The sequence below is a fragment of the Sarcophilus harrisii genome, chromosome 5, assembly GCF_902635505.1.
Source record: "Sarcophilus harrisii chromosome 5, mSarHar1.11, whole genome shotgun sequence".
Classification (NCBI taxonomy): Eukaryota; Metazoa; Chordata; class Mammalia; order Dasyuromorphia; family Dasyuridae; genus Sarcophilus; species Sarcophilus harrisii.
This window is the reverse complement of record NC_045430.1, coordinates 171359909-171431997: the sequence shown is the minus strand read 5'-3', so window position 1 is coordinate 171431997 and position 72089 is coordinate 171359909. Positions and strand designations below refer to the sequence as shown.

Here is a 72089-nt window from a genome sequence, read left to right as displayed (position 1 = left end):
ACTTGTTGTGGGAATGAAATGAGTTAACATTTGTCAAAGTTCTTTTGCAAACTTTAAATCAATTATATACATGCTAGCTACTATTATGATTATTATAATTCTCATAGTATCAAAAGAACTCATTAGTCATCAGCTATCTGGGTAGATCCCTTACAGATTTATCAGAGGTCATGCCTCCAGACAGTGATGTAATCTTCATTGAGGGAATAAATACCCAAATCATAGAGATCATGGATCCATCAGAGTTGGTAGTTAAAAAACAAATAAGCAAGTTTCTATGAAGCATATCAAATGAAATACTTCATTTAACTTTTCTATTGAAAGAAAAATGAGCACTTCATATCAATATGATTGCCCTTTCAATGCTACAAGAATGAATAGAATTGAAATTACTTGTATTTTTTTTTTTGTCTTTGTACCTTAGGTGCCTGGAACATAGTAAGAGCGTTAAAAATTGAATTGCATAGACTCACACAAAATAATTATTGCACAATAAGAATGAGACTAAGGTAAAAAAGAAGGTGACATCTATAATGTTATCTATATTACATTAGCCATCTTAAATTGAAGAAAATATTATGTTAGCATTGAAAATATTGTGAAATATTTCTGAAATATTCTGAAAATATAATGCTATTATAATTATAAACATAAAGAAATCTACATGTATTATAGCTAAGCTTTACATAAATATATAGATGATATAGATGTAAATATATAGATATATATAAAATGCATCACTTTTTCCAGTGTGAAGAATTCTCAGTGAAAAGGAAATTCACCAATCAAAACACATCCATGAATTAGTTAGTATGTCATAGGGGAGCTCTTTGAGGTATATAGAGATTAAGTCACTTGAATGAAGCTCATAAACTTAGTAAATGTGAGAGGCAGGATCTGAATCTGTCTTTCTGATATTGAGCCTAATAATTCTAGTCATTATGAGATACTGACTCAATAAACTACTGAAATTTACCTTTGAAGTTGATGGAATAGTAGCAGAAATAAAAAGCATCATCAAATATAAAATTGAAGCATGCTAGACTGCAATTCTTTGTGTGCTTCATATTGGTTCACATAATTACACTTAATTAATATTTTTTAAATCTTTCTAGGGTCTGGAATCTGACCCTAGAAGGTCAACTATTGGCACTGGTGCCACTGAGATATAGCATCAAATAAGAAGGTTAAGGCTAAGATCACTTTCTTAATTCCCCATAGTTTTGGTCAACCCCAAACAGTTGAGGATTATTAGAGAACCCTCAATTTCCCATGAAAAAACCTAGATTCAAATCCTGACTGTGGCACTTATTAGTTGTATGACTCTGTGCCTGTTTCCCTTTTTGTCACATGAATATAATATGTGAATTTTATGTGTGTATGTGAATATGCATATTTTCTTCACAAGAATCAAATCTAGATGTGTAACATTACATCTATATGTATATGCATATATGTTTGTGTACATACATAGATACATGCTCTTTGAGAGACATAAAGTTGTTTGGGAATATAAATATCACCTACTATAACTATTTCCCAGCAGATTCTCAGCTTTATAATTAATTTCAGTTAAATGTTAAATGTTGGCTCACCAAAACCCAAATACACTAAATTTCATTTTTTTCCTCTTTTCTAAATTTTTGGCAATAATCTTTTAATTTATTATCCCTTCCACTAGCTGCCATTAAGCATTTTTAAATCTCTCAATACACTTCCACAAATATGGCAAAACAAATACTCTTATCAGTCAAAAATGTATGTATTTTTAAGTTTTAAGTTTATTATATTTCTGTCAAGAAATGAGTGGTGAACTCAAATTATTCTTGTGTTGATCTGAAATCTAATCTTTCAAATTAGTTTTTCTCTACAATGTTGGTTTCATTACATAAATTGTTCGTTTTTTTTGTTTTCTTTGTTCTTCATCATTTCACAAAGGTATTCTCAGTTTCCTCTGAAATTGTCCGTTTCTTATGGCACAATCATATTTCATTACATTCACATACTATAATTTGGTTATGCACTCCCTAATAAAAGGATAGCACTTTAATTTCCAGTTTTTGACTACCATGAAAAGAAGTTTTGTAAATATTTTTGTGCATGTGATTCTTTTCCTTTTTATTTTGTTTCTTTGGAGCATAGACATACTAGTGATAGATCTATCAAAATAAATTTTGGTTTCCCACTAGGCATGTTAATAAATTGCCTTCCAAAATGTCCAGGCTGATTCACAGTTCTAGTTTATCTGCTTTCCCACTTCCCCTATAACATTTGTCATATCCCTCTATTATCATATTTGCCAATCTGATTTGTGTAGGGTAGAACTTCAGACTGACTTTAATATGTATCTCTCTACATATTAGTGATTTGGAGCTTTTTTCATATGCATTTTGATAGCTTGGATTCCTTCCTTTGAAAATCACCTATCAATATTCTTTGACCATTTATCAACTAAGAAATGGTTTTTACTTTTTCAAAACTGAATTCATTCTTTTTATATACATATACATATATATATATATATACACACACACATATATAAATTTAATGAAATACTTAAGCAGTTTGATAAAAGAAAACTCTTTATTTGTGGCTCATTTTCAAGTCAGCCTCAGAAAAAAAATAGCAAAAATAGTTTATTATTACAAGGCATACATATTGCATGGGCCTACACCTGAACTTGGGCTATACCTAAAGTTTTAAAGACAAACTTTTATAACAAGAGAAGTCAATTTTTGATAACTTAAAAATAAAAAAGGAAATAGATTAATATTATGTTGATATCATTTATAAATCAGATAGGTTAGTGATTTCTGTTCTCCCTTCTATGAGTCTGCCCTTTGCCTTTCTCCTTTCCTCTCCTATTTCCTTATAGGGTGAGACAAATTTTTCTTTGAAGCTAATTATGTCTTATATTCTCCCTTTGAGCCAAATCCAATAAGACTAAAGTTCACCTAATGCTCATCCACCTTTATTCTTTCCCTCAATAGTACTTTTTTGTCTCTCCATGATATGTAATTTACTCCATTTTACATCTCCTTTCCTCTTTTTCAAGTATAATCATCTTTCCACCTCTAGTTTCTTTTTTACATCATCACAATTAAATCAAATCATACCTATAATACTCTTTAAGTATACCCATAACAGAGATATAGTTCTCAAGAGTTAGACATATCATCTTCCCATATAAGGATGGAAACTTTTTTTAAAAGTTATTTTCTTTCCTTTTTTTACATTTTTACATTTCTCTTGAGTTCTGTATTTGAAGGTCAAATTTTCTGATCAGCTCTGGTCTTTTCATCAGAAATAAATGACATTCATCTGTATCACTGAATGTCTATCTTTTTCCCTGAAAGATAGTACTTAATTTTGCTAGATAGTTGATTCTTGACTGCAATCTAAGTTCCTTTGCCTTTTGGAATATTATATTCCAGGCCCTCTGATCCTTTAAAGTGGAAATTGCTAGGTCCTAAGTAATCCTAATTGTGGCTCCTCAATATTTGAATTATTTCTTCTGGCTGCCTACAATACTTTTTCCTTGATCCAATAATTCCGAAATTTATTTACGACATTTCTTGCCGTTTTCATTTTAGGGTCTCTTTCAGGAGATGATCAGTGAATCCTTTCAATGGTTATTTTACCCTCTGATTCTAGGGCATCAGGACAGTTCTCCTTGATGATTTCCTGAAAGATGTTGTCCATGTTATTTTTTTTCATGACTTTCAGGAAGTCCAGTAATCCTTAAATTGTCTCTTCTGGATCTATTTTTCAGATCAATTTTTTTCCCATGAGGTGTTTTACATTTTTTTCAGTTTCATTTGACTGATTCTTAATGTCTCATTGAGTCATTCTCTTCAATTTGTTCAATTCTAATTTTTAGTGAATCATTTTCTTTAGTCAGCTTTTTTATCTCCTTTTTGCATTTGCTCAATTTATTTTTTTTCCATTTCACAAATTCTGTTTTTTGACAAGTTGGTTTCTTTTCCCATTTCATCAAATCTATTTTATAAGGAGTTATATGCTTTTTCTGTTTCACTAAATCTATTTTAAGGAGTTTTCCTCAGATAGTTTCTGTTTCCTTTTCCAAGCTCTCCTGCAAAGTTTTCATTTCCTTTTTTCCATTTTTCTTCTAATTCTCTTTTAAAATCCTTTTTGAATTCTTCCAAGAGAACTTTGTGAGATGGAGACCAACTCCCATTACCATTTGGGGCTTCCTCTGGAGACATTTTGTCTTTAGTTTCCTCAAGGTTTGAGGTCTATTCTCTATTTCCATAAAAGCTATCTATGGTCAGAGATCTTTTTTTTTCTCATTTTTAAAAGTTGAGGTCTGCTGTTAGGGTAAAGGGGAGATTGTCCCAAGCTTCCTCTATAGGCAACAGCAGCTTCACACTGCCCTGGGGCAGCTGCTGCTGGCTTCCTTTCCATGCTAGGTAGACATCCAAGTCCAGATTTATGCTGGGACTCAGGAGCTCACTATTTGTTTTTTTTAATAGTACTGTTGCCTGTCTCACAGCTAGTCTGCTGATTCACTGGCTTTAAACCAGGACAGAATAGCCAATGCTGCTGTATTTCGTCTAAGAGCCTTCCTGTAGATTCCCCTGGTGCCCCACCAACTTGTGTCCCTATGCTGTGCTTATGCTTGACTGCCTCCCACCTCTCCACCTGCTGGATTAAAATAGACCTTTTCTGAAGTTCTTCTAAAATATGTTCCTCTGGAAATTTGTTACACTCCAAATATGTGTGGTTTCTGTAATTCCAAAACTAGTTCAGAGTCTTGATCTCCTATTGGTCTGAGGGAAGCCCAGAAGAGTTCAAAGACCTAGCTACTCTCCACCATCTTGGCTCTACCCCCTAGGTTAATGATTTCTAAAGGGGATCAAGGTTTATATGTCAAATAGAGCAAATTTCCTATAAGAAAGCTATAATGTGTATATGTGTATATATATATATGCATATATGTGTGTGTGTGCAGTCCCCTTCTGTCATATATATATATATATATATATATATATATATATATGGAATGGAAATCATGGGTACCCTCAAGATTATGCAAGGGTAGTAGATATATACTAGATAAAGGGCAGATAGGTAAACAGAGCACTAGACTCAAAATTAAGAAGGCTCATCTTCATGAGTTCAAATCTGGTCTCAGACACTTACTAGTTGTGTGACTCTGGACAAATCACTTAACTGTTTGCCTCAGTTAATTCATCTGTAAAAAGAGCTGAAGGAAATGGCAAATCATTCTTATCCTCATGCCTAGAAAACCCAAAAAGGAGTCAAAACAAGTTGGACACAATTGAAAGGAATCCAATACAAGAAACTTATTACAAAGATTTTCCCCAAAAATATATATTTCTCTCCAAATTTTATGCATATTTGTTGTCCAAAACATTTTTAATTTTATCTAATCAAGACTATCCATTTTATTCTGTGTGATCTCTCTAACATTTCTTTAGTAAATAGACTCTTCCTCCATATATAGAGTTGAAAGGTCACTTCTTTCTAGTTCCTGAAATTTGTTTATGGTGTGAATTTTTATATCTGAAGTCATCAATTCATTTGGAATATATCTTGGTATGTTGTGTGAGGTGGGACACTTTAGGGTTTCTACATTGCTGAAAGTGTTGCCGTCTGCAGAAAGATACACCATAAGTCTCCAAAATACAAAGCAGAGCAGGAGAGGAAGGATGCTGGTGATGATGCTCTCTTATAACACATATGCCACTAAGTAACTTAGGCCACTAGTGGCTGTCCCTAATACTAGACATGAATTGGACAAAGAAATATTTCCAGGAAGCAGCATTCATATTTTAGAACCCTGGGTCAAAGTCAAAGAAATTCCATCCTTGCAACAGTTCTGATAAATGTTTACAATGTAGCCACATAGACAAAATGCACAAACTTGAAATTCCAGAATTAATTCAGGATATAAGGGTCTTACAATCTTAAAATATAGACAAAATATACTTTTCTCCAAGCCTATTATAGCAGCACAGTAGGAAGCTTGGTGATACAGTAGGTAGAGTACCAGACCTGGGGTCAGGAAAACTCATTTTTCTAAGTTCAAATCTGACCTCAAATACTTATTAGCCATGTGACCCAGAACAAGTTCCTTAACCCTATTTGCCTCAGTTTCCTCACTTGAAAAATGATTTGGATAAGGCAAACCACGCCAGTATCTTTGCCAAGAAAATCTCAAATGGGGACATGAAGAGTCAGACACAACTGAATAGCAACAATAGTTCTTTCAGTTTTCAGTGTCTCCCTGCCCAATGATTACACAGCAATATATGCATGCAAAATGACCTTGTACAAAGTGATATAAAGTATGAATTCTGAGGCTGGAGATATGAAACAAGGGAATAAACAAGTGGGGTAGATAAGATAAGGTTCTTACAAGAGGTGAGTTTTGAGTTCAGCCTCTAATTAATATTGTTCCCCCCTCAAATTAGTGTTTTTCCTACCATCTAAAGGACAACAAACTGACAAAAACATCTAACTGAACAATTGATTTCTGATTCTCATAGTTTAGTGCTGGTAGTGCTAAGATTTGTAATGCAGGCTTATTTGATTTAGCTTCTCTGATTTTTCTTTTGTATTACTACATATAGATCAAATTTATAAGTAATATACAGACAGCTTTAATTTTCAAATCATCTTTGAAAAGGAGTTTTCTATGTCATATTTTAGAAAAACAAATTATTTATTATTCTGGGAAAATGCACAAGGAACTCCCTGTGCCAGGAAAATTCCATAAACACTTTAATCTATTAAGTATGAGTAGGGAGTCAGGGAAGGAGGGAGAAAGAAGTGCTCCTGGTCCCATATTCCAATACCATCCCAAAAGCAATTTATGGCCCTTGCAACAACAAATTCTAACTTAAACCCTTCTTTACAAGTAAGCAAAACAAATGCAGAATAAATATCCTAATACATAGCATTTCTAAAGCAATCACACCAAGGCTATTTATATATGTATTTTTCTCTCCAATTGTAATTCCAGATATTTAGAATTTTTTTAATCTGTAAAATAAGCCATCTAATTTTCTTGTGATGACATAATGGACTGGCATGTGACTCGTTATCACTTCTCTTTCCAAAACACAGTCATCAGGGGAAAAGAAGCTGCATTGTTAAGGCATTCACTAACTAGAAGTTAGTGTGGAGTACACTGGTTAGGATGGTATTATCCCACTGCCCCCTGCTGGACAGAAAGTTTAATAATTTTCTTATTCATAAAGTGTGGTGAACTTTAAAATGTTATCACCCTCAAATAGCCTACCCAAGCTTCTCCAAGGGCCTTTCCCTATCCCCCACTTTATCATTTTATTCTTAAGAAAATAATATACATACCACTTAGCTTGGATTTCCCTCAGGGCTACATAACAAATCTCATCTATTGCCAACTTTCTTCAATGATCTCACATACTACCTCAGAACTCGTGTCATTCTATTGGAAATCATCTACAGATGATTCCCAAATATATATCCCAAAATCCAGCCTAATATTCCCCTAACACTGGTCCTACATAAGCACCTGACTCCAAAACCCTACTACAGGAACATCAAAATCAACATATCCACCTCATAATTGATTTTCTTGTCTCCTAAATTCCCCTGCCCTTCAAAATTCCTTGTTTCTGTTAAGATCACCACTGTCCTCCAAGTTCATAGTCTTGGAGTCATCTTCTTTCCTCTCCCTCACCTCACCATATTCTATTGGTTGCCACTTGTCAATGCATCTGTCCTCTTTTTTCATTCACTCTATTTCAGATCCTCAATACCTCTCTCCTAACTTATTTTAATGGTCTCTTAACTGTTCTCTATGCTTCTAGTCTCATCAATTCAACCTTCAAATATTTGCCAAAATAATTTCCGTAAGACACGAGTCTAACCTTATCTTTCCCTTGACCAAAAAATTTCAATGACTTGATCTAAATTGAAATATAAATTTCTCTGCCTATCATTTCAGCCCCTCCTCAATTGATCCCCATTACTTTTAAGCCTTATTTTAAATTATTCCCTTTCACAAGTTGTACACTATAGTAAAACTGGACCAATACTTGTTGCCCCATTCCACAAACAATATCTTGCCCTTGTGTAGGATAGCCTTCATACATAGAATGTACTACCTACTTATCTCTATCTTTCAAAATTCTTTTCTTTTTTCCAAAGCTTAGTTAAGAAGGCTTATTCCCTACCCCTTCCCTCACTGGAAATAAAGCTGGTCCAGATGGCATGCCAGGGCTTTAGGCAGAGGGGATCATTAGGAAAGTATATGTACAGTGCCCTATCTTACCATTCCAAAAAGAACACATTTTGATTTTTCAGTTCTAATTGAACACCTGACAAGAAAGAATTTCTAGAAGAACTCAAAAAAGGCTTTCAAAACTAAATGAAATTGAAAAAAAAACTAAAAAAAAATCCAAGAAAAACAAAAAAATTATGAAAAGAAATTCAGCAAACTAGAAAAGGAGATCCAGAGTCTTTTAAAGAAGAAAATAACTCTGAAAATTAGAATTGGACAAGAGGAAACCCGTGAAGATATCAGACCAACAAATAATAAATAAAAATATAAAGAATAGAAAAAATACAAAAGAATGTGAAACATCTGATAAGAAAAACAACAGATCTAGAGAAAAGATCAAGAAGAGAAAACATAGAAATAATTGGACTACCTAAAAGCTATGACCAAGAAAAGAACCTTGACACACTAATACAAGAAATAATCAAGGAAAATTGTCCTAAAGTGATAGAACAAGAAGGGTAAATAGAAATTTTTTTTAAAATCCCCTGACCATGACTTCATAGAAATCCTACAAGGAAAACACATTAGAACCTTCTTGATAAATTTCAAAAATCTCAGATCAAAGAGAAAATTTAACAAGAACCAAACAAACAATTCAAATATGCTGGAGCTACAATTAGAATTATACAGTATCTATCAGCAGCTACAATAAAAGACTGCAGAACCTGGAATATTACATATTGACAATTTAAAAAAAAATCAAGGCCTCTGGCCAAAAATATTATATACAACAAAACTAAGCATAATATTGAATGAAAATAATGGACTTTAAATGAACTCACAGATTTTTAAGGATTTTTTCTCAAACAAACCTGAACTCTATAGATAATTTAACATGCAAGAGACAACCTCAAAGACTAATTTCAGGGGACTCAAAAACAACAAACTGTTTGTATTTTATACGTGGAAATGTAAGCCATATGTCTAAGATTGGCATTAGTAATTGTGTAGTCAACAAAAATTCTAATTGAAATGTATTCTACTCTAGAGTAGGAGATCATTAAGGAAATTCTTTTCTCCCTTTTAATCCCCATGCACACACATATATATTACAAATATTAACTCTAGAATTCTTTTGCCTCTAAAGCTTTGTCCGTGACCAGAGAGAAAAGTTCCTTAGTATAAATTTTTATTTCAGAATAATTAAATTATTAGGGAGTTATCTATTGTAAAACTAAAATCACTTTACCCCTTGCCATAAACAAAATGGTACAATGGGAAAACCAGCATTACACATTTGTATATAGGAATGTGTTTTGTTTGACTATACATATTTGTTACAAGTATTTTCTTTTTATTTTTTTTAATTAAGAGGTAGGTAAAAGGGAAAGAAAAGAAATTCTTATTAATTGAAAAAAATTAAACTGAAAGAGCATTGAATTTGAAATGAGAAGACCTAGGTTAAAACACAAGCTCTGGTAAGATGTATGGTTAGTTGTTTAGTAGTTGTCCTTTATGCTGAGAGAGACTTGTGTCTAACTGTGACTGATCAGACCAATAGGAGGCTCTATCACAGGTAAATCATAAATAATGCATAGGAATATTTGGAGTAAAGATGTCTCTAAATTTGTACATCTCACATGTCTTTTGAGCTACTACAATTCTCCTTTTTCATAGAACACAAAACTTTCTTTGATGTGGGCATGCTGGTAATGTCTCCCATGTCTCAAAGTTGATTCCATAGTTTTCAAGAGAAACTTTGAGAGTATGTTCATATCACCTCTTCTGATCTCCATGAGAATGTTTGCCTTATGTGAGCTATTTGTAAATAGTGTTTTAGGAAAATATGTATTTGGCATTCAAACACACTGCCATAGCCAGCCTGTTGGAATTGTACTCTCTTCAGTAGCCTTTGAATGCTTAGCCATTCAACTCAAGAAAAAAAAAAAAAACTCAGTGCCTTTTTCTGCCAAGTGATCTTCAGAATCTTCCTAAGATAATTCAGAATTTCAGTTTCCTGTCATGGTGCTGGTAGACTTTCCAGGTTTCACAGGTATACAACCATGAGATTAACACAAGGGCTCTGTAGACCTTCAGTTTGTCAGGCTGCCTAATACCTCTTCTTGGGATAGGAGAATGGCAATTTCTGATAAGTCATCTCCCCTGAAGGTTTATGCTTCTCCTGTTTCATTCATCTGTGTCTCTCAGATAACGGACACCACAATTATCTATGGTTTTGGGTTTCTCCTATCCAACTATGAGGCAAGTCTCTATCTCTGGAGCAGAGGATGGGTATTGTTGTTCAGAACCTTGTCAAAAACTCTCTATAAGTAAGCTCCCTGGCTTCTAGCTTATATGTAGTCCTTCACTCATGATGTATACAAGTCCTGGCATCCACCACTTCATACAAACCACAACCCAACATGATCTCAGGAATAGCACGTAGTTTTGAACTTAACAAGTTTTGAATGGTCTGAGACACAAATTTATTTCAGTTTGCTTTTTTGGAAGGAAACTTCAAATGACAGTCTCTCCATTTTGTCTAAAAATGAGCAATTGTTCTTTAACTAATCCATGTTTTCATACCATAATTCTCACATGTGGTTTTCTCTGCAGAGAGCCAGGTTGTTGAACATGATTTATTTTCTGCAATGTGATTGAGGTCTTTGTGGTCTGTATGAACTGGTGGAAGCCATGCTAATGCAGGATAATCAGGGATATTGACATTCACTCTAGGTAAAGTCAAGAGTAAAAGCAAAGGTTGATATAGGGAAGTGGGGGGAAGAATTGATGATATTAAAACAAAAAGTACCAAGAATCTTTACAAATAAAATATATGGATAGGTTTTATTATATAGCTAAGCCTTTTATTCCATTTAGAGAAACCCAAGCTCCAGATGGAAGCCCTACCCCAACTTAACCCCATTTAGTAATTTTGCATTTGTATCAAACTCTTCCTGACCCCATTTGGAATTTTCTTGGCAAAGATACTGGAGTGATTTGCCATTTCATTCTCTGACTCATTTTACAGATGAGGAACTGAGACAAAAAGGGTTAAGTGACTTGCTTAGAGTCACAGAGTTAGTGTCTGAGGCTAGGTTTGAACTCACAAAGATGAGTCATCCTGACTTCAGATCCAGAACTCCATCCACTGCAGCATCTAGCTACCATTTCATCCCTTAGTTCAGAATTATTAATTTTAGTTTTAGTTCTAATTTCTTGTGAGTTTCCAGGTAGAAATTAGATGGGGAAAAAATACATCTTTAATTAATTCCTAACTAAAATTTACCATTTCCTTCGATTAGGAAGGTATGCAACTAACTATAGTAATATTATTAGCAGTAACTGTGACTTTTTTCACAAATAGAAATCAAGCATTTTTCCATCATGCTTTAGCTATTACAGATAATGGTTTATACTCAGTGCTACTTCAAAATTCCTGTGATTGGTAAAGTAGTTGCTAATTCACATGTGTTTGAAGTCTTCTGGCTTAGAGCTCAATACAGTGCCTGATACCTAGTAAGTGCTTAATAAATATCTGTCTAAGGAAGTATTTTGATATAAATGGTTTCCTTTGTAATCTATCTTTTTTTTGCATTTAAAAACATCTTGAGGAATCTATAAACTTTACCAGACTACCCAATTATTCCATTATTTTTTTTTAAAAAATGGTTGAAGGAAACTGATAAGTGAAGTGATTCACTTCACTAATCAGTTTCCTTCAACCACTGTACACAGTAACAAAAAGATTATATGATGATGACCTGTGATGGACATAACTCTTTTCCACAATGAGGTGATTCAGGCCAATTCTACAGACTTGTGATAGAGAGAACCATTTGAATCTAGAAAGAGGACTATGGGGACTGAATGTGAATCACAACATAGTATTTTCATTCTTTTTGTTGTTGTTTGCTTGCTTTTTGTTATCTTTCTCATTCATTTTTTCCTTTTTGATCTGATTTTTCTTGTGCAGCATGATAAATGTGAAAATATGGATAGAAAAATTGTACATGTTTAACATATATTGAATTACTTGCTACCTGGGAAGGTGGAGAGAAGGGAAGGAGAAAATTTGAAATATAGGGTTTTACAAGGATGAGTGTTGAAAACTATCTTTGCATATGTTTTGAAAATAAAAAGCTATTATTTAAAAAATAACATTAAAAATTAAAAGAGTTAAGAATCTCTGTTACTTACTTTTTTGTGTTCCCAAATTCCTGTCATAACTATATCTTGTCCTTCTGAGCACAGATAAAATTCTAGGTTTCATTCATGAAATGTATAACTCCTAATTGTGATTCATAACATACTCTGACAAGGAGGTAACAGTAGATAAAGTGCTGAATTTATGGAGTTAAATATGATTTATTTTCTGCAATGTGATTGAGATCTTTGTGGTCTACATGAACTTGTGGATGCCAAAATAGGAAAACATATGTTCAGTCCTTCCTCAAATAGTAGCTGTGTGATTCTGGACAAGTTCTTTTTCTGTATTTCAATTCCCTTATCTTTAAGAAAGAAGAGATTGGGCTTGATGTTCTGCAATATCTTGATAGTACAATGATAAATCTATAATCATGTAGAAAAATACAATTGTGGGATAAATAATATAACATTAACATGGTATATAATGCTAGAACTTGTTAATTTTCAAGGATTTTTTTCTGAGCCAAATTAGAAGCAACTCTCTCCTTTCAAGTAAAGAACTATGAACAATTACACCTATTATCTCAATTCTACAAAAAAAGTTTAATTTCAAAGCTAGATATATTTAATTTTAAAGCTGCAAATTGTCTTGTCCTAAAGAAAAAAGTCACGAGCAAATGAATAAAAACAAAGTTTAAGTAGAGAATTCTTTCATCAGAAATTTGAATGGATAATACTTCTTTACAAAAGCTTTACTTAAAAAAAAAAAATTCCAAGTCTTTAGGCTGTACAATAGAAGACTTAGTGAATAATGGAACAAGTAGCTCCATGTGACTAAAACATCTTTTTAAAAAAAAAAATAAAGTGATAATAGAAGTTGAATGTGTCACATATGCTAAAGAAAGATTTTAATTTTTCTTGAGAGCTAGTCTCAGATTTGGTGGTTTTCATCTGCTGTACATTGTGCCTTAAATAGGCCTATCTAACTCTTCTCCTGATGAGATTTGGAGGAATTTGAACTTTCCCTTTTCAAATCTTGGTCCTAGCCAAAGTGTAAAATTACAATTTGAACATTTTCTAAATGTTCTTGTAGCTCCATCTCTGAAACTCAATCCAGATGTGAATCAGATACAAAAGAAAATGGACTCAAACCTGTATCTTTAGACAAATGATTCCTTTTCCAGCAAGAAAAAAAAAAATATAGTCCTTCCCACTTATTGTCTCTTTTGTGGTGACCATAGTCATAATGATGCAGGATTTGAAGATGTATACTTTGCATACAAAGTTAGAACAATAACATCATCATCACTTTTTGGAGTAAGTGTTGGTTTAATAGTTCTAGAGTGCAGTTAGAGATGCAAAGAAAGAGAATAGAGAATAAGGCAATTTAATATATGGGCCAGAGCATGCAGTTGTCTAATTGGGAATTTGAACGACTATAACAAGGGAGTGGATGCCAAGAGCATCCTCATCAAAGAGCTCTTCCAGTCATTCAAGTAAGAGGCAGTGGTGGAAATAGTAGGGAAAATAAAGAGCCTCTTGTTCTTTATATCTGTTCCCTTTTTAAAATTGTAGACAGTAAAGAGATAGACATGAATGTATAAAAATTTGAAAACACATTAATGGAATCAGTTTCAAATTCTTATACATTCAGAAACAAATTTGAGTTTTAATGCAATGGCACTGTCACTGAGATTACAGCATACTTCTAAAAGTCATGATAAAAAACATGGAATTTTTAGTAGTAAAACTGAAATTATGAACCTTGACATACAAATGCCCCTTCCCTTAAGTTAACAAATCCTGATAAGAAATCTACTGAGGTTTAAAATATGGTGTCATGCTAAAAACCATTACATTGAATTCCCAATCCCTATATTTATGCACACCTGCATTTTTTGATTTCCTTCACAAGCTAATTGTACAATAATTCAGAGTCTGATTCTTTTTGTACAGCAAAATAATGTTTTGGTCATGTATACTTATTATGTATCTAAGTTATATTTTAATATATTTAACATCTACTGGTCATCCTGCCATTTAGGGGAGGGGGTGGGGGGGTGGTAAGAGGTGAAAAATTGGAACAAGAGGTTTGGCAATTGTTAATGCTGTAAAGTTACCCATGTATATATCCTGTAAATAAAAGGCTATTAAAAAAAAAGAGAGAGAAAATATGGTGTCATGTTTTCAGTGTTAAGGTTAAGAAAATAAGATTGGGAATCATTATTCAAAGTCAAAAAAGGCTATCATATTTGGGCTCGTTGATTCATAAAGGTTGTGATAAAAATGACCAGTTCTCCATTGATGAATGTTTCTTTGAGAGATCCAATGAACCTTGAAGGTTATGGTTAAAAATGGAAATATTATTCATTTTAGCTATGGACATACTATGGGGTTACAAATCATTTATATGGAAAGTCACGATAAGGAGCTACTAGCAAAAATAAAAATATGAGAAGAGTAGCTCATCTCTGCTTCTCCATCATTACAGAAACGATACCTACCTTGTTCCCACATAACCAAAGAAAAAAAGGACAAACAAAAATTTGAAAAATCTTCATTAAGAAATAAAGTTGTCTATTTAACATGTATAGGACTGCTTGCCATCTGGGGTAGGGGGTGGAAGGAGGGAAGGGAAAAATCGGAACAAAAGTGAGTGCAAGGGATAATGTTGTAAAAAAAAAAAAATTTACCCTGGCATGGGTTCTGTCAATAAAAAGTTATTAAAAAATAAAATTTTTTTAAAAAATAAAAAATAAAGTTGTGGGGGGGAGGGAGAAGAGAGGAATCACTTTGAAGGCAAAGAGAAAAAAATCCATTCCTCACTGTCAGTTGAGTTGGAAATTAGCAGAGATCTTTCTAATATGAATTTTTTGAAACAACCTTTATTATGTTCAGTCATTTCAGTCATGTCAGTCTATTTGTGAACCCATTTGAGGTTTTCTTGGCAGAGATACTGAAATAGTTTGCTGTTCCTTCCTCCAACTCTTATTATACATGAGAAAACTGAAGCAAACAGAGTTAAGTAATTTGGCTAGGGGTTACACAGTTAGGGTCTGAGGCCAGATTTAAACTCATGAAGATGAGTTTTTCTGACTACAGGCTCAACACTCTATTTGTTGCACCACCTCCCTGAAATAACAAGAGACTTTAAATATTTGGTCCAATTTTTATTATGTATATAAAATACATGCATATGTATGTATGTATGTGCACACAATATTGGTATGTATACATACATGTATCGCTACATGTGTACATATGTATACATATATGTGTGTACATGTATATCTTCTTTCTCCTTCAATGGGGAATTGTTTTCTACTGGAATGACAAATAGCAAGCACAAATTCTATTTTTAATCCCTTTGTATATTTTCTAAGCTATAGCCTATATTTCCTTTTTCAATTCCATCCCAAGATTCTCTTACCCAATTGAGGCAGTTAGGTAATGCAGAGGATAGATCTTAGGTTTAGTCAGGAAGATCTGAGTTCAAATTTTTCCTCAAACACTAGCTGTTTGACCTTGAATAAGTCAATGTGCCTCAGTTTCCTTATCTCTACCTCATCTCTTCACTAGAAGTAAAAATAACACCTACCTCAGAGGGTTATTGGGAGGACAAAGTGTGTGTATGTGTTTACACACACACACACACACACACACACACACATATATAGATATTTTGCTAGCTATAAAATATAAATTCCTTTTGCTCCTGAGATTCTACTAACATGCATATAATTCAAGGAATCAGGATATGACTATATTTTTAAGAAATGATGAATATGAAAAATAAACATTGGAAGACATGTGAATTGATATAAAGTGAAGGAAGCAGATCTAGGAAAGCAATATAAATAATAATTATAACAATGTGAATGGAAAAAACAATAAAACAATAGGAACTAAATGCTATAAAATTATGATGACCAAGACTGGCCCCAAAGAAGAGATAAGAGAAGGCACTTTCCTCTCTCATTTGTAGATGGAAGATTTTGAGTGTGAAACATTGCATATAATGTTAGAATAGATACGGTGATTAAGAAATTTTCCCCATTTTTATTTTTTATTATGAGACAATCTTCAGGAAGAGATAGGAGGAGGAATACTGTAGGAAATGCAAATTATTTATAAACAAAAGGTAGTGTAAGTGAGAGGCTCTAGGAATATGGCAGCTCCTGTCATGTTGAGACATGAACTGAGTCAAGAAATGTTGATGTAGGTACAGAAGACTGAATAGGAAAATAAAGGGGCGGGGGAGAAAAAAAAATGAAACAAAAAGAGAAAGGCTATCTTTATAAATATCAAAGCTATATACATACTTCAAATTCCTGGATTAATTGTAAAAGACAATCTTAACAGATTATCTTCACTCAGAAAGACTTGGATGAAAAATATAAATATATATGGAGAGGAAATAAGGATAGGTATAGAGGAACTCTGGGGTAGGAAAAAAAATACTCAGAAATTCTCTGCTTAGTAAACACATTTGAGCAAATAATATCCATGAGAGACAATATTTTTCCTTTAAAAAAATTTTATTACAAATTATAATTTTGTTAAAAGACAACAATGGGAAGTAACTTAGTTTTATTCACATATTCATTTTCACACAGAAAAAAAAAAAATGAAGATACCAAAAGCTATTGGCACTTACTCGGCACTCATGACTTACCAACTTCTTGCTCTATCTGAATTAGGAACAAGATTCTTCTCATTTCTGGGTCACATTTTGCAGGAGTGGAACCCCTATAGACTTATATTCTAAAAGTCCTTATTGGAGCATAGCAATAATATTTTTTAAATTAGCTCTCTTTACAAGATTGGCAATATAAACCTGTATTAGAAAAAAAATCAACTTTGAAATTCAAGAATATTTTCTCTGTAAAAAAAATTTAATTTACTATAATTGGACCAAATATTCAGATAAAATATAATATTTTAGGTCCTAATTTGTTGATAGATAAGACTTCTGCCTCAGTCATAATTAAGTCTACAAAAAAGCATTCATTTTTAAATCACTTTCTATTATTTAAAAATATATATGATTTTGGTTGTGATAATGCTATTACAAAGATTGATTCACATTTCAAGAAAACTGTTGGCATGCATTACATGCCTGTAAAAAGAAAAATTGACAAAACAATTCCACAGGTAGGAAAATAAAAAAGCACATAAGTGCAAAAGTTCATGAACACTGAATTAGACTTCGAATAAATCACTGTATCTATCAAATTGTTTTCAGGTTTTAGTTTATATAAATCGGGTATCTGTCGATATGAAGCATCAGACATACCATTTTCAGTGTCTTCATGGGTGCCTTTAAGTGAACAGTTCACTCTAAAAGAATATGTGTTAATAGTAGTCTCTGTATTACTATTGTCATTGTATGAACTATCACCATTGCTTGAGCCATAACTAGCTGGGGTAGAAATCTGCTGATCTTCTATTTCAAGACAGTTCAGGGGAAGAAAGTTCTGAAAGGTAAGATTAGCTTTTTGTCTCCAGATTGGGGACCTGAATTTATTATCAATCAGGTTTGACTCTAAATAGGCTTCAATACAAATATCTTCTGCAATGCACACCTTGATATCTTGAACATTTTCTACAGTTTTTTCTGTTTTACATTTGGAGCCTGCATAGCAGTTGCATTGAAATTTCTCTGAAAATTCTTGTAGATCCTGAAGTTTGGGCTTTCCATAAATGATATATTTTTTGTCTTTCCGATATTGAATGCTGAATCGCTTTGGGTTCAGATGAAGATAATCATTAGAATTCCAGTTTTTTCTAATGCAAACTCCTTTCTCTTGGCAAAGGACTTGGCTACACATTTTGGCTGCAAGAGTGACATTGATAATGTAAGGGTTCAGTGTAGTCCTTATGTAATCGTCTAAGACAGTGCATGTTTTCTGTGGACAAAAAAATAGGATAAAAAAAAAGTCAAAATATGATAGAACAATTAATTTCAGGAATACTTTGGTTAGAGATCAAAAAATAAACTTTTAAAGCAATATCAAAAAACTGTAATTTCCTTGCTTTATAAGAAAGGAAGAATAGATATAGAAGAGAATAGAAAATGTTTGAAATAATTTTACCCCATTTCTCCTCAACTATACTTGAACTTCTCAGTCATGTCTTCTTACCTCCAAGGGCCATATCAATGGGAAATCTCATTATGCTGCAATATTAAATCAGCCTTGGTACTCATGTATCCTCTCTGATTAAACTCTCTGATTTGAAGAGCAGAGCCAGAGCCATGTACTCTAAAACTTCCATTTCAGGAGATGGCTCAGAACAATCTTCTCCCCATTTTTTCTGCAGCAGTGCTTTTAGATTCCTTTGGACTTTTCCATTATGCTCTAACTCTGGGTATTTTCTTTTCCCACTCCTTCATACCACTACCTACTTCTTTTTGTGACTGAAAACTCCGAGAGTAGACACTGTTTTTTATTTATAATTGTATCCCTACTGCTTAGCACAATGCCTGGCACATAGTAGGAGCTTAATAAGTATTTATTGGCTGACTGATTCTTAAAAGCAAGATTAATGAATTATTATCAATACAGTCAAATGGGCATTCTTTGTCCAGTTTTTTAAATCTCGGATATTAGCCAAGTTGAAGCCTAAACCAAAACTTTGCAAATATCTCAGTGAAATGTTATAAGTAGAGAAATTCCATGAAATTTGTGAAACAACTTTAAATAGCTTTGAAAGGACAAGAAAATTCTCTACAGGGTAAATGAAACGGGTCAGGGATCACAGTTTACACAACAGAGGTACATAGTTTTAGATGATAGAACATGAATGACAATCCAATGACATCTCAAAATTGGATGTTCCTCAAGCTTATTGATATGGAATCTGTAACAGAAGCCTTTTCTTCTCATGATTAATAGCTCCTGGTGAATCCCAGATCATCTTATTCTACTAACAGACATGTAGGAAAGCACAGTGATTGAGTCTGTGAGTGAGTCTGACTCTCATTTCTGACACTAATTACCTGTGTGACCTCAAGCAAGTGTCTGAATCTCTCTGGGACTCAGTTCCTCAATTATTCCTCAACTAAAATGAAAGGATTAAAGTGACATCTCCTAAAATCTTCACTTTCAATTTAGTCTTCAACTTCTTTTCTTCTCAAATTTCTCTATCAATGGAAAAACTCTCTCTGTATTTTGATTTCCATTGAAGGAATTAGAATGGAGATGCTTACAAAAGCAGTGAGAGCAAGACTTTGGCAAATCAACAATCTTCTCTACAACAATAGAACAATTTTCCTCGCCAATCTCTTACTTCAGGGTGGCCTAAAAAGAGAGTATAGAGACTTCTGCCATACCAGTAGTTAAGTCCCAAGAGTATCTTGCCTATTACAAAGATGTTAGTTAGGCAATCACCTCATTCCCTTCCTAAAGTCCCAGGTTAAAAATCTCTGACATACAAAGGATATGAACAGACAATTCTCAGATGAAGAAATTGAAACTATTTCTAGTCATATGAAAAGATGCTCCAAGTCATTATTAATCAGAGAAATGCAAATTAAGACAACTCTAAGATACCACTACACACCTGTCAGATTGGCTAAGATGACAGGAAAAAATAATGATGATTGTTGGAGGGGATGCGGGAAAACTGGGACATTGATGCATTGTTGGTGGAGTTGTGAACGAATCCAACCATTTTGGAGAGTAGTTTGGAACTATGCTCAAAAAGTTATCAAACTGTGCATACCCTTTGATCCAGCAGTGTTACTACTGGGATTATATCCCAAAGAGATTATAAAGAAGGGAAAGGGACCTGTATGTGCATGAATGTTTGTGGCAGCCCTTTTTGTAGTGGCTAAAAACTGGAAACTGAATGGATGTCCATCAGTTGGAGAATGGTTGAATAAATTGGTATATGAAAATTATGGAATATTACTGTTCTGTAAGAAATGACCAACAGGATGATTTCAGAAAGGCCTGGAGAGACTTACACGAACTGATGCTGAGTGAAATGAGCAGGACCAGGAGATCATTATATACTTCAACAACAATACTAGATGATGACCAGTTCTGATGGATCAGGCCATCCTCAGCAACGAGATCAACCAAATCATTTCTAATGGAGCAGTAATGAACTGAACTAGCTATGCCCAGAAAAAGAACTCTGGGAGATGACTAAAAACCATTACATTGAATTCCCAATCCCTATATTTATGCACACGTGCATTTTTGATTTCCTTCACAAGCTAATTGTACAATATTTCAGAGTCTGATTCTTTTTGTACAGCAAAATAACGTTTTGGTCAGGTATACTTATTGTGTATCTAATTTATATTTTAATATATTTAACATCTACTGGTCATCCTGCCATCTAGGGGAGGGGGTGGGGGGGTAAGAGGTGAAAAATTGGAACAAGAGGTTTGGCAATTGTTAATGCTGTAAAGTTACCCATGTATATATCCTGTAAATAAAAGGCTATTAAATAAAAAATAAAATAAAATAAAAATAAAAAAATAAAAATCTCTGACATAAAAGAAAAGAATTTAACATGTATTTAAAGAATTTACTATAATGATTAACAATTCTTGAGAATATTTCTCACCAATTCAACTTACTATGCTTTGTGTAAAATTGAGGCTCCCCCACATTACTATTCCAGAGACACCCAGGGCAACAGATTCTCCAATGGTATTTACAAGATCAGCCTAAAAACATTTATATAGAGAGAATTTGAGTAAAGGCAAAGCAAAACATTTTACAAAGAACAACAAGAAGACCTAAATAGATTTATATCATAATTATAGTTAATACTCTTGTATTATCTGTTGAATCCAACAATAGAATATAAGTTTCTTGAGGACAGTAATTGTTTTTCATTAGACCATAGGATCCTAGATTTAGATCTGAATATGACTTTTCTGACCTTTTAATCCAACATCTTAATTTTACAAATTAAGAAATATGACTCAGAATGATTTGTGACTTAGCCCTGATCATGTATGTAGTAAAAGAGAAAAGTCAGGATTTAAAATCAGGTTCTGTCATCATTCTTTCTCTTAATCAACAGCACCTTGAAGCATGCTTTGCCCTTAGTAGATAATTAATAAAATGCTTGTTAAATAAATGCAGTATTTTCTACCACCTCCATCAAAAGATCACAGGATTGTCATGAGCAACTGTGATTTTGCTATAAACACTATTGATGACTATTCCCATAAATAATTTATCATTTATTTGTTTTTGCAAAAAAAAAAAGTGAGCTTTTACAAATTCAAATTTCATATATTTTACTGTACAATTACTTCTATTCATTGGAGGGCTGATTTGTATATTCATACATACATATATGTTGGTATATTTTTCCATAATTATTTATTTAACAAAGTTACAAAGATCTCTAATGATAGAAACAAAAAATAAACAAAACTTTTAAAACATGTAATTTTCCCTCCTCACCAAAAAATGTCACCAAAAAACCTATACATTTCCTCAAAGTCCAAAAACTCCAAAACTCTTTTTCTAAGTATCATTTAAAATGTCAAGTTTAATTGTCTTCTAAAATAGGATTTTAAACACCCACCATCACCATTCTGGCAGATCTTACTATGGCTTACTCACCTCAGAAACATATTGAGATGGGGCATCGGTAAAAACTGGACGTAAATATACAAAAATTGGAAGAGGTTTCTTGAAACTAATTACTTCAGAAACTCGAATGGCTTCCTTAATACGACTGCGTACAAATAAATGAGTCTTCTGAGTATACTTTAGCTTCGTGGATAAATAGATAGATGGAAAAAGTGCAGTGCTCTCTTTCCACAACCAATTGAGCTCATTGTTTCTTTTTATTTCAATATCATAGCAACTTCCATTGTATTTGGGGTTTTTGTAATTATAATTATGACAATCAGGAAAAAGGTAATAGCCCCATAAGTGATTTGGCCGCAGGGATTTCCCCAATTTTAAAGTTTCTTCCATAAAAGTCTTTGCTGCCCTTTCAAAATCTTTTTTGGCAACTTTCCAGGTCTCAGTGCGACTTAATTTGCTATTTTGTTGATAAGCCAGCTCAATAGACTGTTCCTGGTAAATATTTTTGGGTTTCCAGTTTCTTACCCAATTAGGCCTCCACTCTTCCCAGTCAATAACCGCCAAACCAAATTTATCTTCTGGAATATAGTAGGAAATGTCTTGCTTTGCTTTGACTAAATGCTTTTCTAAAGAAACTAATTGAGGGATCCCCCCATTATAAATTTTACCTGTTTTTTCATTTATATAAGGATAGTAACCTAGCCTGTCCGTGTAAAACATAGAAATATTCTGATTTGTAGCTTTCTTTAGAGTGCTTCCAACAAAGGAAAAGAGGCTCAGATCTAGTGGCAACTTAAATTTCTCAGTACAGATTTCAGTGGGAGCATTCCAACCCATAATAAAGGGAAGATTTGGGATGACAGCAGGTGCTTGGAAAGTCAATACCGGATAGTAAGGAAGCAAAAGGATGGTAATCACTAAGTAGTATGTTCTGCTGCAGATCACATAACTCCCAATAAAAATCTGGATGATATTTTGTATTCCCATTGCAGAATCACCACCAAATTCCCTTTGGGTTATCTGATATCTTGGACAAAACCTAAAAGGCAAAAGAACAAAAAAGTAAATGCCAACTACTAGAAATGGTGAGTTGGTATGATGTTAATACTATGCTGTGATATTCAGCTCCTTAATTAAGAAATATTTTTTGCAAGTTGTTTCACATAATATCAAAAAAAAATCATAGAAAAAATTGTACGTTTAACCTATATTGAATTGCTTGTTGTCTTGAGGAGGGGAAGAGAGAGGGTGAAAAATCTGGAACATAAGATTTTGCAAAGGTGAATGTTGAAGACTATCTTTGCATATATTTGGAAAAATAAAATACTATTAAATTGTAAAAAGAAAAAAAGAAAACACTATTAACTATATTTTAGTATCAATAAATAAATGCTTTTCTAGTCAGCCCCTCAAACTTAAGAACAGGATCTCTCTTAGATACTAAAAGATGGAAGAAACAAATCCTTACCCAGTAAAGGATTGATTTTTATTTTCAGCTATATATGGGGACTTTGTCCTATGTTTTAAACTACAATGTAAAATCCTTTATTCCACAAGTTGCCTGACAAATTGCTGGACACTAAATGAGCCCTTAAGAAAAGGGACTAACAATGCAGCTGAAATTAGAAGGGCACCAGAAAGCTGGAGGGAAATGTTTTTACAATCCATGTTTCTGATAAAGATCCATTTCTAAAATATATAGAGAACTGAGTCATTTATAAGAATACATGCCATTTCCCAGCTGATAAATAATTAAAGGATATGAACAGCCAATTTTCAAAGAAATTACCATTTCTAGTTATGTGAAAAAATGCTCCAAACTGTTATTGATTAGAGAAATGCAAATTAATACAACTTTGAGGTATCACTTCACACTTTTTACATTGTCTAAGGTGACAAGAAATTGAGTGGATGCCCATAATTGGGGAATGACTGAAGAAGTTATGGTATATGAATGTGATGTGAGAAATGATGAGCAGGTTGATTTTAGAAAAGTCTACAAAGATTTACATGAACAAATGCTAAGTAAAATAAGCAGAACCAAGAAAATATTTTACACAATAACAACAAGCTTATGTGATGATCAATGGTGATGGACTTGACTCTTCTGAATAATGTGGTGATTCAAAACAATTCCAATAAACTTCTGATGGAAAGAGCCATCCATCTCCAAAGAATCAGGAAGACTGAATATGGATTAAAACATAGTATGTTCACATTTTTTGTCATGATTTTTTGCTTGGTTTTTTTTTCTTTCTTATAGTTTTTTCCCTTTTGATTTGATTTTTATTGCACAGCATGATGCATTTGGAAATATGTTTAAAAGAATTATACATGCTCGACCTATATTGGATTGCTTGCTATCTTAGGGGGCATGGTGAAGGAGGGAGAAAAATTTGGAATACAAGGTTTTGCTAAGACGAATGCAGGTAACTATCTTTGCATGTATTTAGAAAAATAAAATACTATTGAAAAAGAAAAGAAAAGGGATTTATTAGGAGAACTCTTTAAACAACTAGACAGGTTTACAAGACCTATTCATTGGCTGAAGTAAGAAAAGTACTTCTCCAGTAAACAGTGTGCAAATGCTCATTGGCACCTAGTTAAGACAATAGAAATTGCTTTTTAATGGGTAGGGCAGCCCATCAGTATTCAAGTGCTTGTTTCCATTGGAAAAATGAACTCAAAAGGATAATTTGAAAACTACCATGATCATATTCCTTATACTCTCCGTTTCAACCTCTTTTATAATTAATCTCCCCCAAAATTAAAAGGCAGAGAAGAGTGAGTGTGTTTCAGCATTTGGTCTATTTCCCAGCTTCTACATATGGCCCTGAAAACATGTGAAAGCTCTAATAATTGGTTATTTCTTTAATTGTCTCTTGCAGTGCCTCAGGTTTCTAAGCATGAAGTCTTCAAAGTTTCCTTTTGAGTAGCTCTCTAAATATATATATATATATATATATATATATATATATATATATATATATATATATTTCTATCCCTTCCACAAAAAAAAGTTTAACAAAGGTTAGTTTAAATAAACAAAAGTCTATCTAGGTTTGTGGGCTGTTTCTGGCCTACCTTAACACTTGCAGATTTCACACTCAACTACAAAACACAAAAGAAAAGAAAAAATAATAATAATAGCCATTTAAAGATAAATGGGGAAAAGAAGGAAAAATATAATGTATTCCTGACAAGTCACTAAGATGCAATCTGTGGCCCAAGGCTTTCTGCTCATGTGGATCATCAAAATAATTAGCATTTATAGAGTGTTTTAAGATTTGCAAAGAATTTTATTTATATTATCTCACTTTATCTTCCCAACAACAACTGAAGTACATGTTATTCTTATCCACATTTTATAAATGAAAAAATTAAGACTTTGAAGAACCCATAGGTCTTACCCAGAATCACACAACTAGCCAAATGTGTAATGTAGTATTGGAATTTGGATCTTCTTGCTTTAAAGTCCAGGACACTGTTCACTTTATCACCTAAGTATTTTATTCCCTTTGGTTAATTGTTCCCATCCAGAATTGAGTCTAAGAAATCTCGAAATATAGCTTTTATATATAGCTCTCATAAAAGTAGATAACAGGGTTTCTATTTTCCATAAAAGCACTTACATGTACATATACAAATACATATCAGGTAGAAAACAGCCTTTATTTCATAAGATGATAAATTTAGTTTGGAAGGGAATTTAGAGATCATTCAAATCTCACTTAAAGAGTCAGACTAAGTGGCCTTCAAGCTCTAAATCTACAATACTTTATTTTTTTTTAATTTTCAGATAAGGAAATTGAGAACTTAAATACTTAGCCTCATAAGAGGAAGTAAATGACAAAAGTGAAATCTGAATCCAGCTCTTCCTATTCCCAGTTCTCTTTACTTTGAACTATTTTACAGAAGGCAAAGAAGATGTTCAGGGAGCATATACATAATATAAATAAAGCCTTCATAGTAGCCCAAGAATTAACCTTTGAAAAATGGACCAAATTAATACAAATCACAGAGTGGTTCCCTTATGTCTCTGAAAGTATATGTAGTCTGGCTCCTTTACCTTTAATCTCTCCTTGCTGCAATATTTCTATAGTTCCAGGGAACAAGAATACCTTTAATGCTCAGTGCTTCACCCATCCCATCAGAACCATTATGCATATTCCCTCTTCACTACACCTACTACTTCCCAGAGCAAAATTGTTAGCACAGTGCTTAACAGTTTCTCTGTGATACCATTTTGGGATTTTCTTGGCAAAGATACCAAAATGATTTGTCGTGGATAAGGAAACTGAGACGAACAGGCTAAAGGGATTTATCCGGGTCACACAGTTATAGTAAGTATCTAAGGCTGGATTCAAACTCATGAAGAGAGGGCTAGCTGATTCCAAGCTTAGTGTCCTATCCACTGCACCACTCAGCTGCCTCCCTGGTCTTTAGTAAGATTTTAATAAATCTTTCCTAAAATGAAAATCAGAATTTAACTGTCTTTGTCTCTCTTAATTCACCTCCGTCTCTTGGTCTCTTGTAATCCCTAGTTTCCTTAAAAAATTCAGCCCAGTGCTATTTTATGCATTCTTTGTAATTTTATCAGTGAGGGTAGTAAAAGTACTTAATTCCTAAGAAAGTTTGAAAACTTTCTACCAAAAAATTTTATTACCCCCTAGAGCCAGCAGAGGCATTAAATTCTCCCAATTTACTGAGTCCAAGTCCTTAGAGAATTGACATTTTTGGTTGTCCCTAGAGAAACAGGAAGCAAACCAAAAATAATCTTTTCTAAAATTCTCTCACCTTCGCTAAGAGGTGAAATAAGTTACAAGACATTGAAATCCTCTTACAATAGCCAAATATTCTACTGAAAGAGATTTAATGACTTTGGGAAACTTTATTCCCTTAAATCTTATAGCAATGTACTCTCTTGTGCTAAACATTAAAAAATAATTTTACAGCTTCAAGTTTCTTGTTAAAGGGATTGTCTCTGGCCTAGTTTAACAATGTAGGGTATAATACATGCTTCTCTTTTGTCTATTGGTTCATAAATTTAAATAAAGTTACTCTTCTGCTGGTCAAAAAGTCAATAACTTTAAATTATAGTAATATTGCTTAGTCTGAATTATTATGATAAATTGAAATGCCTTGAGTCCAGGAAAAAAGAATTAGATCTCTGTCTTCCAGTAGTTAATGTTTGTAAAGGTTTCTTAAAAGAAGACTATTGAAATGGTGTTAGTTTCCAATGGAAAAATGAAATTTTTAGATAAGATTAGGTTGCTAATATATAGGTCCATGGTTTTGTAATTCCTATCAGAAGGATTTTCTCCTCTCAAGATAGTGTAATTTTTACCAAATGAAGAGGTTTTAAAAATTTATTCAGTAATCATTCTGAATGTTCTTTTTGTCAAGTTAGGTCAGTAAGCATTTATTAAGTTCTTACATTGTGCCAGACCCTGTGCTGTTTCCTCTCAATATACCAAAGGGGAACAGAGGCTGGAGCTCAGAATTGATAGGATGGTGACTTCTTTACTCCCCTCTAATTCCCCAGGCTCTCTACCAGCAACCTTGCACTAGAGTTCTGGGGTCTGGCTCTTGCCATAGGATATTGTCCTGCCATGCCTCAACTGAAAGTACGCTTTCTACTGCTTTCCCCAGAAGCAAAAATTTCTAAATTTTGCCCTTGTCTGCTTCAACGAAATTCAGTCCTCAATTGTCTTGCTATGATAGAATCAGACCCACACTATCCCCATCATTTTCCCACAGTAAAGATCAATTTTCCCTAAAAAGCAATAAAAGTACACCCAAAATTCAGTTGATCTCCCTGCCTTTTCCTGATTCCCCTTAATTCCAATGCCTCTATTGATTATCTTTCATTTATTAGATAGATAGCTGATAGATAGATGAATAGATGGATGTATAGATATGTTGTTTCTACATGGTTGTTTGTAAGTTCTTTCCCCCATTAGTGTGAGCTTCTTAAGCATTGTCTTCTATCTTTCTTTGTGTTCCAGCATTTTAGTACTGAATAAACATTTTTAAAATGCTTGTTTTATGACTAGCTAATTCTATATGGGGAGACCTCTCTATGAGGCAGGGAGTAAAATCCCAAACATACAAAACAATTAGTTCAGTAGGTTCAAGAGAAAACTTCCCAGGAAGATTTTTAAAAAGTTAACAAATTCAGCATCCCTGGTTCTTGATGACTGCCCTGGAGAAGATGGATGGACAGCATAATAAAGCTGAAGTGAACTGGTTTATTACATTCAGCCATAGCTCTCAGCTTTTTAATGCCATGCAAATAGAGGCACCTAATGGAGCTGGAAGCTACATGAGTGGTGAGATCTTTCCTGATGGAGTAAAGAGTGACAGATCACAGCCAGAAACACACCTAATGATTTCCACTCCAGAGACTGGATATGATTCCTGCTGAACCATATCCATAAGACAGGAGAATGAGAATAGAAGGAATGGAGAGACTTGGAAACACCCACCAGGGATTATAAAAATAAAGATAATAATTATCCCATTATTGTTCTCAGGAGAAATGTAATTCCTTGCCCTGACAGAAGAGGGGGTGAACAGGCCTTCTTCACCTAGGAGATGGGGTATTTCCATGAAAAATTCAAACAGAAGTCTAATGAGTCACTGTAAAAATAGCTCCAGAGGACATAATCAAATTGAGCCTATGGTTAGAAGTCTGCAGTTGATTTCTACAGTTTATAGTCAACTGCCTTTATTAACACCCTTTATTAACACCTCCAGACAGGTACGACCTTCCAAAGATTTGTGTCTTCTGATGGAGGGAAAAAGTAAAAACTTTAAAACATAAAATAATTTGGAAGCAACTTTTAATCATTTAAGGTATTTCAATTCAATAAATATGTATTGTCTAAGAATCCCAGAGTCTCAGAATAAAACACTTGATACTAATATAAGAGGTAGAAGATTCTATCCTATGCATTTTAAATGATTCTTTTCTAATCTATTTAGAGTTGTGTCAGTACTGATTTTATGTATGAAAACTAATATGGTAATAGCATAGCAGGAGTATACCTTCTTGTTCTGTCCTGAACAGCTCCTACACTTTCTGTACTGTCTATTGATGATCTCATCAGTTCCAGTGGTTACAACTAGCATTCTCATGCAGATGATTCCCATATCTACATATCTGGCTTTCAACACTTTTTGGTGATTTAGTCCCACATCTCCAACTCTCTGTTAGATATTTTTCCCAAGATGTCCCATGAGGTTATAAAAATCAAGATATCCAAAACAAAACGAATCATTTTTCTCACTGAATACCACCTCTCCCTCCTGCCTTATTTTTAGTATGGACAATATCATCCTTCTAGTCACTCAGCATCAACTCTCCCCTCTCACTTATATTCTTCCCATTCAATCAATTGCCAGGTCTTCCCAATTTTACCTCCTCAATTCTCTCAAATTCATTCCCCTGTCTTTAATCACATCAAAAACTTACCAGACTTCTGGTCTGGACTATTGCAGTCTTCTTACTAGCAGAAGGAAAAGGGAATAAGTTAAGCACCTACTGTGTGCCAATTACTACATTTTACAAATATGATCTCATTTGATGAGTAAGTACTTAATAAGTGCTTATTGATAGTTTGATCATTGTGTATTGTCTTGCTCAGATAACTTGGACTTTGAAAAAGAATCAGAAGGATCAGTCAATGACTAAAAGAAAAAAAAAAATAAGACTTTTAATTTGTTGCATCCAAGGAAAAGCAATATGGCTTAACTAAAACTATCCCAAGGAGCATGGAGTGAGAGAGAAAAAAGTAACAAGAAAAAGATGGTAGAATAGTCTCACGCTTAGGTAACAGCCAAACCCTTCAAACTTGAATAGTCTGCAGACTCTTGGCCACTGGATCCAGATCTGGGAGAATCAGTCAACTCAAAAAAGAAGGAACAGAGAAAGTATATAACCTGGGATGTTACCAGAAATTCACAGTCGTTATGGATATCATAATGACTGTGAATGTCATTATGGAGTGAATGAGTCCATGGTGATTGATATCAGGATTTGCCATAATGCTAAGCAGGGATGGCTCTCTCAGATTCAATGCAACTTTAAGGTCAGGGTAGTTCATATAGAATAAAGTCAGGAGTGAAACCTCCTCAAATGAATCTAATTGGTCCCTACCTACTAAATTATAAGAAGAAAAATGCTAAGCAACTAGGAAACTGGAAATGTCTGGTTTCAAAAGTTCATAGTATAGGAATTTCTGAATAGGTATTCGGGAGGAGAATACATGTTGTTTTTTTAATATAGTTTATTTTTGTTGTTTTTAGTATTCAACATAAAACCAAATATTTCAAACAAGCAAAATGACATCAATGAAAACAAGCAACCAATATTTCTTTATTACTTCTTTGCCTCTTTTATCTGTACTCTATCCCTGATACAACTTCCTGGAGGGGGAAAAAAAAAGCTTCCCAATATCCCACACCCTTTCATAGATCTTGACTTGCAGCTTTTCACTATCAAATCAAGTAAATCAATTAAACAAGATGTAAATCTTTAAGATTTCCTATATTTGTGTCCAACTGTAATATGGAAATTCTAAGTAAAGAACATTGTTCTCATACATTCAGAAAATTGAGAGTGCATATCCAATACCATTCAAGCTCATTTCCCCAAATGTTCTTTCTTCCCTACTCCTGTTGTTATAGATCAGGCCTTATGACATCCAGGAAAGAACTTTGAGAAAGTAGCTAGGAAAATCTTCATACATTTGTTTATCAATTTTGCTAACACAACTGGACAAAAGAGTTTCTAATAATTTCATTATTTCCTTTTCTCTTGTGAATTCTCCTTTCTCAATTTTAGTGTTGGTGATTTGGATTTCCCTCTTTCCTTTTTAAAATCAGATTAGCTACTAGATTATCATTTTATCAGCTTTTCAAAAACAGTTCCTAATTATATTTATTATTTCCATGGGGTTTTTTTTGCTTTTGATTTTGTTAATCTTATCTTCAATTTTTTAGAATTTCCATTTTTGTATTTAGATGTAGATTTTCGATTATTTTTTTTTACCTTTTTAAATTACATGTCCACTTTACTTATTTCTCTCTCTTGTTAATGATAATAACAGTAGCTAACATTATATAGTGTTCTATGGTTTTTTAAAGAATTTTTATATATGGTTTGTAGCATGCCTTTTTGTATTGACAAGAAATTGGAAATTGAGTGGATGCCCATCAGTTGGAGAATGGCTGAATAAGTTGTAGTATATGAATGTTATGGAATATTATTGCTCTATAAGAAACTATCAACAGGATGATTTCAGAGAACCCTAGAGTGACTTACATGAACTGATGCTAAGTTAAGTGAGTAGAACCAGGAGAATACTATACACAGCAACAAGAATTGGTAATCAGTTCTGATGGACATGGCTCTTTTCAACTGTGAGGTGATTCAGGCCAGTTCCAATGGTCTTGTGATGAAGAGAGCCATCTGCATCCAAAGAGAGGACTGTGGGGACTGAGTATGGACCACAACATAGTATTTTCACTTTTTTATTGTGGTTTGCTTGCTTTTGCTTTCTTTCTCAATTTTTTCCTCTTTGATTTAATTTTTCTTGTGCAGCATGAAAATTGTGGAAATATGTATAGAAGAAGTGCAAGTTTAACATGTAATGGATTACTTGCCTTTCGTGAAAGAGGACAGGGTGAAGGGAGGGGGAAAAAATTGGGACAAAGGTTTTGCAAGGGTAAATGCTGAAATTTTTCTTTGCATATATTTTGAAAATAAAAAAGCTTTAATAAAAGAGAAAAGAAAAAAATAAATAATTTCACATGTTATCACAGTATATTAAAGAAAGTTTGTAGAAAAAATACATTTTCCTCTTAAGTATTGCTTAATTGCATCTCAATTCCTTTATTAGTTATGCCATCTCATTGCTGTCATTTTAGCTATTTTCCCTTTGATTTAATCTTTGATTCAACAGTTCCTCTGTATTGATTTATTTAGTTTGTCCCCATTTAAGTTTGAATCTCTCAAAGCTTCTTAATTGATTACAATTTTTATGTTGTGGTCAGGAAAGGATGTTAAATATTTTCTTCTTTTCTGCATTTATTATGCTCCTATACTATATAACCTGGTCAGTTTTTTTAAAGGTTCCATGTAGACAGGAGGATTTGGGGAATGGTATGCCACAGTTCTCTTTATTCTCCTGATTCAGTTTCCCTAATTATCCTGACTCAGTCCTGCCTCAGTTTCCCTGCTTCTCAGTTCTGCAAAACCTCCCCTCCCTCTTTATCAGAATACTTGATAAGGATAAAATATTGTATGTTTTAGAATATCAGAATTCCTCTCCCCATCCCAAGCTATCAGAATATCAGATACTGTCTTATCAAGAGGCCTTTCCCCAAGTCCAGGGCCTCCCCCCTGATTATGTCATCCTATCTCCAGTGGCTCACCCCACCCTGTGAGAGTCCCATTCCGGCTCTCAGTACCCTGACTCCGCCCCTGACTCAGTCTACCCTCTGCATCTGAGCCACATGTATATATGGCATTGAGACTCTGATTGTTTACTGGATTCTTGGAGACAATAGTCTCATTCAGCCCTGGGACCAAACATAGATTCATTGGTCCCAGTGTATCTCTCCATTTAATAAATTATTAAATACTCTCTAATTTCTATCTTGCTCAGTTTCTCAGGCATTACAGGAAAATGGCAGAGTAGGTCAAAAAATCTCAAGCTCTCCAGATTTTCTCCACAAAGAAAACAAATTTGCATCTCATGGTGAACATAAACTGGTGAAAAGATTTGGAGCAGAACAGGATAAATTCCTTCTGGTCAACCCAAGAAGATTTGAATAAAGCTCCCAGGCTGGGGAATTAATCCCATACCTCTGGGCTAGTTCTGAAGAAACATCAAATGGAGAGCCCCAGGGCTATCTGGGAGTGGTTGGAGCCTCAGCAGGAACCACAGAAACTTTCATTTCCTGGAATGTTTGTGAATTCTGGGGTCTGAGTCTGGGAAGGCCAAAGGAAGCCCTCCACTGATTGGGAATACCAGTGAGAAGGAACCAGCACACCGGGTGAGTGCAGAAGCAGTGGGGCAGGGTCGCTGCTAGCTGTGGGCACTTGCAGATGGGGGGAGCTTTTGGTTTGGGGTTCCAAGTCAGAGGAGAGAGCTGAGGTGAAGGGAGAGGCCCTGAATCCCCACCCCAGGATTAGGGGTGCTTATGTTAATATATAGGTATAGGAAATAGATACACAGAAACACTACAATCAGGAGTAGAATTTATTAGAAAAAAAAAAGTTGGGCTAGTAATCATGATCTTAGACAAAGTCAAACGTTTACATATGGGTAAATAAGTATATGTGTGTATATATATGTCATATATGTGTGCATACATATGTATGTGTGTGTGAATATATGTGGGCATGTATGCATGTAGGTCTATGTATTTGTGCATATATATATGTGTGTGTGTGTGTATGTATGGGAGTTTGGATGGGTGTCAATATATGTATGCATTTATATATAAATATACCTGTGCTTAACTGTAGCCTGCTTGGAGAAGGTGGGGAGGATGAAAGGAGGAGGGAAAATAAAATAAAAAATATGCACCAGAGAACAAAAGAATAACCTACAAGGAGATAAAGAAAAAATGGACACTCATAAATATAATTTTTTCTATTATTACATATGCTTTCTTGAAATGGAAAGTTATTGTTATATATTTTGAATTTTCCTTGATGTTCTGCTGGGCACATGACAATGCTTTGTTTAGTTTGGTTTTTTATTTTCTTTATCTGTCTTTTTTCTCATTTTGTATTTAGTTCAAAAAATAAATTAAAACAAAAATTCTATACACAGATGAAAAAATAGTATATTCCTTTCTATTAATATTCAGTTATCACCAAAGATCTCCTAAAATGGGAAGGTAAAAAGGACAAGATGGATTTGCAAGGCAATATTATCTAAAAATTCAAAGAATAATTAAAATGATATTTTGAATATTGTTTACAAAAATGTAAAAAGAAAGAATTATAATAAATTCTTTCTATAGTCAAATATGGTCTTATTAGCTAAAGCAAGGAGAAACAAAGCAGAGAAAGAAACTATTGACCAATATTTCTAACGAATATATAAACACTACAATTTTGATATCAGCAAAGAGGCTACAGAACCTATTTTTTTAATTATATACTATAATCAAGTTGGATTTGTACCAGAAATATAAAGTTAGCTCAATATTAGGAAAACAATATAATAGAATATACCAATAAAAAGAATTACTCACATGATTATATCAGTAGCGCCAGAAAAGGCTTTTGAAAAAATACTATATATATATAAAAGCAGAAGTCAGTTTTATATATATATATATATATGTACATATATATGTTCATGTGTGTGTATGTGTGTATGTGTGTCGTTTCAACAAGAACTGGTTAAAACAAGCATGTCTGTCAACCCACTCTTATTGATGAACTTTTACTGTTAGTCAATTAATAAACATTTATTAAGCATCTACTATGTGCCAGACACTGTACTAAGTTCTAGGAATATAAAGAAAGTCAGAAGACAGTTCTTATCCTCAAGAAACTTACTAGCAAATGGGGAGACTTTGTGCAAAGAAATATACACAAACAACTTAGTACAGGTTAAATTGGAAAGAATCAGTAGAGGAAAGGTATTCGAATTAAGGATTTAAAAAGTCTTTCAATAGAAGGTGGGATTTTACCTGGGATTTGAAAAAATCCAAGGAAACCATGACAAACCAAGAAAAAGTAATAGAGTAAATACAAAGGAAATGAAATTATCAAACTATGCAGAGAAATTAGCTTACTTAGAGAACACTAAAGATTTAAATAACAAATAATTAAACAATTCCATAACTTAATAAAGTTGATACAGGATATAAAATAGAGTCAAATAAATCAACTTTTCTATATACTTCCAAGAAAATACAATGGAAAGAAATAGAAATAGAAATCTCATTCAAAATAACCACAAAATGTGTAAAATAAAGACACACACACAGGATTTATATGGATACAGTTACATAAAACTACGAAAATTGACACACCTAATTAATTGGAGAGATGCTAATTATGGAAAATTGGGCAATGCCAGTATAATTAGACTTATGATACTACCTAAATTAGGTGGCTAGTCATCTAGATGGCACAATGAATAGAGCAGCTGGGACAGTGGGCACCTTATCATTCAATCAATTTGTCAATAAGTATTTATTAAGCATTTACTAGAGTCAGTCACTGTGCTAGACCTTAGAAATTCAAGGGCAAAGATAAAATCATCTTTGCTTTCAAGAAGTTTGCATTCTATTAAGACACTCGTTTACATAAATAAGCATATACAAATGCGAGTTAATTGCAGAGATAGAAGGGAAGATACTAACCCCTGTGAAGATAAGAAAAGTTTCCACATAGGTGTCTTTTCAAAACAGATTTTCAAAGGAAACAAAGAATTCCAAGAATTAGAGGGGAAAAGCAATGTGGTATTCAATTCAGCTCTTATTGAGGAGCAGATTATATGCTTACATGTATAAAGCATTGATTAAAGTTTAATATAACATACCTCTTGGAGTAAACAGTATGAACCTATAGGCAACAGGTTGACCGGTACTTATAGGACTGGAAAGCAACTCAGGTATATTATTATTATCTTTGCATCTGAGATGTCCTGTACCTGAACTATTCCAAAGATAGATAATCATCCATCTCTTTATTTAAAATCTCTAATGACAGAAAGCTCTATAGCCTCCCCAGCATTTCAGGATGTTAATTTCATGTTATTAGACTAGATTCTCAAAAAGTAAGAATTGTGGAAGATAAAGCAAGTCCATATGTGGACAAAAGCAAAATCTAAAAGCAATATTCACAAACATGAATTTTATTAAAGGGACAAGGGAAAAGGAAAGGAAAATAGTGATGAAGAACTAGGAAATCATGAATCAGATTAGCTAGGGGAAGTTTAACCTAGACCTATTCTGTCTGCATCATGGAAAACCAGCACAGCTGGTATTTACTACTTGATTTCAGAATTTCCAAACTAAATCACTTTCTTGTCAAAAACTTTGAAGTTTGAATAAAAAGAAAAGAAAAAGAAGTCTTTGTTGGGCTACCTTGTAGTACATGAAATTTCTACTCTACGAAATGGCATGGACCCACATTGAGTAAGAAGGAGAGAGAGAGATTGGGGGGGGAGAGAGAAAGAGAGGAAGAGAGATGGAGAAGAAGAGAGAAAGAGAAAGAAGGGGGGAGGAGAGAGAGAGAGAGAAACAGAGACAGAGAGAGAGAGAGAGAGAGAAGGCGGGAGATAGGGAGGGAGAGAGGAAGAAGGAGAAGGGGAGGGAGGGAGAAGGAGGAAGGGAAGGGAAGAAGAGAGGAAGAGGGAGAGAAAAAGAAAAGGAGAAGGAGAGGGAGAGAGAGGAAAAGGGAAAGGGAGATAAGAGACTGAATTTCTGAGAGTTGGCAAACTACTTAAATCTCCTGATGAGAGGCAGTTAGTTGTTGTAGTGGATAGAGCACCAGCCCTGAAGTCAGGAAGACCTGAATTCAAATTTGATCTCCAACATTAAACACTTCCTGGATGTGTGATCCTGGGCAAGTCACTTAACCCCAACTGCCTCAGCCAAAAAAAAAAAAAAAAAAAAAAAACCTCGATGAATTTTAATAGTCTTAAAGAGTCTATGCATATTACAGAGATTGATAATTAGAGAAATTAGATAAACCCAGAAGCCCATGAACAGCAAAACAAAAACATAATGTCCATTCCTTTTTTTTAAAACCATCATAGGTAGTAATTAAATGAGGCTCATGGGAGAAAATTATGGTGACATATTATCTGAATGTTAAGACAGAAAATTAGCCATGATCTCAGTCCTACTGTTGTCCCCACCATGGATGGGTCTCCTCAATCCCCTAACTACACGGGTTAAAGGAAGGCCTACTTGAAATATCACTTAAATTACTGAGGAGCAAACCAGATATAGTAGAAAAAAAAAAAAAAAAAAAAAAAAAAAAACAACCCAAGAGTGAGGAGATGTAGATTCTAATTCTTTGGACATAGGCCTCTTAGAACCAAAACATGGTTTTGCTTTCTCATTTAATGAAAAGAAGCAATAATGAATGGTGAAAAGACCTGGGTGCAAATTTCCACTCCAATACATAGTTATATGGCCATTTCCTATCTATATGACAGTGGCCAACTCATTATACTCCTAGCTTCTTCAGCTGTAAGAAGAATATATAATTCGCTTTGAGAAGTACTTATTAAATTAGCTTTGTCTGGTTTAGTAAATATTTATTGATCTTTTTCTATCATTACCATAGTTTTTCTAACCCCTCCTAGAGAGCTATCCTATATAATAAATAGCATTCTAAGAGCTATCCTATATAATAAATAATATTTTAAAGGCAAAAACAAAAAAGAGTGGAGAATCAGGATAACTGGATTGATACATTTTAAAAAATCCTTAAAAGTATATACAATGTTGGGGCATCCAGATAATTGGGCCCCCAGATAGAGTGAGCACTAGCCTTGGAGTTAGGAGAACCTTAAATTCAAATGCGACTTCAGACACTTACTAGCTATGTAAGTCACTTAATTTTGATTGTCTATAAATACACACAGACATATTCACATATACAATGTGAGTACACATGTATAAGTTATATTAAATTGTTTATCTTTTCAATGAGGGGAGACAAAAGGAGGAAGAGAAATTGCAACTCAAATCTTTTTAAAATATTGAAAAAATGTTAAAATTGCTTTTACATGCAATTGGGGAAAAACAAAATATTAAATAAATAATAAAAGATAAAAATACAGTTAATGTGTAACACTTATACACCTCTTTATTAATTTATCATGTGCAGAGCACTGTTCTAATCTGTGGTATATATAAAACTCAGGAGGTCCCAGACCTGATAAAACTGGATGATTAGATCTACTCATTTTTATTTTTGTGAGCAGACAACTAGGGGCTTAAGTGCCTTGGAGCAGAACAATATCAGAACATAGCAATTGAGGTCTAGGTCACCCTGAAGCCAGGCCATTAGAAGTAAAGGAATCCATCAAGAAAGGAAGTCTAATTCTGAGAAATCCCACTTCCCACAATCTACTCAGATCTATTTCTTAGGCTATCCCTCCTTATTCTGGCCAACCTGAATGGCTTTCCCCATTTATTCTCCCTGGTGTTATCCAGAAAGTATAATGGGTTGCCTCAGGTGTTAGTGAGCTGATTATCCCTCAATGAAGGTCTGCAAACAGACTGGATGTCTACATGTCAAGCATCTAATAGAGATGATTCCTTACTAGATAAAAATAGGATTAGATGATTTTGAAGGGCTTTTTCAATTCTGTTACTCTTTCTGAGCTCTAAATCCTGAAGATAATATTATATTTATAAAATACCTTAAAGTATATAAAGTGCCTTATACTTATTATATTTATTTTTAAAACTACTTTAGATCTCTGGCAGATCAAAAGATTGCCCCCCCCCCATAGTTCCTTTAGTCCTATCCCAAGAATAGTTATTGTTTCACTCAAATATAAAAACAGACTCAGTCATAGATGGCAGTGCCAACAAATCTCCAATTTCCATAGGAAGCATTTTTATACAAATAAATAAAACAATAAAGTAAGCACATAAAAAACAACCATTAGAACACTATTTTTAAAAACAATAAATTAATGATTTAGTTATTAGTTAATCAACAAGTATTTACTAGACACCAACTATGTGCCAGTCAGGAACTGTTCTAGATAAGGATTGGACCAGTCCTTAAATAAGTCTTTCTGGCTTTGAGGTCTGCCTCCTATCCACTAGGGAACTCTAGTCTCTTTAGTTACTTGGAGCACAAATAAAAATAAAATAAAATAGTTCCCCTCCTCAAGGAACTTCCATTCTAACAGCGAAAATAATTTGAAAGTTATTCGGTGTTGGGGTGATGGCAAAGATTTCACATGGGAGATGACACTTGAAGTGACCTTTGAGAGAAACCAGACATGGCAAGCGATCTCCTAGATAGAGAGCTTTAGTGATTCAGAGCCCACTTGTCCCAGAGAAACCCACAATATAATTGCTAGACAAAGCACAAAATCTGTATCCTTATTATATCAACAGGACAAATAGCCATGTTTCTTGAACACATTATGCTAATTGTCTTCTCTCAGCAACAGGCAAATCTAGGATGGCTGTGTAGTGGTCAATGGGTTCCTATTACTTACTTTTATATAAGTGAATTCCAATTATATTAAAAAGATGAAAGATTTGGAGGAATACAATTTACAATCAGTATCTGGCTGGTGCCAGTGAGTCCCATTTACCCATATATAAACGTCTTTATCAGTTGTTTTAGTTTTCTTTATTATGAATCTTAAACTTTAAAACTGTCCATTTTAATCTTATGTGCAAAAAAAAAAGGCCATTGACCAGAGATAGTGTGTGAGGAACAGCAAAGAAACCTGTTTGACTGAATTTCAGAGTTTATGAAATGGGTTAATATATATTAACCTTAGAAAGATAGATTCAAAAAAAAAAAAAAAGAAAGAAAGAAAGAAAAAAGAAAGACAGATTCCAGACATTATAATCCAAAAACTATTTGGTTACAGTCAAAGTTACAACAGAAAAGTAACTATGTGCCTAACAGTTCAACAAAATATCCCTCTCTATCATATCCCCATCTGTTACTGAATACAAATATATAAAACCATCTGCTACATGTAAACAAATTTAAAAAGTCAATAATATTATATTGGGTTCTCTCTATAAATTATAGCTATTATTTTCTATTTTTAATGAGTTGGGTAGTATTGTCAATTAGGATGTCCTCTGAAACCTTTAAAACAGTATTGCATCTGTGCTATTGTGAAATCCTCCAAACAGGTTCACCCTTCCAGGGATGGTATGAAAAAATACTGCAGCTGTCAGAAATGTTTTTCTCCTAATTATGGACAATCCAGGTGACATATAAGATGTCAAGTCATTTAAACAGAAAACTTAAAAGAATATTAACTTCAACTTCCTATTAATAAGTGAATGGTCATGTCAAGCAAGTGGGCAAGATAGTTTCAGAAGAAATGCAGATTCATTTCCAATTTGGAACAAATTCCAAAGATTGTCTAGTAAGGTTGGTGGAGGCTTTGATTAAAAAAAATTTCCACCTAAAAATATGAACTAAAGTTGCCTAATGATTTTTTATAATAGTCTCCATTTAGAATACATATTGGAATGTGCATTTTTCCCCTTCTTTTTAAAGCATGAAAAAATGGAAGCACTATGGTTGTAAAACACTGCTCATAGATATCATTGTATAGATTAGTTCTACTAAACTTTTTTTTCTCTTTTTTGGGAGGATTTTTAATCATAAAGGGTGAATCTCAGGATATGGGAGAAGAGAGACATCTTGAGAGATGATGGTAATATGAAAACAAAAGAAATCAGTAGAAGTCCATTTGAAAAGAAATAAACTAATTGACCCAAAATAGAATGGGCAACCAGTTCAGTTAGTCAACAAGAATTTATTTATTCCCACCAACTGGGGGGAAAACAAATAAAAGTGAATGCATTACTCCTAGCTTCTAAAAAGGAAGACATAAAATCATGTATGTATAAATTACCTGTATCACTGGAGTTTTTCAAGCAAAGGTTAGACATGTGTCAGAGATGAAATAAAGAGCACTGTAGAATTCATTGGAAAGTTGGACCAGATAGCCTCTCAAGGTCCTTTCATATTCTAGGAGACAATGTCTTATAGTCAGAAGATCTGGGTTCAAATTCCAGATTCTGCTACTAGTAAGTAGCAGATGTGTGACTTACTATTTCTTTTAAATATGCAACAAAATTATCATGGAAATTTTTCCCCTGTTTTTCTTTCCCTTCTCCCCATCCCACAATATGTATTTTGGAATATTATAGCACTTTAAAAATTATAAATGATGAATACAAAGAAACATAGGAAGACAAGAACCAGAATAAAGAAAACAATATACACAATGTGAATTATTAAAATGGAATACTCTGAAATTATAACGCCCAAGCTTAGGCTCAAAAAAAGAGATATAACAAGGCACTTTACTTGACTTCTTTATAGAGATGAATGACCAATACATTGATTAGATTTATACTATTTTTTCTTCATTATTTTTTACTAAAAATCAGAATTTGGGAGAGAAATGGTTGGAAAATGTAGGAAATCTTCCTCCAAAAGATATCAATAAAAATTTAATAAAGAAAATACATTAGAACTCAATACCTAAAAGTAATCCAGAGCCATAATATCATAATTCAACTACTAGCAACTGGGTCAAGAAATTATCATGAAAGGCAAACTCAAATCTACCTTCTAAGATGAATATACAGACACCTTAGACCTCACCATGATGAAACTAAAAGTCTTGTAAGACTCTAGAATACAAGGCTTCTGCTGGAGAAGTTATAGGACCTGACTGGCCAGGCAAGAGCTCATTAAAATATATGGCTATATATATGACACTAAAAAAATTAGTGACTCTATGGTCACTTCCGATTTTAATTAATTATTCCTATTAACTAGGTGTTAAACATAGTTGTTTCTATCTATAAAGATTGGTGTGTCTCAGACATACAGATCTCAATTGGTATGTCCCAGACCGGAGCCTCAATTGTTACACCCTGCTTTAAGGCTTTAATACTTCCTTCAAAGTTGAATTTTGGAGACTCTACCACAAGTATTGAACAAAAGCAAGAAATAAGACCTATTGGTTACAGTCAAGAAAGAAGCTTAGTTTTTTTAAGAATTAGAGTAATGCTCATTCCCAATAGATACAGGATTAAGAGACCAGATATCTATGTGTGTGTGTATATCTATGTATATTATACATGTATGTATACATATATGCAATATACATATATGTATACATATATAAAATACAGACATGTATTTTATACATTATCAATTATTACCATCTAGAAAGCTATTTTAATTCTCTAAGAATCAATTTTTATGTATTGGAGAATAACCATAAATTTTAGGTTTATCAGTTTAATAGAATGTTATTTGTGCTACAAAGGAGTGCCTTACATTTAGCAGGTATTTATTATTTTTTAATGCAATGGAACTTAATTCAATAGAACTGAACTCAATTTTCAAAAGGACAAATATGAAGGAAACAAAGAACTTTGGAAAGATTTTTCTAAGTAAAAGAAATTGAAGACAGAAAATTACAACACATACACTGGCTATTAAAAATGCCAGATGCAGAGGGGCATCTGGGTGGTGCAGGAGATAGAGCACCAGCCCTGGAGTCAGGAGGATTTAAGTTCAAATCTGGTCTCAGACACGTAACACTTCTTAGCTGTGTGATCCTGGACAAATCACTTACCCCCAATTGTCTCAGGGGGAAAAAGGTCAGATGCAGATCAAAACTTACTTTTTAGCATTATCTTTCTTACGGGTTTATTTATATCTGTTTCTGTTTTGTTTTGTTTACCAGCATGGCTAATATGAAACTGATTGCATGTGTATAATCAATATCAATGTGCTCACTTTCTCAAGTTAGGGTCGGGGAAAAGAGAGAGGAACAGAAGGAATTAGGAACTCAAATTTTTTTTAAAATTTACATGTAACAGAAAAAATAATGTTAGAATTTTCTAGTATCAGAAAAAAAAGATGAAGAAGATAAACTGTAAAAGATCAGAATTTTTTTTTGGTTCAAATTTATCATGTTATTTTTAAAAACCAAAATGAAAACACTTCAGTTTTGGTAGTTGGGAATTCAAATTCATATTTTTTTTTCTTAAGACCATGGTCATATATAACTTTTTTAAAGTAAGAAACTTGCAAACCATTTTATCTGAATGATGCTTATTAGTATTGAACATCATTTGGAATTAGGCATAACTTTAAAAATACAGATTAAATTTGTCTTAACAATGTGTGGTGAAAGTTTGGTAGTTTAACTGGGAGATTAGTATTTCCATGACCTCTTTGTGTCACTCCAGTTTTCTAGACTCAGTTTCCTCATGTGTAAAATAAGAAGCTGTAATCAGAGGACCTTAAAATTCTTTCCAACTTCAAAGGCTATAATTCTGTAATTTCAATTCCCCAAATTAGAAGCATTAATAGCAAAATTAAAGTCTGCCAGGAAACTTTCCCTGAATAGCTACCATGAGTCCCATTACTCCTTTACTTTGCATTCTTTCAAGATCAGTTCCACTCTCTGGGTCTGTTTCCTCATCTGTAAAATGAGTATGTTGGACTAGATGATCTCTCAAGTTCCTTCCAGCTTACATATTCCATTTGTATTTAATTTGCACTTTTTGTTTTTTGTTTCAAAAGTACTTTATTCCTGGGGTTTTTTTTTTAATTTTCATTCCCAATAGATTTGAATTGATCTTTGTTTTTATATCCCCTAGATTTCCCTTTCTGATTTCACTCTATGCTCCTAGAGAGTCATCTTGGATTTTAAAACAAGCTTTATTTTTTAATGAAATCATCAAAACTAATTAAAAAAAAAAAAAACCACTGACAGTATATGCACATCTGTAGAAAACATGTTTTGGGTTTGATTACAAGATCTTAGAGGGCAGCAAAGGCCATAGTTATATTTCTGTGCTTTAGCAACAATGGCAAAACCTGCCTCACTTAAGTCCAATTCACCTGCAAGTCAACCCATGATGTCATTGATCTTCTCTGAAAATAAGGGATGAACAACCAAACCAAATCAAAACCAGTGCCAAATACAGTGCTCCACCCAAAAAAAAAGGCCAATTCTATAATAATGGGCAATGTAGTCCAGCAACATATATATTTTTTATTATGTATTTAAAGTCCTAGAAAGCCCAGTTCAAGATTACATCTTATTAGATCTGCTTCCCCTTCAATTATTCTTTTTACTTTTGAGGGTACCACCATCCTCCCAAAGACCAAAGATCTCATTTGCTTATTTTCATCGTCACCTTCTCCTCCCATGTCCAATCTATTGCCATTATCTTTATAACATCTCTCATAACAAATCTTTCCCAACTTTATTCCATCTCCCATTCAGCAAAATGTTCCTAAGTATTTATTTCCCATTTACTCAATGAACTCCACAAGTATCTCCCAACTTCATTTGATCTTCCGTTCATCAAAATCATCTTCTTAAGTATTTATTAGTCATTCATTCAATAAATTCCACAAGTCTCTCTCAGCTTTATTCTATCTCCCATTCAGCAAAATGATCTTCCTAAGTATTTATTACCTATTCACTCAATAAACTCCAGTGATTCCCTGTCACCTTTAGGATCTAATATAAAATCTTCTGTTTGGTATTCAAAGTCTTTTATAATCTGTCCCTCTCCCCATGTTTCCAGTCTTCATAACCTTACTCCTAACTACTTACTCTATGATTTAGTGATATTGAACTCCTTTCTGTCCTTCAAATAAAATTTTGGGCATTTTCACTAGACTAAATTTATTTTTACTAGCCTGAAATTTTATACCTGAAATTTTCTCCCTCTATCACCTCCTCCTGTTTTCCCATTGTTTCCTTCAAGCTCCAGCTAAAATTATACCTTGTATTAAAAAAAAAAAAAACTTTTCCTAATCCCCATTGTTTCTCAAGCTTTGCCTCTATTTATCATAGGCAATTTTTCCTAAACATAATTTGTTTGTATATAGTTGTTTCCGTGCTGTCTCCCCTTGTAGAATGTGAACTCTTTGATAGTAGAGAAGGTCTTTTGCCTTTTCTTGTATTCATGATGCTAAGCATAAGGCTTAATACTTGATAGAAGTTGAATGAATGTTGACTAACTCTACTGACCCACTCACTTAGTCCTAACCTCTTCCCTTTACTATTAGAACTTCATTAGCATTTGATTCGCAAGGATCTTGGATTTTAATAGCATAATAAGAAGGTTTCAGAAGATCTTAAAGCCACTTCTAATATGTATTATAACCAACATTAGAATATCTCTGTGTTTTATAATTCAATTCAAAATTGATTTTATTTAAGTTCAAGCCCTGGCTCTCCACAGGAGGGAGAACAATTGTTTATTATGAGTCTCCAGGGAGCAGAGCACAGTGCTAGGTAGTAGATGGGAAGGAATATTCCATGTTTACATAAGACCTGATTCCTTACCTCACAAAACCTATAGCCTATTAGTTAAATCTTATATGCAGAGGTTAATTATAATACCAAATGATTAAAAACAAAAGAAGGAGAAGCTAGATGGTACAGAGGATAGAGCACTGGGTCTGGAGTCTGAAGGATCTGAGTTCAAATCCTTCCTCAGACACTTATTAAATATGTGACCTTGGCAAGTCACAACCCCATTGCCCCCTAAAAATTAAGAAAATAAAATATTAAAGAGGTTCAAAGAGAAGGTTTCTATTTGCTTTGAGGTCCTTAATGGAAGGGAAGAAGGCCTTTTGTAAGAAATAAAAATAGAATTAGGCTTTAAAGGATGGATAGGAATTTATTAAGAAAACAAGGGGAAGGATATTCTAAGCATAAGAATAGCATGAAAAAAAGAAACAATAAGAAAGGCAGTACAAGGAAGATGCAGATTCTACTCATGGGATTGAGAGTAAATCCTTCTTGACTAAACCATAAAAAACATGGAAAATAATAATAAAAAGAGTTATGACTGATGGGAGAACTTGATAATTTTGATCACATAGAAAAGTTTTCACATTAGTAAAATTAGCTCAGCCAGAACGGGAAGAAACAGTTAATCAGGCTAAAATGTGTAGCAAATCTATGATAATCAAGATATTTAAAGAATTTAAAGAACATGAGCCATTCCCCAATGAATAAATGGTCAAAAAATTTGAACAGCCTATTTTCAAAACATATTAATGCTTTTTAAAAAAATATCCAAAATGTGCCAAATTATTAATGAGAGATTAGTATTAAAGCTCTGAGATTTTACTTCACTCTCATCAGATTGGCAAAGATAATAAAAGATTAAGATCATGAACATTGGAGAGGCTGCAAGAATTTTAAGTACACTGAATTCATGTCTAAGTGTGTATTGGTCTAAAAGAATTAGAAATTATAACAAACAAGTCACTAAACTGTACATATCCCAAGATGGAGGGTTACCTCCTGGTACACTAAAGATAAAGGAGGAAAGCTCATATTTACAAAAAACAGTCAAAGCAAAGAGTGGGAAGGAAATTACGTTCTATCAGTTGGGTAATAATCCTCCAGCATCATAAGAAACAATAAACATGAAGAATTCTGAAAAACTGGAAAAGATTTGTGGGACCTGAAGAAAAAGTAAGGTAAGCAAAATGAAGAAAGAACAATTTTAGAACCATAATAATGTAAAAGAAAAAAAAATACAGAAATGCTTTAGAACTCTGATAAATGCAGTAACCAGTCATGACTTATGAATACTTAATGATTTCTATCCATTTGCAAAGAAATGCTAGACAACAAGGATAAAATGAGGTATATATTTTCAGAGAGGGCCAAGGTGCTGATATGTTTTGCTTAATTGCCCTGATTTGGAAGCATTACAAAATGTTCGTGATGTTAAAAATAGGGGGGAAAGCACATCAATAGAACATCAACAATAATAAGAGAAACACTAACCACCTGTGTGCTTATTTCCTCAGTTATTTACATTAACTATTACTAAGGCTTGTTTTGGGAGGAAGTTATTTGGATTTTTATATTTTGGGATTATGGTTCATAGATTAAGAGCTGAGTGATTGTAGTTTTTGAAGCATTAGAATTAAGAATGATAAATATTTTATATTCTACTTACCCAAAAACTTTACAGCTCACCCCCCACTAAATAACAATGTAATGTGAAGCAAATCACTTAATCTCTCTAGGTTCAGTCTCTACATCTACACAAAGAGAGGGTAGGACCCCATTCCAAACAGTAAACAGTTGGGTGCTTTTTTTAAAGAGAGTAACTGCAACCAGAGAAAGAAATGTAGAGTGACTATGATATGCACAGGCACTGGTATTATTATTCCAGAGAATCCATCTTTAACAAATAAAGAAAGCACAATTACTAGACCATCCGCCAGGAAATGCTTTGTTATTCAGAATCTTTACATGCAATGTTATTTGTGTAATAGAAGTTTACCTACAAAATCAATTTGGAACCTGAATGGAAAAGCTAGCCCTAAATTTAGATGGAATTCCCATTAACTTAGAAAGTGATTTTTAAAGATATCTACATAGCCAAGAGCAGTGATCCTAAGTTAGAAGCACAAAAAAGAAAGGAAAGAAATGAAAAAGCTGTGAAATTCCAATAGAGTACAATTCAACAAATTTTCAATTAGTAATTATGAAGTGTTGGTCCAGGGGACACAGAATAACAGGAAAAACTTTAATAATAGTAATGCAAATAAGTAGGATACAATGAACCATGTGATAATTTACTGATGGACATTTATAGGAACATACATTCAGAACTGGAAAGGATCCTGGATGCCATCTAGTCTAATGGCTTATTTTTATAGCTGAGAAAATGAAGTCCTAGAGAAATTTAGTGAGTTGATCAAGATCACACAAGTTAGTAAGCAACAGTAGAGCCAAATTCAAATCTAGCTCTTAACTCCCACTAGACCATACTGCCTATGGAAATTAAAGAGGCAGAGATCACTTCTACTTAGTGGAGTAGAGGAAGGAGAGTATCACAAAAAAAAAAAAAACCTGAAGAACATTAAAATAATTAAAACTAAGTTGGCTTCTGATTTCTGGTTGTTTTTGTTTCTTTCCTTATAAAGACTGTACTATCATTCAATTCACTCCATTTGTCCTTTTACTTATATCTCTCTCTGGACAGCACCCTAGAAAAACAGAATTTTTAAAAAGTTGATGCTTGACAAAGCCAAGATTGTTATGAGATATCAAATATCCCCATTACTGTTTGTTTACATGCATGGAGTGACAAAGATAATTGCCTTGACTCAACTTTCTGCAAAAAAATACTTTGAAAACTATTCACTGGCAGAGAAACAACTCTAAAAGGCAAATCAAGGAAGTCAGCAGTAGACACTCCCCTTCTCCCTCATATTTGCTGTACTTCTTTCTTGCCAGGTCATAGTTTTTAGAATACCTCCTTCAATGGTCGGTATACTTTAACATATTTAACATATATGGGACCACCTGCCATCCAGGGGAGGAGGTGGAGGGAAGGAGGGGAAAAGTTGAAGCAGAAGTTTTTGCAAGGGTCAATGATGAAAAATTACCCATGCATATGTTTTGTCGGTAAAAAGCTATAATAAAAAAAAGTTAACATTTAAAAAAGAAAATAAAATAAAGAAAATGTTCAAGAAATAAATTTTAAAAAAATTTTTTAAAAGACTAAATGGTTGGGATTGAAAGGGAGAGGGGCAGGGGATGAGTGAGAAGGAGACTTGAAGTCAGGCTGTCATTGAGTATAGTGGTGCCCTCAGAAGAATGGCTTGCCCGTATCTCTGATGTTTCAGGAATTTCAGCTATGAATCACAAAGCAAAAAATTTTGAATACTCTTAAAAGTGGGTACTTAACATCCTAAAGGATAAAAACCCATATTTCTTTTCTCCCTAATCTTTTATAACCAAATCTTCCTCTCCAAAACTAGCAATAAAACTCTTCCAACAAATCAAGTAAAATTCCTGTAGTTAAAATTTCTTCTTAGACTCAAAAATTCTCTAATTCTCTGTTATCTAAGAACTAACTTCTTTGGTCACTTCTCCCACCAAGATTCATCTTTCCTTTTCATTTCAGCTATTCTAGGTGGAATAGTGCATAAAAGATGGACTTGGACTCTGAAAGACTTAGATTGACATCACCCTTAAGTAGTTACTAGCTATGTAATCATGAAAAGGTCATTTAATCCCTCTGTTTCCTTATCTGTAAAATATCTATCTTACAGAATTGGTATGAAAATCAAATAAGAGAATATTTATAAAGTGCTTTACACAACTCAAAGTGTTATATAAATCCTGGCTATCACTATTTTCTCCTTTTCCCTTCTTCCCAGATCCCTTCACCCTTGTCCCAATCTTATAAATGGTTCCCACTGATAATACTTAAATAAGAAACAAAACAAACTACTGACCCCTCCTTTAAGTGAACACCAGTATTCAACAATGAAAGATGGTCAAGTTGTCCTTAACTCTAGAGTTAAAAAGTGTCTTCTTTAAAGTCATAGCAAATTTCATGGCTTGAAAAAGACCTTTATTTGCATTTCTAGTCCAGTGTTCCTGGAGAACCCATTTAACAGGTAACTCACTTCCTTCTCCCCCACTAGCTCCTGCATTTGAAAGAAAAAAAGATACAGTCTACCTTCTTAAGCTTTTAAATCAATTAAAATTAATTGTAATTGCTCACCTGCTAAGCTCCAAGAGCTCAGGAGTTGGTCCACTCAGTCTACTGCTCTGAGCAAGTTGTATTTAACCTGTTTGCTCAGAAAAGGCAGCCTTTTCCAAACCAATTAAAAGGCAGACTGAATCTTTAAGAGATGTTGTAATGTGATGGGGAAAGGGGAGGTGGTGTTTTAATTTTTTGACCTATCAAATCCAAGTTACAATAATTTTATTGGGAGAAATTAGGTAGAGTATGCAAACAAACATAGGAGTGCTGTAAATACCTGAATTGACGTTTGAAATGAGAATAAGAACCCAGCTGTAATACAAGCCTGAACCAGGTACTGTTTTTAATGAATGACCTGACCATGATAAGCATCAATATTTAGAAAAGTTAATTCCAATCTAATAAATATAATATGGGAAACGAACTTTAAAATAGTGCTTAACTAAAAAAAAATTTAGAATTTTAAACTATCCTTCTTAGCCATAATAGTTTTAATTTTTTAAAGTAAATTGTGAACTCTTTTTCTGAGCTAAATTTAGCTTTTAACTAAGGTAAATAACTAAATCTGCTTACTCCTGCTTGATACTTAGATAAAATCTTTTTTTTCCAAGAATAACATCTTTATATAGTGCTTTAACATTTCAAAAGTATTTCATAAAAATTATTTTGTCCTCACCAAAATCCCCATTCTTTAAGTTAAGGAAACTGAGGCAGACAGTATTAAATGATTCCCCCAGGGTGATTCCCCCAGAAAGTATAACTAGTAATACAACATTTCTAGAATCTTTATGTTTCTTTTGTTAAAATACTGAATTTTATAGGATTTAGAACTTAAGTGAACATTGAAAATCATCTAATCCAACTCATAGCTGTTCCAGTGGAGAAAAGAGAAAACCAAAAATGATCCCTCAAGATCATAGTATTAGTAAAAAGTAGAATTTGGGATTTAAACTTATCTTCCTACTCCAATGTCAATGTCTTTTCTATTATACCATGCAGCCTACCTAAAGTTTGTATAAATTACCAATTCAATATTTACATAAAAGGAAATTGTAACTAGGGCTTCTAAAGGAAGTTGGGAAAACATTAGCTAGAGAATATGTGTATAGACTTGCATATGTGATCTGATCTAAACCAGGCTTTCCATTCAGTAGTGTAGAGTATAACCCATCCATCCTTCTCATCCCATGTGTTCTTATACATGTCCTCCCATTAATCTTCCCCCAGAGATCCCACACATTAACCTAGAATCTTTCCTATGAGTCTGTTAAAAACCAGGGAGAACTAATGCCCAGTTCAGATTACTATACCTCTCTCTCTGCAAGACAAACCTGCCTATTTTTTCCAAACACATCTCCTACATTCTTTTCCACCCCTTCTTGCCTATAGACAATCATTGTTAATATGCTACAGACTATTTACACATTTATTACATTTCTTCATATCTTTGAATTTTAAAATTTTTTACTCTTCAGAGATTAAAGGGCTCCCCAATTCCCAGTCATAGAGCATCCATGGTGTTAAAAAGGTCTATTTTAATTTAGGTTTTTTTTTAATTTGGCATTGTAAACTAAAAGTGCTATCAACTTTCCTAAATAATCCTCAACCTTCTTTCTTACTCATATTATGAATATTCAGCTAGAGCAGGACTTCTTAACTGTTCTCATGTTATAGACCACATTGGTACTCTGGTGAAACCTATGGATCCCTTCTCAGAATAATGTTTTTAAATGAATGCATGAATGAAATACATAGGATTTCAAAGGAAATCAATTATGCTGAAATAAAGTTATCCAAAAATATTTTTAAGTTGACCTTCAGGTTAAAACCTCTGTGCTAGAGAATACAAAACCAAGTATTAACCAATCAACAGTTATTATGAGACAAACAATGTGCTAAGTGATAGAAATAAAATGGACAAAGAATGAAGTCATCCTTACTATGGGAGAACATCTATATCTAACCCATCTACCTATTGTGAAATACAGAATATTATTATTGCCTGCTGCACATTTTCACCTAGATGTCCCATAAGCATCTCAAATAGAACACATTCAATATTAAACCTACTACCTTTCCACCTAAACACACAGATCTTCCAAACTGCCTTCTTTCTTCCTGGGGTAGTATCCATCCTCCCAATCACCCAAATATACCCTCAGAACAGTACAAGATAACTCCTTCCTTCATCATCCTTCACATTTAATATGTTACCAAATTAATGATTTCGCCCTAAATATTTGTGAAATCTATCCTCTCCTCTCTGTTCATAGAACCAGTGTTCTACCTAAGGTACTTTCTCATCTGGATTCTTTATTGATCCCCCTGCTTCCTGTCTCTTGCTTTCCCAACATATCTTGCACATAGCTACCAAAATGGGCTCCTAAGACAATAGTCTGGCAATGGCACTTTTTTTTCCTCAAAAACCTTAAATGACTATTCTAGGAGGAAAAAAACCAACTACTTATTCTGGTATTTAAGGCCATTGGTAGTCCTATTTCCATGACAGTTTCTAGCCTTTTCTCATATTAATATTTTGCACATACTCCACAATCCAGCCAAGTAAGCTCTTCTCCAAACTCAACATTCCTTTTTCAATGTCCATATGTTTGGATAAACATCTCCAATCTTGGAATGTACTCCATAATGATTCTTACATCTACCTCTCAGGAGTCTTATCTTCCTCTGAGATTTACCTCAGATGTTACTTCTTCCCTGGACATTTCCTTCTATCTTGCTATTGCTTTCTACTTCAAATGATTTTATGTTTATTTTTCTAGGCATATTGCATTCACCTCCATTAGAAAGTAAGAATCTTGGTGGCAGATACTCTTGGTTTTTGTCTTTGTACCTTTAAAAGTGTAGCAAAGGACCTCAAACACATTAAGCACGTAATAAATATTTGCCAAAGTGAACTGTATATTTCTAGAAGAGCTTTTGAACATGAAAAATATGCCTCTTATTTCTTCACAGAAGCTCCCAAATCAAATTTGGCTTTAACTGTTGTAATTCAAACCAACCAAGTGGGGGTACTGTGTAACTTTCATAATTTTATCTTGCTATTCCCTAGAAGTTTGTTATGCTGTTATGATGTGACAAAAATACAGTATAACTAAGACATCAAAAAAGTTCCATGTACTTGGATTTTATATATGTTATATATCATATAGTCCAATAAGAGCAACCAATATTATTCAAGGTAATAATAATAATAATAATAATAAGCATTTATGTGATTTTTAAAGGTATGCTCACTCATTTGATTTTCATATTAACCCTGAGAAGTAGGTGTTATCATTATTCTGATTTTACAGCTGAATAACTAAATGAATGGGCTATAGTCCCACAGCCAAGTGTCTGAGGTAGAATTTGAGACAGAGGATTTTGTTGTTGTTGTTGCTGATGGTGGTGATGGTGGCAGCAGCAGAAAAGGCAGCAGTGACTTTGGATACTTAGAGGATTTTCAATTTGATACTGGAGGCAGTAGGGAATTACTGGAGTTTATTTAGTGAAGGGTAAGGAAAGGTATGACATAGGTGGACCTGCACTTTAAGAAAGTCATTTTGGTGACTAAAGGATGAATTGTAATGGGGAGAGATTTGAAGCAGACCCATCAGCAAGCTATTATCTAATAATCCAATGCCATAATCCAGGTATGATTACAGTGGCAGAGGAAAGAAGGGAAAATATTCAAGAGATATTGCAAAGAAAAAATAGACTTTGATTGAAAATAGTGAAGGGGAGATAGTAAGGAGTCAAATATGACACAGGTTGTGAGCCTGAGGGAGTAAGAGAATGTTGCTGCTTCCTACAGTAATAGAGAAGATAGGAGGAGGGAAGATTTAGGAGGAAAGATAATTATATCTATTTTGGGTGTTTAGAGTCTAGAATTTCTAATGGTCATTCAATCCAAGAGGTCAGAAAGGCATATTAAAGGTGAGCAGAGAAGTTTGGGCAAGACAGGTAGACCTATGAATTATTAGCATAGAAATGATAATTAAATCAATAGAAGCTGAAAACTAAAAACTTGATTAGATTGATAAAAAAAACAAGGATTGATTGTAACTTGGGAGCAGATCATTGAACTTTTAGAAACATTACAATACACATTTTCTTGGTTCTCAAAGGAAAAAGAATTAGATCTAGACTAGTAGAAATTAGTAGGAGAGCTACTATGTGAATACTACAATGTAATGGTACCAATTCAATTCCCAAAGAAACATTTTATACATATAACTTAATACAACTGGCTTTAAGGAATTATATAAGTATTAGAATAAGAAAAAAAGAAGAAAGAACAGGAGGGGGATGATGCTGACAAACTAGGTAAAAAGCATGAATAATTAGATTTTAAAAAGGAGTTAAGTACAATTCTGATGAAATTAGTGATGAAAGGAGTGTGGTGCTTCATAGCAGGAACCATTAGGGCATTCCCCATCCCCTGACCTTCTCCCCTCAATTAACCCTTCATGGGTAGAAGGAGGAGGGGGAGGGGCAGTGACACAATTAGCATCACCTATGAAGCAGCCTATGACACAATTACAAAAGGCACTAGTTAAAGCTAAAAAAGGACAGGATATATCTAGTTTGATAAATGCATACCCTGTTATTGAAGAGTTTGATTCTTCAGGTCAACAAAGGAGAAGATACATTCCTTTTGAGCTGGAAATTATCAAAGATTTTAAAAAGGGTTGCACTCTTTATGGGGCTACATCATCTTATATTAAGATGGTATTAGAGAATTTAGCTTATGAAATTTTAACCCCTAGTGATTGGAAATCTATAACAAGGACATGTTTAGAACCTGGACAAAACTTGTTGTGGCTTTTGGAGTATAGTGAACTATGTAGAATACAAGCCCAATGAAACAGGCAAACTGGAGTTAATATACAAATTACCTTTGATCAACTAGCAGGTAAAGGTCAGTATGCAGTCACTTCAGTACAGATTAATACTCCTTTGATAGTAAATGAGCAAATTGCTGCTGATGCTATCAAAGCATGGGGATCCCTCCCAGGAAAAAAATTGAGGGGAAGCTTCACAAAAATAGAGCGAAGTCCCAATGAACCTTTTGTGGATTTTGTGGAACGTCTGCAGACAGCTGTCACAAGAACCGCTGGTGAAATTCAGCAACAGGAATAGTGATCAAACAACTTGCTAGAGAAAATGATAATGAGGTTTGCAGAAGAATTATATAGGAACTACACAAGGATGCTCCTTTAGAGGAGATCATAAGACGCTGTGCCACAGTGGGCACAAATGCCTTTTATGCCCAGACTATGATGCAGAACATGGGAAGATGGGGTCCCTTTTGGCAAGGGACTTCCAGAGACTCATCAATGCTTTCAGTGTGGTAAAGTAGGGCATCTGAAAGCTCATTGTAGGCATAGAGACAGAGTGAGAAGACAGGTGAGACAACAAGACCCCAAACCTCATGTACAAAATGCAACAAGGGCTTCCAGTGGGCCTCAGAATGTAGATTGACCCAAGGAAATGAGAGGCGGGAGCCCAGCTCCCAGACCTCAAAGGAAAAACAGGTGGGACATGATGGCAGCCAAGGTTATACCCAGAAAACCTTTAGAAGTTCAAGACTCTAATATGATCAATCAGCAGAGAAGCAATCAGATGGCAGAAAGGGAGAATCTAGGCTTTTTAACCCAACAGAAGGGCAGTGTCCTATGCAAGCAGCTCCAATATAATTACCCAGTGGAAAGGGGAGCCACGGAAGTTTGAAGGGGGAATGAAAATATTTGGAAGATTCACTGTGGAGAGTGGGATAGTGAGTTGGTAAGAAAAGAATAATGGGATTACCTAACATCAGTGGAGTATTAATGAGATTCTATAACATAAATTTGTAGCAGATTAGAATGGCAGCATGATATTCTCTACCTTTGTTCAGCAGCACATGTTTTGACATGAAAGCAACAAATGGTGGGAGTGATCCAAGCTGAGTCTTGGCAATAGTAATAATAATAATAATAATAAGTAATATGATAAACGAATTAGTGATTCAAGAGAGGTCAGTATAGATTGAATTGATTCACCAACAGGTCAAGATAGGGAAAAGAGGAGAGAGTGGGTAGTGTAGGAGAAATGGCCAAGGAGAAAAGAGAGGAGTCTAGAGACTGGTGGCCATGGTGCAGATGAAGGGAACTATTTTTTAAAGGAAGACAGAGGAAGAGGTGAAAATTCAGTAAGAGGATTCCAGAATTCTTGAACAGAGGTGGAACATGTATGGGTGATAGCATGATGAAGCCATCTTTTTATGTGATTGATGTTGCTTGAGAAAGTAACTCATGGAAAGTGATTTGTTTGAGGAACGAAGTATTTAGGGTATTTGAGGCAGAAATAATACATATATTGAAGTTCTCCATTATAGAGGCAGGAGTTGGGAGAATAATTGTGATTCAAGTATTAAACTCATTGAGGAAAAAAGTGGAATAACCTGGTTATTGGTAGACAGTAGATATCAGGTTTTGGTTGGGTATTGAATATGAATAGCATAGACCTCAAAGGAGAGATTAATGAGTGATGAGATTGGAAGAACCTAAAAGTGGCAAAGAAGAGCAAGTATTCCAATTTCCTTACCTAATGAGTTGAATAGAATGAACAAAGTTATAGTCAATACCAAAAAGTGTTTAGAAAGGCTGTGTCCTCATGGAGGAGCCAGATTTCACTAATAAGGAGAAGATAGAAAAAGAGAGGAAAAGAATTAGGTCAAAGGGAAGTTTGCTGACTGTGAAACAAGCATTCCAGAGGGCACAGTGAAAGGGCTAGGAGATGTTTGGTTATAATTTTTGAAAGGGAGGCTTAGGGGGGCTGGGAATAAAGAATCAGCTGAGGGTAGGATTTATATGATGACCTACAAGAGTTCAGAATCACTGGGAGATGAAGGATATGAGTAGGAATGAAAATGGACATACTAAGAAAAGAAAGGGCTCTGTTCAAAAAGGAGGCTGGCAATCAGTGCAATATGAGAAGGAAAGCATATAGTCAAATGGATGGTCCTGATTCAGTACTCCAACTTTCCTCTGAAGATTGGATTCTAAAATGGAAAAGAATGAAGGAGGAAATGGAGGTTGAATCTGTAAAATAGAAGAAATAAGTTCCATTCACCAACTTTCCTTTTTTTTTTCCAGATTGGAAGACCTGGGGTCAAAAAAAGGGTTACTGCATTTTGTAAGAAAGGTTGGTTCTCCACTTCTCAAATGGTAAACTGGACAGTCAGTAGCAGATAGAAATTGTATTGATGAAGGTCATTGTTTGGAGGCAAATGAAAGATGCCTAACCTGGGGCAGCTAGGTGGTGCAGTAGATAGAACACCAGCCCTGAAGTCAGAAGGACCTGAGTTCAAATCTGATCTCAGACACTTAACCTTTCCTAGCTGTGTGATCCTGGGCAAGTCACTTAATCCCAATTGCCTCAGGAAAGAAAGATTTATGAAAATTGCAACTTAAATGGAATATATCCATATTATATATTATCCAGACCAAAATGAGAAATAGTAATAATAGTCAACATTTACAAAATTCTTTAACATAATCATCACATTTGATCTCATCAAAATAGAAAACATTGCAATCTCCCAAATATTATTAAACTGGCCAGTACTAGTGGCCTAAATTTTAGCTATCCCATATTGTTATGATGCTGGACCTGACTCATTCAATAAAGACTTGGAAAAAAAAGAGGTTTAGCAAACAAGATGCCAATTTGAAACCCATTCCTTTATTAGAGATGCTCACTAAACATCTGCAAATGTCTCAGCTACACTGCTACCAAGCTTCAGAACTAAACTAGCTGAAGTTTTATTTCACTATGACTCATCTCTGTTGTAGTGGTCGCTGCCCAGCTAATAACACAAAAGGGTTCAATTCAAGAGAATATAACAACCCATTTCACACTTGACAAATATTCATAGGTATGAAGTCAGTTTTCTAAGAAAGCAAGCCAATATCAATTACCATGTTTTTTTTTAAACTTCTAACTCATTAATAATAGAAGAAAAGCAAATTTTAAAAACTTAAGGCATTCTCTCATATATTTTAGAATAGACTTGCAGACTCTTTATTACCAAGTAAATTTATAACAGTTTATTAATCCTCTTTGATTAAGAAAAAAGAAAGAAACATAAAAGTTCATCAGCATAATGTTACTATTGTTATATGTGATTTTCAAAATATTCATCTTAATCTCTTTTTGAAACATCAATTCTTAATCACATATCCTATTTTTATATCATATGATATATTTTATAACCCACTAAAAGTAGTTCATTTTGTTCATTATATTTGTTTTAATGTGTCCTCTTGGAACATTATTCTCTTCCTTAATCATATGTTCTATTTTTCTTTTCTATGAGATATTTTATCTTACTAAAAAAGTCATATTCTTCTACTTTTTAATTGGGGCATAAGTATTTTTTGATTTTTTTAAATTTAATTGAAGTCTTCTCTAATTGTCTTTTCTTTCTAAATGACCAGTCTTAATATTGTTTAAATCTAACATCAGGCTTTTACCTTCCCTTATCTCTCCTTGTTGTTTCAAAGTGATTTGTGAAGGGTTTCTCTGAAGCTTCAATTCTATATTTTGTTTTTAAAATTTTTAATTTCAAATTTAATTTCAAATTTTCAATATCCATTTACTTTTTATTGAAGTCACATTGATTTCCGCATTTCTACTTCAGACAAGCTAAAATTCTAAGACATGTTTCCATATTCTGATAGTTCAAGCCAGCAGCATTGCCAGAGGCAGTTCTATGTTTGGGATACTCCAAAGGAAAGTGTGGCTACCAAAATGAAGACATACAGAGCCCTTGTGCCAACGTCATTGTTATATTCCTATGAAATCTGGACAGTATACCAGCGCCATGCCAGGAAACTGAATCACTTCCATTTGAATTGTCTTAGGAAGATTCTGAAGCTCACCTGTCAGGATAGGACACTGAGATCCTTTCTTGAACTAAATTGCCAATCATTCCAACTCTACTGCAAAGAGCACAACTCCATTGGACTGGCCACATTGTTCACATGCCAAACGTAGGCTTACTAAAAAAAAAAAAAAAAAAAAAAGTATTTTATGGAGAACTTGCACAGCGAGCACTCACAAGGTGATCAAAAAAAGCAATATAAGGACACTCTCAAGGTCTTTCTTAAGAATTTTAGAAGTGATCATATGATATAGGAAGAGACACTGGCACAGAACTACCTAGTATGGAGTGCCCTTATCAGAGATGTGTTCTATGAGCAAAGAAGAATTGAATTAGTCCAAAAGAAATGTGAGATTCACAAAATTAGAGAAACTACCCCAAATGTCCATAAGGACTATTTGTGCCCAACCTGTGGCTAGAATTGGTCTAATCAGCCAGTCAGACACATTGTAACTCAATTCTAACATCGTGATGTCTTCTTGGTCCTCTTCGAGTATGAAGGACCACAAGCAACCAACAACAACCAGTTAAAGCTAAATAACAATATAATAATGGGCCTGCCATTTTGAACTCTTTAGATTCTAGTAATACATAGTATTGCCTCCACTTAATAGATAGATCCATTATTTGGTCCCTAAAGGATCTTTCCTATGGAAGCAGTGGGAAATAATGGAAAGACTACTGGGCTGAGTGCAGAGAAACTTGCCTTCTAGTTCTGGCTATAGCTTGCTTTGCTTCAGTATACTTACTTGTAGGAAGGGAAAACTTTATTATTAAAGGCATATTTCTTAAAAATTACAAACTTTAAAAAACCAAGTCCTCCTTATTACTTTTCTTTTTCTCCAGTCTTTGAAAAAGACTGGGGATCTATTTATTAAAGATGACTTTTGGACAACATCTCAATTCAGCTTCCTTTAATTCAACAAATGTAAGGGCAAAGATTTTTTTTCCCCTGTATCTTGAGAGTGAGGCACAAATATCTATGTATTCAATAATTGTTTCTTGCTGCTAGATATTATCTAATCTCAACTGGACCATCACTACTATATGAAATTCTTAGCATTTTTCTCCTACTGATTGCTAAAAACATTCCCGTAGAGTCTGTTCCAAATCTTTTCTATCTTCCACCAAAATCCTGTGGACTCTAATCAGATAAGTTACCATACTATTTTTCTGAGGAAATTACATCCAGCCACCATTTTAGCTTCCCTCATTGCCCTTCCTTTGCCTTTCTACTTCCTACCTCTCCCAGCAATTTCCTCTCCTCCTTTGCTCTAACTCTGAGCAGAGATGATACCTGGAAGAGGTGGTAACATGACAAGAAGGCATCAAGAAAAACCCTCTACTTCTATCCCCAGTTCTGCCCCGCTCCTATTTTAAATTTTTAAAAATATGAATATTATAAAAAAAGATTTTACTAAGCATGAATTTAAGTAACACTGGGTGTGGGACATGTCACTTAAACTCTGTTTATATGTTCTTAATTGAAAGATAAAAATAAGCCCCTATCTTCCAAGGTTGCTATTCAGATCAGATGAGATCATATTTGTACTTAGCATAGTGCCTAGCACATAGTAGATATCATATAATCATCATCATCAAGTACCCTCTACTTCTGCAATTTCTTATTTTAAATTATTTTTTCCTTCTAGAATCTCCATTTTAAGGAGCCCCAGGTATGCTCTATCTTTCAGACAATATTCCTGATTCTCCAGACTTTCTGTACCATGCTAACCCTCTTCCTACCCTTTTAGCTTCCTTTTATTTATTATCTTTTACAATTAGAATATAAGCTCTTTGAGGATACAGTTTCATACTCCCAATGTTTGATTGTTCGGTTGTTTTCTTTTGTTCACAAGAGGACCAAAATGACATTACTTATTTTGAGGTCAAGGTATACTGTATCCAACCAAAGCTTATTTAGACCAACATAAACTTGGAATACTCTGCCACAGGTCAGGTACAATTAGCCCACTTAATAAAAGCTTGTTCACTTAAGTCGATATGACATCAGCAGCAAATGTGGCTCATTTTTAACATACTGAAAGGCTTGACTTCTAGAAAGTAAACAATAAATTGCTTAAAACCTGAGGCAACCTAAAGTAATTAAAGGCCTTCAACAGAGAAAATTGACCTTGGAATCAGCAAAATGAAGTGTAAATTCAAGTTCTCTTATTTACTACTTGTGGCTTTAGGGTAAATTTCTTTCTTTTTAATCTTTGGCTTTCTACTCTAAAATGACAGAGTTGGAATAGCTGACATCTAAATTGTCTTTCAGGTCTAAATTTTTTATCCTATAAAATATTTTCAATGTCATATTCTTGTTAGAGGTCTGAGATAGTTTCAGTTCAGTGAAAAAGAAAAAGAAAATGTTTAGTTTAAAGGTCAGCCCACATTCCATTTTTCTAAAGAGATTTCATCATAAGTGAATATGTACAGTACTGAATCAGGCTATGGATTCCACTTGTAATGTCCTCAAATCACTAGTATTTGTCACTAATATGGACCTTTCAATTATAGCTGACCTCAGATGCCTTTTGGATTTTCAATACAACTAGCTAAAGAAGGTAAGTTTACCTAAGTTCAGCTGAACCTTAGGAATCCAGAGAAATGTCAGATAAGTGAAAAAAGAGCAAATGTTTTTCTTGAAGAGAAATGTTGCTGCTGACTTTGAGGACCTCAAATAAGAATATAAGTTCACAACTACAAGCACTTTATTTGACACTGTAGTTGATTAAAAGATAATTTATACACACTATCTTATGCAACTTTTCAATAAACAATTCAGGCAAGGAAGTTAAATTTTATTGTACCATTTTACAATGAAGGAAACCAAAACTTTGTAAAATTCAATGACTACCCAATATCACACACAAATGGCAAACCAAGGGACTGAGTTCTCCTAAGATTCTAATCACCCTGCTGATCGTTTCTTACAGAACAATAATATTCTGTAACATATAATGTTATTTCTATAGAAAGGAAGCTGCCAGCAAAGACAGTGAAAAAATAGACAACAAAACTAGCAGACTTCCAGTATGACCAGAGACAGGACAGAGACATACATGTAAACTAAAGAACTTTGTATTCTCTCTGTTCCAAAGTGCCACAGAGAGTCCTGGAGATCTGGAACTTTTATTCTCAAAGAACTGAAAAGTGGCTGATTGGGAGAGAAGTCTAACTTTGGGATATAAAGGTAAGTGAAAGAATCCAGAAGACAAAACCCAAAAGGGTCATATACTTTACCTAAGAGTGCAACAAGGTTGCTTTTGGCCCTGGTACAAAGCCATAGTTTAGGGACCAAAATTGGAGAGGAAAAAAATCAAAGAAATCCCCAAATGGTATAAAAATATAATTATATATAATATAATATTACAATATATTTTTAAAAGATTTATAGATTCCCCAGGAGAAAAAAAGAGAAAGTTTCCTTGTAACTGCAATAAATAGAAACTAAAGGCAAAAAACTAGAATTTCCAAAGACTAGATAAAAATCTAGAATAACACAAGAGATAAAAATGGAAATAAAAGCTCTGGAGGAAAAAATTGGAAAAAAGGAAAAAAGCTTAGAAGAGGAAGTGGTCAACTTTGCCCAAGTAAAAAAACTAAAATAGGATTGTTGTTGTTATTGTTGTCATTGTTTTCAATTTTTTTTCCCAATGGAGCAAAGAAAATAAGCAGGAAAAAAATTGTTGAGTTAAAAAAAAAGTCAAATTTGAATTTTAAAAAGTGAAGTAAACCAAATAAAAACCAATGACTTCATGAAGCAGCAAGAAATGTTTAGAACAAAATCCAAAGACAGAAAAAAATGAAGAAAGTGTAAGATATTCAATATCGAAAAATTAACTTGAAAAATAGGTCGTGAGAATTTAAGAATTAATGTAGCCTAAGAAAATCATATTTTTCAAAACCTTGGATACTATACTTTAAGAATTTATAAAAAAGAAAATTGCCCAGATACATTAAAATCAGAGTAAAGTGAAGTTTAAAAAGAATCCATCAATCACTTTCTGAATGAAACCAAAAAAAAAAAAAAAAAAAAAAAATCTGATGAATCACAATCAAAATCCAGTTTTTATGTCAAAGAAAAAAAATACTGTGCCAATTTATAAGTAACCATGTGATCAAGTCCAAGAACCACTTATTTTCATTTCCAAATACCAACAAGTCTGACAAGATAAAAACAAAAAATACCCCAAGGATTCATAATGCGGGACACCAAATACATTGTGGGCAGAGAAAAAGATCTAACTAATAGGAAGAGCTAGGAACTAAGAGAAGAGCAATGATTTATGGGAGCAAGTTTCAAGAGGACATGGAAGTGAACAAGATTGAGAGCAGAAATAGAGAATTTGCCTTGACACCTTCTGGCCAAAGGTATGACCTCTTCTTCAGAGGTTATACCAAAATTGAAAATTGGCAGTTCAAAAGAGAAACTAGAATTGAAAGTGGAGGCAATGAAGGAACTCACAATGAGAGATGGACACAATTTCCACAGAAAAAGTACTCATTTGATAAGAGACCATTGGTTCTGGTAGATGGTAGAAATCGAGAATAGATTCTATGGGAATGCTCATGAACAGTCAGTGGGGAAAGAATATAAATTATTTCCCATAGCAGTAATGGCTCAGTTGAGATTAGATAACATCTAAGAAATAATTATTCATACCTCCTATACCCATAGATTGTTTCTTACTTTCAACATACAAAGACAAAAAAAAAAGTCTTTGCCCTTAAATTTGTTGAATTAAATGAAATCGATTTGAGATTTTTCTCCACAAGATATCTTCTACAGCTTCAGAGTTCAGTCTTCTATTAGACTGAAAAAACAAAAGTTAGAAAAAAGGGGAGTGAGAAGAGTAAGACTAATGAAGGAAGAATTAAAACAATTCTTTCACATTTATAAAATAATAAAAATTTATAGATTTTTAGAAACCAGTATTTTTAGTAGCATAAGTTTGAGGGGTATGGGGGGTAAGTTTTCACACTCACACACACACACACACACACATGATTATTCAGAAACGTAGCAAGGTATAATGACTTTCTAGAACCAAAAGACAAGTCTCCCTGCACCCAGTTCAATACTCTTTAATTTATCCCACATTGTTCCCATAGAAAAAACCCTATAGAAACAAAGTAATATCTCTGTTAAGTAAAGGGAATATAGTAGAATCAAAAGGGGTCAAAATAGCATTTATATTGCACTGTCCTTTAAACTACCAGAATATGGGAATATGTCCGAGAGATCTGGCTTAGCAAGAAATAGAAAATGGAAATGGAAAAACTGATGTGACTTTACTATAGAGTATTCAGAATATTGAGGGGAGGGAAAATTAAGAAATGTATGACAAATTTTTTAAAAGATAAAGTTTGAGAGAAATATAGCTATATGTGAACTTACAGCAACAAGGAGAGATAAGAGAAGGCAGGAATCTTTTTTAATTAAATAATATTTAAAATTATGTCATTTCAAACAAAAGATAAATTGGGAAAACTCCAGTTGTTCACCATGTTCGAATAAAAAGTAGAATTTGTTTAGTGGGTTATAAAATCTCATAAGATAGAAAAATAGGACATGTAATTAAGGAAGAAATTAATCTTCCAAGATGATATATGAAGATAAATATAATGAAAATCATAAGTAATAATAATGGTGTTAAGCTAATCAACTTCATAATCTTTATTTTAATTAAAAAGATAATAAACTTGTGATAAATGTAGCTTGTCACAACAAGAGCCCTCAAAGTAAGACAATTATAAAATATATTAGAAGAGATGAGGGAAATCCAAATATCAAAACAAAGATGCAGCTCTTTTTGTGGTAGCAAAGAATTAAAAATTGGAAGGATACCAAGAAATTGGAAATGACCAAACAAATTGTGATATGATTTTAATATACTACTATTATTCTATTTTAAAAAATGACACACAGGCTGATTCCAGAAAAACCTGAAAGGACTACACAAACTGATGCAAAGTAAAGGGAGTAGAACCAGGAGAACATTGTACACAGTTATAACAGTACTGTATGATGATTGTGGAGATGAAAATTATCCCACCTACAATAAAAGAGACTGAGATAGAGATATGAGCCATTGTATTAAAGGGTCCATGGTCCCCTCTAATGAAGTGGATCTCAGATCTTCACAATCTGAGATGCCTCCTCCCTTCAGGACCCTATTTTTATAGGTACAAATGGTACAAACTATCAGTCAGTGACTGAGGTGGTCATAAGATGATCATCTGCTCCTATTGGACAAGTTATTGGTCCAGAGCACAAAAATATTTGAAGGAGACTTTCCATGTAGTTGTCACTTCTGCCAAGCTGGGTTTGGGCATCATCATAAGACAAAACAAGGGTGGAGGGTCTTTAGCTAATTTCCTATAGTTAAGCAAGTGAACTTAGAATCTGCAGCTCATAGCTTTGAGGACTTACATACAGAAATTTAATATGATTATATCAAATTGATTAATATTAATTGAATAGAGTAAGAGTTCCAAAATAAATTATTTTTCTCATGATCAGTTGTGAATGATTTAGCTATTCTCAACAGTACAATGATCTAAGAAAATTCCAAAGGACTCAATGAAAAATGCTATCCATATCCAGAGAAAGAACTGAGTCTGAATGGAGATTGAGGCATACTATTTTTTCATTCTATTTTTTCATGAGTTTTTAATCCCCTTTTGGTCTGTTTCTTCTTTCAAAATATGATAAATATGGATTTTTTAAAAAATAGACATTTACTCTTGGACTACATGACTTCATGTTCCTTCCAGTTCTATTTTGATTACATTCAATTTAAAAAGATTTTGCACAAACAAAAGCAATATAGTCAAGATTATAAAAGAAGCAAGAAAGCAGGGGGGAAATTTTACATTAAGTTTCTCTCATAAAGATTTTCGAATATTTAGCGAACTGAGTCAAATTTATAATAATGTAAATCATTCCCCAGTTGACAAAAGGATATGAAAAGGAATTCAAAACATTTCTAAAGAAATCAAAGCTATCTATAGTCACAAGAAAAAATGTTCTACATCACTACTGATTAAAGAAATTCAAATTAAAACAACTCTGAGGCAATACCTCACATCCAGCAGACTGGCTAATGTGATAGAGAAGGAAAGTGATAAATATTGAGATGTGGGGAAATTAGGACACTAATGCACTGTTGATAGAGTTGGGAACTGATATAATCAATCTGGAGAGCAATTTGGAATAATGTCCAAAGAGCTACTAAATTGTGAATATCCTTTGACCCAGCATTACCACTATTAAGTCTGTACTTCAAAAAGATCAAAGAAAAATGAAAATAACCTGTATGTACACAAATATTTATAACAGCTCTTTTTTATGGTGGTTAAAAAAACCCTAGAAATTGAGAGAATACCCATCAAATGGGGAATGGCCAGACAAATTGAGAGATAAACTTGTGATAGAATACTATTGTGGCACAAGAAATGATGGGAAGGATGGTTTCAGAAAAATCTTGAATGACATATAAACTAATGCAAAGTGAAGTAAACAGAACCAAGACAACATTATACATAGCAATAGGAATATCATGCAATAATCAACTGTGAATCACTTGGCTATTCTGATCAACACAATGATGCAAGGCAACTCTGAAGGACAGAAGTGATGGAGCCTTAATCAAAACATGCTTGTTCGGATTTTTTTTTTTTGGTCCTTGTTTTTGTTTTTGTTTTTAATAGATGGCTAATATGTTTTGCAAGATTTCTGTTTCAAAATGCTTGCATTCTCAAGGAAGGGGAAGAGAAGGGAGAGAGAGAATTTGAAACTCAAATTAAAAAAAAAAAAAGTGTTGAGGATAGATCACCAGCCCTAATGGATAGAGCACTCAGATCAGCATGACCTGAGTTCAAATCTGATTTCAGACACTTAACATTTCCTAGCTGTGTGACCCTGGGCAAATCACTTAACCCCAATTGCCTTAGCAAAAAAAAAAAAAAAAAAAGTGTTGAGAAAATATTGCATATAATTGAGAAATATTTAATGAAATAAAAATATATTGGGGAAAGTTATGTAGATGGTAGCAAACCATATTGCATTTGAAATCAGGAAAACCTAAGTTCAAATAATGCTTCAAATACTAGATATATAACTCTGCCCAAGTCACTTAACACACTCAGTCCCAGTTTCCTCATCTATAAAATAGGAATAATAATAGCGTCATTTCCCAGAATTGTTGTGAAGATCAAATAAAATTTAAAAATCTTTGCAGACTTTACAGTGTTATGCTAATGTTTGCTATCCAAAACTAAACCAACTAAGCAAAGATATAATTAAAAATTTGAAAGATATTCCCTATCATCAACATTTTATAAAATATTTATTTTTATGACTGAGAAGCATTGACTCTGGAAAACACATTGTGCCAGAAAATATAAATTAAATCTTTAACCATTGATTAAAATTTAAATGGTCATTTAATGCCCTCAAATAATCTAATTCAATTTTTTTATTTTATAGTACAAGGAAACAGAATCTTAAGAGGTCACTGGACTAGTCCAAGGTCACACAAGTCAGGAAATAAATGACAAAAATAAAACTAGTACTTTCATTCCCTGGTCTAATGTTCTTTTTACTATTTACTACATAGTTCCCATGACATGAGAAAATATATGAAGAGTCATGAAAGTTAATTAGCTAACATCCTATAATAGCAAACTCATGATTAAGAGTTTGACATTTACATATCTCCAGTAGTTATAGAAAAGTCTCCTTTTCCTTTAAGAAAATTGGATGAAATCCTATTGGACCCAGGAAAAGATTGCCTTGGAGAAATGAGATGTAGTTAAAAAGGAATAAGATCTCAAAAATATTCTTAGGCTCATATTCATAAATAGAATTAAGAACCATTGAATGCCAGAGCCCTTCATCATATGCATATCATTAGATCCACCCCTCTCCAAATAATCAAATCATTGATTCCACTGTCCCAATGACTCTCGAGCCTCCTACTCAGAATCAGGGAGGGATGTGGTGAGACCTATGTTTTAGAGATCTCATCTTGGCAGATGAGTGAATCATGGGTTATAATGGTGAGAGATTTGAGGCAGACAGACTAATATGAAGGCTCTTGCTGTGTTCCAGATGAGAAGCTATAAGAACCTGAATTAGCATTGTGAGTGATAAGGGAAAATATGAGAAATATTGTTAAAAGTAGAACTGATAAGACTTGGCAGTGAATTTGGATATGTTTGATGATCATGATCATGATCATGACGATGTGGGGTGAGTGAGGAGGAGCAATTGAAGGATGATACCAAGTTTGTGAGCCTGGGTGAATGGAAGGATAGTGGTGTCCTTAAAAGTGATATAGAAGTTTGGAAGGGAAGTGTTCAAGGATAAGAATAGCAAATTCTGTTTTGGGTCTGTTGAGCCTGAGATGCCTATAGGGCACCCAAGTTTGAGATATCAAGAAGCTATTGAATGAAGATGAGTGACTGGAGTTCAATAGAGAAATCTCTTTTTGCATATATTAAGTTTCATATATCTATGTGAAATCCAGTGGGAGTACAAAAGACAAAATTGATGATAAGAGATTGGAGTTAAGAGAGGTGAGGGCTTGATTCTTAGATTAAGGATCATTTGTACATAAATGATTACTGAACCCAGGGGAGCTAATGAAATCAACTAGAGTTATCATAGAAAAGGACTAGAAGGGCTCAGAATATCATCCCGGGGTACACTAATGCCATTCTTTCATTTAAATACAATTTTATGTCTTCAAGTTTCATTTATATTGAGAATATCAAAACCAGTACTCTAAAATGTATATCTTTCTTAGGTTTGCATTTCCCATTTTCCATCACCTCACCATTATCACAAGCCTATGGTCAAGAAGACTCATCTTCATAAGTTCAAATCTAGCCTCAGACACTTACTGGCTGTGTGACTCTGGGAACAAGTCATTTCACCCTGTTCATTCCAGTTTCCTCATCTGTGAAATGAGCTGGAGAAGAAAATGGCAAACCACTCCAGTGATTTTATCAAAAAAAAAAAAAATGGGGTCACAAAGAGTCAAATATGATTGAAAAATGACTGAACAATATCACCATAAAAATGGAAAGGGACCATATTACATTCTTCTTTTGTTTCTTGGGTTACCATGATCAAAAAAATCATCATCAAATAATCAACCTATTATTATCAAGCTCTCTATCCTTAACCAAGCAACTATTGAGAAAGTAAGCATAGTCTGCTCCTGGGACAGTACTGAAAGCTTTGGATGAATGATAGAACCTTCCAGAGTCTGTGTTCCAGTCTATTAGTCGATACGTATTTAAGGTTTTTTAATATTTATTTAAAACTAAATATAGAATAAGAAAAAAACAAAATAGAAAAAGAAAGACAGAAAAGGAAAATAACAAAACAAAACAAGCAGAGCATTGGGGAGGACTCAAAATATGTAACAATAAGTTTCCATTTCAAGAAAGTATATATTAGAAGAGATTATATTCAAGACTATCTATCTTTTCCTTGCTTACTTACAGATTATTCTTCTGTTTTCTGCTATGTACTTTTTACTTTATTATTTTTTCCCTTTCATCCCTCTTCATTTCCCCCAAACAGGATACAATTAAGCACAGATATATATACATATATGCCTATATGTATGGATATATGCGTATATATGCACACATACATACATCTACATGCATACACACATAGATATACATATACATTTACACATAGCAGCAAATATTTATTAAGCACTTATTCTACATTAGACATTGGGCTAAGACAATAGAAAGACAGTTTCTGTCATTAAAGAATTTATATTCCAATCAGATGAGATAAGGCATAAAAGGAAGCTGAAAAGCAGAGGGTAGTTTCCAAAGAATCCCTGGAAGGTGATCAAGATAGAGAGATGTTTGGTGTGCAGTCTGGAAAAGAATGAGATATGGCTGGCCTGAATATTCTCCTTAAGTGGCATTTCTGGAAGACAAAGGAGCAGCCATCATAGCCTTTTCTTCTGGCACTGCCAGGTAGTGATATAGAGTCATTCCCATGCCATAGGAGTAGGTCTTCATATTCAGAATTATATAATGATCAATGACAGATTACATCATGCATTTGGCCAGATGCCCACATTCAACCAAGAAAATGTAAAATGTAAATCAACACTTAAAAATTCAAAGCTGATTGTGACTTTTATGGATTATCTTCTAGACCCTGCTAAGCTTCCTTCTCTCTCTGCTATTTTATCATTAGTAAGTGCCTTGGAAATTTTAAAACACAATATAAATATAATTTATTATTATCTCCATGGTAAAATTTAGCATAGTAACTCATGACTTTATAAAAATTCTGCCTTGCTCATCACTTTGTATGTGTTTGAGTTCCTTTATTATAAAGTGGGACTATTTGGTTATTTGAAGAAGGGAACACTTTGAAAGTATTCAACTCAGATATATGGAAATCCAAGTTCCCATTTTTATATGTCCTACTTAAAACCATATTAAACTACGATCCTAACTTATAGGTGTTTGTTTAGTTCATGGTTCGTAGACACAGTCATCAGAGTTATCATCTGAGAAGCAGAGCAGCATAGTGGGTAATGCCTTCTCATTGTCAAGGGACCTGGAATCAAGACCTGCCTTTGTTACTGATTATTCAAGTGACTTTATGGAAGTAATTCCACCTCCCTTGGAGAAACATGTATTTAAGTCTGAAAGAGACCTTGGAGGCCAAACTTCGTGATTTTCAGATGAAGAAAAGGAAAAAACTTGTCTATGATCATACAAATATTGAGTCAAAGAGCTGGGATTCTAGTCAATATTCTTTCTTCATCTGTAAAATGAGAGTTAAATTGCTGCTTCTTTTTCAGTTACCTTTCAGTTGTGTTCAACTCTTCATGACCCCATTTGGAATTTTCTTAGCAAAAATACTCAACTGTTTTGCCCTTCTCTAGCTTATTTTACACATAAGGAAATTGAGGCAAACTGGATTAACTGGCTTGTTCAGGGTCACACAAGTAGTGAAGCCAGATTTGTACTTTGGTAGATGAGTCTTTCTTATTCTTAGATCAGTGCTCTATCTGCACCACCTAGGTGCCCCAAGAGTTAGATTAGAATAAAGTCTAAGTTCTCCTTCATTTGTCTATACCATGAAATATAGTTATCTAGGATATATATAAGTTTCTTGAATGAAAGTAATTTTTTCTTTGTATCCTCATTACATAGCAGTCTCTGGCACATAATAAATGTTTATTGGCTGACTGGCACATAGAAAGTACTTAATAAATCCTTGTTAAATTGAATGTTTATTAGTTATACACTTGGTTTTTGTTTTGGTTTTTTTTTTAACATTTTGAATTAAAAACAGTGTTATGCCAAATAATGTTCAAGTCATAAGAGCCAGGGTTGTAAGAGACCTTAGAGATCAAGCAGATCAAATTTTTATTTATAAATGACGAAACTAGGCTCAATTGTCCAAAGTAATACAAATAATGAACCAATCTAGAATTTGAATTCTGATATCATAACTCAAGTTTAGCATTCTTCCCACCATCCTTCCTGTAGCATGCAGCATCAAAGTCATAATATGTGTTATAGCATTTTGTAAAGTGGTTTATTATACCCGATTCCTTTAATCCTCATGACAACCTGGCAAATAGGTATTAGATATATCATGATCTCTCTTTCACAGAAAAGGAAACAAAGGCTGGGAAAGGTTTCAGTAACTTACCACCCTCGGTGGAGGTCATGGGTAGCCCCATCTTGCTATTCAGAAATCCGAGTTATGTCAAACCCTTGAAGTTAAATTTCCCTTATAAATCTGTCCATGGCCTAAGCCATCTTTGCTAAAACATTCTTGGGTTATAGCCTGCCAGGACACTCGTGCTTCTGCCTTATGATGTCTTTCCCCTCTCTCCTAACCCATCACACTCATGGTGCTTTTCTCCTTCTTATAGCTAACTAACTCATTTAAGATGTTAAACTGCTCTATGAAATTAGCCGGCCAGTCAATGGCATACTCCTACCTCATGATGTATTCCCTTTCTCCAAGTTAATTGTGAGTTCCATTAGAAAACTTGTCTTTTTCATTGTGTTAGTTGTTGAAAATTCCTTTCCTTATTAACTATATGCTCTCCTGACCCTATTTCATATTCCCCATTCCTAGTACCTATTTTATCTCTTCATTTTGTTTGTAACCTCTTCTAAATAAACCTACTTTTTACCAAAGAGGATAGCAATAGTGAATTCTTCATATGACCAAAATTCAGTATTTGATTCCTCAACCACAATTTTTATCATTCAGTGCTAACCCCAAATACATTATTTGGAATAAGAAATTGCTTTCCTAAATCACATCACTATCACTATTAGTGTGTTTAAAATGCAGTATCAAATATTACTGAGTATGTCATAGTTCACAAGAAACTCGCAAGCATCATTATATAAGCCCATTTTAAGTATCCAAAAGCATGAGAGATGATATATAGGACAAAATCCAAACTCTAATCTCACAACAAACTGAGCATCCTTTGAAGATGTGAAGAACAGATAAGTTTATTTGCCTTCTAACTAAGAACAAGTTGAAAGAGAAATGGTAATGATTTTTAGTCAGAAACAGGGGAAACAGGAAATTCATTGCCAAATGAGAGAGTGAGGAATTTTGGGGGGGATGCTTAAGAATGTCAGTAAAATGGGCTAACAGAGAAAATACAAAGAGAATAATGGGAGGGATTCCTAAAAGGAGTCACTTTTACCCAAAAGTGACTTACATGGATGGAATCAAAATGTGGGGATTTTCACCTCTGGTATTTTAAAGAGATTGAACACAATGATCGCATAGATAATGGCTGAAATCACTTCAAAGGGTTAAAAGGCCTTTTCAAAGCACACCAGACTTGTACCCTGG

At 33.7% G+C, this 72089-nt stretch overlaps 1 protein-coding gene across 1 annotated transcript; it reads right to left on the bottom strand.

The window, feature by feature from the left end:
- Nucleotides 1–16938: 16938 nt before the first annotated feature.
- Nucleotides 16939–49890, bottom strand: LOC100926676 (hyaluronidase PH-20). Its single transcript, XM_012551012.2, has 4 exons — nucleotides 49282–49890; nucleotides 22000–23008; nucleotides 20997–21086; nucleotides 16939–18312 (listed from the first exon to the last, which is right to left on the bottom strand). The coding sequence occupies exons 2-4, from the start codon at nucleotides 22954–22956 to the stop codon at nucleotides 17515–17517; spliced, it is 1845 nt and encodes a 614-aa protein (XP_012406466.1). The 5' UTR covers nucleotides 22957–23008; nucleotides 49282–49890; the 3' UTR covers nucleotides 16939–17514.
- Between the last annotated feature and the right edge of the window lie 22199 nt (nucleotides 49891–72089).

What these genes read in the sequence shown, in the direction of transcription:
- LOC100926676 (XM_012551012.2), bottom strand. Translation starts at nt 22,956, where the DNA reads ATGGGAATACAAAATATCATCCAGATTTTTATTGGGAGTTATGTGATC. An exon ending in CATCTCAATATGTTTCTGAG is followed by an intron (nt 21,087 to 21,999) that starts GTGAGTAAGCCA and finishes AAATGTTTTTAG; the next exon opens with GCTGATCTTGTAAATACCAT. An exon ending in TCAATTTTACACAAAGCATA is followed by an intron (nt 18,313 to 20,996) that starts GTAAGTTGAATT and finishes TTTTGTCCACAG; the next exon opens with AAAACATGCACTGTCTTAGA.